Source organism: Hyaena hyaena, unplaced genomic scaffold, assembly GCF_003009895.1.
Source record: "Hyaena hyaena isolate Hyena2069 unplaced genomic scaffold, ASM300989v1 scaffold_23, whole genome shotgun sequence".
In the NCBI taxonomy this organism is placed as follows: domain Eukaryota; kingdom Metazoa; phylum Chordata; class Mammalia; order Carnivora; family Hyaenidae; genus Hyaena; species Hyaena hyaena.
In genome coordinates, this window is record NW_024080655.1 from 2,999,776 (window position 1) to 3,070,162 (window position 70,387).

The 70,387-nt window shown below is 53.8% G+C and overlaps 1 protein-coding gene across 3 annotated transcripts; it reads right to left on the bottom strand.

Annotated features, from left to right (window-relative positions):
• Positions 1-6,738: 6,738 nt before the first annotated feature.
• Positions 6,739-54,436, bottom strand: PRDM11 (PR/SET domain 11). 3 transcript variants are annotated; one of them, XM_039226945.1, is made up of 8 exons: positions 53,913-54,371; positions 53,169-53,293; positions 52,706-52,809; positions 51,852-52,114; positions 29,914-29,981; positions 15,051-15,238; positions 10,071-10,688; positions 6,739-8,940 (listed from the first exon to the last, which is right to left on the bottom strand). In XM_039226945.1, the coding sequence occupies exons 2-8, from the start codon at positions 53,285-53,287 to the stop codon at positions 6,776-6,778; spliced, it is 3,525 nt and encodes a 1,174-aa protein (XP_039082876.1). In that variant the 5' UTR covers positions 53,288-53,293; positions 53,913-54,371; the 3' UTR covers positions 6,739-6,775. The 3 variants fall into 3 exon arrangements, with proteins under 3 accessions (XP_039082876.1, XP_039082875.1, XP_039082874.1); XM_039226944.1 differs by lacking the exons at positions 6,739-8,940; positions 10,071-10,688; positions 15,051-15,238; positions 53,913-54,371 and adding exons at positions 20,481-22,690; positions 25,664-26,085; positions 54,420-54,436; XM_039226943.1 differs by lacking the exons at positions 6,739-8,940; positions 10,071-10,688; positions 15,051-15,238 and adding exons at positions 20,481-22,690; positions 25,664-26,085.
• Positions 54,437-70,387: the final 15,951 nt, after the last annotated feature.

The following is a 70,387-nucleotide window of genomic DNA, read 5'->3' on the forward strand; positions in this document are numbered from 1 at the left end:
TTTGTATCCAGTGTTCTAAGTCATGTCACACAGGTACTATAAAGCGTAGTCTGCAAAATAATAACGTCAAGAGGTTGGTTTTTTTTAAGAAAGAAAGTATTAACATATTAATATGTATGTGATAATAGACTCCTAGGTATCCCCCCCCCACTTTTATTTTTCCTTTGTGATTGAAATGAATCGGTTCAGCAGCGTGGGGGTGGAGAGAAGGAGAGAGACAGGGCTGGAAAAGAACAAATCTGACTGCTGGCTCTTCCCGAGAGACGAAAGTGAAGACGAGGGGCGCCGGAGGGTGGCCTGGCCCTTGTCTTCTTCCCAGCAGTATTTACTGTAACCGGCTGTCCTCGCCCGGACGGAGGGCACAGTGCCCGTGAGGCCCATGGTATGCTCTCTCTCTGAGGTACAGTGCATCGTGGATTGCTACCCGGGGATGCCCACCCCTGGCCACAGGTCTGAGCCGTCACCTGGCGGGAAGGCTCGGGCCGGCCTGATCTTTCCGGAGGCACTGGATTCCGAGACCCAGTGGGCGGCCAGCTGTGGCTCAGGGAGACCCGGGCAAACGTGGAGGGGAGAAGTGGGCATTGGCGGAACAGACGCGCCCTGGACCATAGGCATAGGGGTGGGTCTGCTGGAGACTGAGGTACGTTGGTGGATGGCAGGGAAGAGGAGGATGTGGGGTGGGAGGAGGCTTGGGGACAGAGGTAAGTGCCTTTGGAGAGTCGAAAGGCCCAGGCTGGCCCGGAGTGAAGGGTCCAGCCGCTGGCTGTCTCCTGTCACCTGCAGCCCCATCAGCCCCTCCTCCCCTACCTCCAGGGAGAAGAAACTGTAGAGAGAAACCTGGAAGCCACCGGGCTCCTGATTTGGTCAGGGCCGCCCAAGCCCTCCGTCGCACTGCCGGCTGCACCCGTGGCTGCCCGGCCCCCCGGACGCACCCTCCCAGGCTGGGGCCGGAGGAGGGGTAGAGGCCCGGGAAGGCGTCCTCCCCAGTGGAAGCAGATAAGCTTGGGGCATCCGGCTCAGCCGCTGCCTCGAGTCACAGAATCAGAACAGTGTACGTGAACTAAACCTGCCTGGTACGGTGGCGGTGGGCTGAGGGGTCACGGGCCTCCACGCGGGAGAGGGGAGAGCGTTGTCCTGAGTACAGCCAGCGACCGCAGCTGTGCAAAGCGGGCTGAGCCAAAGCCCTGCTTCTGAACTTGAGTGTTCGCTGAAGTTCTGAGGGGGCGGGGGGGGGAGGGGCGCTGTATGTCTCTCCCACCCTTCTAGGGCAGCCTCTGCCCTGGCCAGAGAGCTTAGTGGGAAGCACTGGCTGGCGCTGTTCACGCCGCCTGCTTCACCCCTGCAGCGCCCCGGTACTTCAGAGGCTTGGCCTCTAGGGGTCAGCAGAAGCACCTAAGGGGGTAAAGGCGGCGTCCTCCCTGGGCCCCTCTGGGTCCAATGTGCACCTTTCCTATTGCCACCAGCGCTGCTCCTTTCGGTGGTGGGAGGAGGGGTTAGTTGGGGAAACTGTGCAGCGGCCCCTCCACCAGGGCCCAGAGCCCACGCCCCAGGGCCAAGCAGCAGTGACCACCTATGCGTCAGATTGCAGGGGCGAGGGGGGACGTGGGGGGCACTTCGGCTGGAGCTCAGAGGGTGTCTCCTTCCACCTCAGCCCAAGCCTGCAGTAAACGGGAGAAAGTGCACGGAGAGGCGAAGGGGGAGGGCGGAGGCCGGGACCCTCTCCTCTCCCGCAAGGTGGGCAGGAGGCCCCACCCCGGCACACGCCCCCGCTTCCGCCTCTCCCTCCGCATAGGCTCTGCTCCTCCCTCTTTGCACGGCGGCAGGCTTTCCCGTTGCTCTCCCAGCTCTCTATAGACTCTATTTTTATATCTATTTAAAACATAGAAATGTATAAATATATAGGATATTATTTATAGATATATAGACGTGATTTAATCTCTTACTCTGTGTGTATACGTACTGCATATGTCCATATATACAATATATATGCTGTAGCATCTGTATGATACACTGCACATACCCCCTGCTGCCATACACTCTCCTAGGGAGACTGGATTGCATAGGTATTTCCAGGGCAACACCACTTGAAGGGATGGGGTGGGGCGGGCAGAGGAGGGGAGGGAGAAGGGAAAGCCAGATGGAAGAGGAGGGCTGTACCATTTTCCTCCCCAAAGGGCACATTTTCTCCCTCGGACTAACACACAAGGATCACCTCAAAGGCTCCTTAAAACATTGCAGCTCCGCCCATTCAGCGAAAGGACCCAGTGAGCAGAGAACAGGAGAGGCGTCTCCCTCGGAGCAGAAGGGCCCCGCGTGTTTAGGGAGGAAATCTTCCTTCCTCAAGATGCCAGGAGGAAACCCGGCCAGGACTCCTGACCCAGCACAGAAACCCAGGGCCACTCCCACGAGGCTGGTGTCTGGAAGGAGACCACCTCAAGGTCACCTGCTGTCCAGATGCACCTTTTGCACCTAAGGAGGCCTGGCCTCCCTGCTTTGGCTGTCCTGGGCTGACCTGGCTAGGGTAGCCATTGAAGGGGGCACAGGTTCGGTGTCACCAGAACCCTCTTCACAAACTGGGCATAGGACCTAGAAAAAGCACAGATTCTGGCTGGAGATCAACCCAGACCACAGGCCAAGACCAGATCCAGAATTCCTCTTCCGAGAGGGGATGGAAGGGAAAACGCAGGGGGAAGAATCTAGAAAAGAAGTTCTACTTCAACCCCAGGCCACCTCCTGGACCCCACGCGGCTCAGGTGAACAGCGGCCCCACAGCCCAGCTGGGCCAAGCCTCTAGTCCATTCCTGTCTCGCTTGCGATCAGTTTCAGTATTCTACATGCTTTTCCCTGTTTCCTGCTTTTCGGTATCAAGTCCAAACAAACGGAAGATATTTAAACATTACCCTAAACAATTACAAGGTCCTTCCTCCAAATGATACGGCTGACATAAGCGAGTCAAGGAGAGGGGGCTCAGCAAGACAACTCAACACGGAAACAGGTAGCAGTGAGACCCCCAGTGCCCTAGGTTCAGGGCCCAGCACCTAAGCTGGCCATGCAGAAAACCCCGGAGCTCAAGCCTGCCCTCATTCCCAAGTGAAGATCAGGAGATATTGGGGCTGCCCCACACCACAGGATGTCGTAGGCAGTCATGGAAAAAAATCAAAATCAAAATCAAAACCCTGGTGTTTTGGATGCGGACTCTCCTATCCGACCAGGCAGGCAAAACGTGGGGGTTCCGATGTGGCAAGACTTGGGGACAGGGCTGGGCTCTTCTCGGGGTCCACAGATACTGGATGGCAAGGGGCGTCTTTTTCCTCCATCGAGGAGAGGCGAGAACCGTCTTAATCCAAAGGCTCGTGGCTCCCAGGCCCTGCAATGTATCTACTGGGCACACACGGCCATGAACCTGAACTCCCTTCCCACCCTCCTCTGTGAGCCAAAGAAAGTCACTCACCGGCCCAATTAGGACAAGTCTTGACCCCGGAGACAAACGTGCATTCCAAGCCAGCGGCTGAGCTAAAGGGCTCACTCTCATCTGAAGTGACCACATCTGGGATGCAAGGACTGCCCAGCCACAGCTCTTTGTACCCATCAAAGGGAGATTGGGCTAGCTAAGCACGTGGTTCTCTGGGTGAGACCCTGTGGGTCCCCTGAGCCCAAGAAGTCTTTCACAAGGAGGTGGAAGGAAGAGTGGAAACTCCTGTGTTAGAAATCACATGCAGCATTCACAGGCTGGAAGTGCGGAGCCCCCTGGGAGCACCCAGGTTGAAAAAAGACCCTGTGTAAATTGCAGTGGTGCATCACCCACATTGTTCCCTGGTTACTTCCTGTCCCAAGGTAAAGTGGCCTTCAGAGTGCCTATATAACCCAGGCCTCGCTGGATTCAACACAAGTCATGAGCACCCAAAGTTTGAGAGCGCCTTGCTGAACATCGAGAACCCTTCCCACCCAGGAGAGCTCAACCTGCCCCAGGCTCGTCAGGAGATACCACACCCCCCCCAACAGCCCCTCGAGTGACCCGCTCACGCTCCTAGCCCAGAGGCATGTCATCAGCTCCCAGCTCTCGGGAGACACACAGTAGATGCTGGCATTGGCCCAGAGGGTCTTTTCCCCCCTGTCTGGATAAAAATTTGGGCTGATTTTGGCCATGACCGTTTGAAACAGTCACAGCCCTGACTAGCACTCAGGCAGACAGCAGTGATCCTTGCTTCCTGGTTTTCAAATGAGCGGCCCAGAGGGGCGGCTCCCAATGTGGTGGGAGGGGAGGAGTGGAAAGGGGAAGCAGAAGGTGTAAGGCAGCTGGTGGCTAGAAGAAAGGGTCCCAGCCTACTTTCCCGGCCCCCCACAGAGGCTCCCCTGGCCGGCCTTCTCTGCCTCCAACCCATCTTACTTAGTCTGTGTGATGGTCCAAGGGAGCTCCCAGAGCTTTTGTGTGCGGAGGAGAGGATGCCGGGGAGGGGAGGGTGGACCCATGTGCTTTGCAAGAGCACCCCACTTGACCACAATTACTGACCCGGATGGGAGGAGTGAGGAGTGGGGGGGGGGCACATCAGTTTAAAGGAGGGACGTGGTCCGAGGCTGGGAAGTCCGAAGCCCCAGCAAGAGCTTTGGTGTTTCCTTGCTAACCCCTGCTCTCTCCTTGTTCAGAGTAGGGTGGGCATTCGCGGGACTGGGAAGGAGTGGCGGGGGAGGGGGGGGAGGGGTGAATGTCACCAGGCAGGGGTGCATTGATTTGTTGAACAAGGCAGCATATGAGGCCTGGCAGTGGGACAATCGGAGAAAACCAGGGTTTTTTTTTTTGTTTTTTTTGTGTGTGTGTTTTAACATGCTACATCACTGTTGAAAACAAACCAAAAAGTTTCAAAAATAATATATAATATATATATATAATATATTTATATAATGAAAGCTATCAACTAGCAGCAATGATTCTAAAGTTATCTTAGCACCAAGACCATAGGGGTGGAGGGCGGGACGTGTGTGGGGGGTGAAGGTACTGGCAGGACAAGGAAAGGGGAGTGACATGGTCAGTGTTGATGACATTTCCATGACCAACAGTGGCACGGGGCCTCGGAGAGAAGATAAACTCAGGAGGAAGGAAGCCACCGCAGTTTTACGTCTGAGCCAAGCAGGCTGGAGGCACGGGGGCCTTGCCTGTGGCCAGAGCACACCACCCTCTGCCCCACGTCCGCCAAGTGAGGGGACCGGACCACGGACGACGCGCGTCTTCCTTCCTCCTCCGAATATGACCTGCGTCCACCATACAGGGGTCTCTGCATATCCAATATGCATGAATCAGATGTGGAAACACGAACAGAAGTTTTGAACAGCTCACGCACATTTGTTTTTAAAAAAAAAAAACAAAACTCCCTTGCGAGGTATACTGGTAGTTAAATGAACAAAAGAGCATCGATCAGACTCCTTTAGCTTAAACCACAGCTTGCCCCAGGGAATAGGCAAGTGGCTATTTCTAAAGCTTATATTGTGGTTGTGTGTGTGTGTGTGTGTGTGTACGTGCGTGTGTGTGCATGTGTGTGTGCGTGTGTAGGCTGATGCCTTGAGAGTCCTGTCTGACCTCTTGTGTATTCCTTTCCCTTAGGACGTCTCTACCCTGTTCCAAAAAGGAGGCATATTCACGGGCATAGATGCAGTGCCCGGTCCCCCACGGCCTCCTGCCAGGCTGAAGGGTTTGGCACGATTTACATGGACATCTCCTGCTACGAACGGTAGCAGGCATTTGATTATTAAATGAACAACAACAACAAAAATACCCCCAACACGTTATATGATTATAAAGACAGAGCATAAATAATTCATGTAAATTGAATACATACTTCCCACTTGCCGTGCTTTTAGCCAAAAATCACTGCCCTATTAGGGTCTGGACTTCTTGGCTCTTCATTTCCCCCAAAGTCCTGGATCTGAATGGAATTATATTATTTTACCCCACAGCATGTGAGAACAGGAATGCAGACAAATTCCCCGCCCCCCCCCCAAAAAAACACTCACCTCATCCCTTCCCCAGGATTTCAAGCTTGGTTGTAAGGCAGTTTTGCCTTCAGTATAACAGGTAACATCTTTAGGATCCAGGGGGCTGGAAGGAGGGAATCCGGAACCCAGAGATGGGAGAGGCAACACCAGGTGGGGAGAGGCTGGGTGTCACAGTTTGACCGACACGTGTATTTCTAAGACCGTGAAGGAACGCTCAACAGGAAATGAGTGAAAACCTCTCAAGCTGAAATCAGGGGGGCGAGGGAGAAAGTGACGCCGCACCTAACCCCTCCCAAATCAGAGATGGGCACCTGCGTGGCGGCGAAGGGGCCAGGCACCCCCATCCTACGTCAAAACCGAGAAAAGAAAAGGCAGGGCAGAAACGCCAACCCCAACCCCCCAACCCCCCAACGAAAACATAAAACAAAAACAAACCACCTAAAGGTGATGACAGAGACCCGTCATTTTAGCTTAGGCTGTGGGTTGGCTGGCAGGTGGGAACGCTGTGGCCCCGGCACAGGCTTCTGTGAGTGAAAACCGTCGCCAAGTGTATTTCGGCCGCCAGACCTTGTAGACAAGAGTCCGTTTCCAACGTCATTTCTCCGTGAAAGCTCCCAGTGGCTTCTGGTGGGTGTGTCACCTTGGTTTTTAAAAATTTTCAGTGTGGATTTATATATATATATTTATATATATATAATATAATATATATTTATATAATATATCAAAGCTTATGAGTATAGATTAAAAAAATATTCAACAGCTTAGTGAACTCTGGGACGCCGGCCTCCTAGATGTCCGGGTAGAACTCTGACCCGTGGTCCACGGTCTGCAGCACGGGCTTCTGTTCTAGTGCCGACATCCTGCTGAGGACCTCGGCCGACAGCGCGTAACTGTTGCCAGACTTCTCCTCGAACCAGCTGTCCAGGGCCCGCTTGGCATCGAAGCTGGCGATGGGCGGGCCGTTCACGGCGATTGTCAACAGGTCGCTGAGCTGCTCCAGGGTCAGGCGGGAGCGGTGGTTTTTGCGAACTCGCTGCAGCGCGTTGCGGCCTTTCTCACAGCAGGCGGTGGAAGTGGGGAGCACTTTGAGGACCTGGATGATCTTGTTCAAGAGTGGGAACCTCTGTTTGTACTTGCAGACGTGGCCAATCAGGTCTTTGAAGCCGTTCTTGGCGTAGTAGTCAGCCTTGAGGTCCCGCCACTCCATCAGCAGACTGCCCCGGGGGTCCTGCCCCTCCCTGCAGACGTCCCGGGAGAAGGCGGGGATGGCCTCCAGGTGGTCGAATATCTGCACCATGTCCTCCTTGCCGTAGCTCACCAGCTCCTCACTGCTCCGGGGCCAGGCGGCCAGGTCGAACACCTGGCAGGCTTTCACGAAGATCCGGCTGCGGGAGTCGAACCTCTGAGCCAGGATCACCTGGGTCTTCTGGCAGATCTTCTCCCTGACGGACTGAAACTTGGCTTCGGCCACCCTGAGGTTCTTCATGGCGACGCCGTTGAAGCTCTCCCGAAAGTTCTCCTCGAACTCCTGGAGGTACTCGCCGGGGGAGTCGGCCAGCCGGCTGATCTCCTGGATGGCCTCCTCGATCTTGTCGTCCACCTGGGACACCAGGAGGTACTCGCCCTGGAAGACGTAGGCCAGGCGCGAGAGCACGGCGATGACGTCCAGGAGAAAGTAGATGAGCTTGACGGACTGGTAGTCCATGAGGAATTGCAACAGCGCCAGCGCGATGGCCGACGCGTCCGCTCGCTGGGTCTGGCTGCTGACGTCCTTGAGGTGGGCCACCACCTCCAGGTAGTCTTTGATGAGCGCGTTGAGGACGTTCTGCTCCCCGATGATCCACCGCACGGCGCGGATGTCCCCCAGGAACTCGGTCTCCTCACACAGGGTGGAGGCCGTGGACCGCAGCTCGCACAGGAGGCGCGGCGAGTAGCGGTAGAAGCTCAGCAGCTGCTTCAGGTTGTTCTCCAGCTCCTCCAGGCAGGGGAGCTCCTTCCCGCTGATGGCGTCCAGGACCTCCAAGTGCGGCCGGTGCACCATGAAGGGCAGGCACAGCAACCAGGGCAGCGTCTTGCGGATCGTCATGAACATGCTGGCACGCAGGCTGGCCGTGACGTTGGCCCCGTCTATGCCCAGGCCGACGGTCGGCTTCTCGTCCTGCAGCCGGATGCCCAGCGCGGAAAAGGCCCGGTCGAGGGCCTGCAGGTAGCTCTCCGTGCCCGAGAAGCCCAGCTCCTGCAGGGACAGGAACTCGGTGGCCGGGGGCCCGTCGCCGCTGGCGTACTGGACGTAGACGGCCACCGTGTCGGCCAGCAGGTCGTCGCTCTGGCCGTCCAGGATGACGCTGAGGCAGGGCGACTGGCGGAGGCGCTCCACCAGGTCCTCCCGCAGCGCGCGGGCGATGTGGTGGATGAGGACCTGGCAGTCGCCTTCGTTCATGTACTGGTCCACCACCTTGAGCTCGCACTTCCGCAGGAGCTCGGCCAGGGGCCGGAAGTCCAGATAGGGCCGGCCCTCGAAGGCCAGGTGGTAGGCGGTGTTGAAAAGCAGCGTCATGTTGCGGCACATCTCCTCCGTCTTCTCGGGGTGCATGCGCAGCTTGTACAGCTGCAGACACTTCTTGTGCAGGTTGCTCTGGCTGTGCAGCTTGATGGTGTGGATCTTGAACTGCTTGGAGCCGATGATGAAGGCCGACGTGCGCGACGACTGCACCGTGTACTGGCGGCACACGTGGCACCACATCTCGTTGAGGGTCGGGGAGTAGCGCAGGAACCAGAACTTCTTGAGCCACTCCTGCTTAAAGCGCCGGATGCGGCGCCCGGCGGCCGAGGACATCTTGGAGGGCTCGTCGGCGGCGGCCAGCATGTCGTTGGAGACGGACTCGTCGGCGGAGTCCACCTCCTGGTCATCGTCCTCCATGACGGCGGGGCCGGACACCAGGCTCTCGGAGGCTGCAAGACAAACAGGAAGGAGACGTTTGAAGACCCGGTGGCGGAAACCCCAGGCTCCTCCGACATGGGCAGGAACGCCGTCCCAAAGGTGGCACGCCGGGTCACACACGGGCCAATTCCTACGACGCATTCTGGACCCCGGCCCTAGAATCTGTCTCATAAGAAGCGCTCTTGTTAACCCGCGTGTGACCTCTCCTGTCTGGGGGTCGGCCCTGGGGGCCGGCCCTGCGCCACCAGCCTGCCCGCTCTCACCCTCCACTAGTGGGCACCCAAGGGATCGAATATCTTCCCCATCAACTGAGCGGCAGACCTGAGGAGAGAACAAAGCCCGTCGAGTGTTCCCAAGACCCCCCCCTTCCCCTCTCCCGGCCCCCCGCCCAGCGAGGACCTGGGGCTTGTGCATCTCAGCAGCTTCCCTCTCAGGAAAGCAGCTGCCATAGCCCCAGGCTATTTCAGGATCAGAACGCAGTTTGGTTAAGACGCATGCTTTGAATATCTGAGACACCTCGCTCTGCGCTGCTGAGGGATGAGGTTAAAATAGGAAATGCTATGTAAACGCCGGACTCAGCTGCAGCTGTGTTCTGAAAAAAACCCTTCCTGGTGGTCGACCAATTCTAACGATCCGAGCAGCCAACAGAAAAGCACCACGGCATGTGGCCGCACGCCCTACCTATATCCGGATCCTTCTAGAACTCTGGGCAGGGGAAGGGGGACAGGACTGTGTGCGGCAGAAGAGCAATTTGGGAACAGAAGAAAGAGGCTGTGTTCTGGGACTGAGTTCAAGAAGCCCCCCCACCCCCTCGACGGGACGCCCTGCTTGGGACTGGGGAGACAGGGAGATCGGCTTTAGAAGTTGCCATGGGGCTGAGACGGCAGGGGAACCACTAGAGAAAGGCAGCAGGTCAAGAACAAAGCACACACCCCTCCTGCAGTGGAACTTCCTTTATTGATGGGGAGGATACAAGGGTGTGACATGGGGCGTCCAGCTGGGGCTGAGAAGCAGCCTGTCCCGGGCAGGTACCTGCGGGCCGGAGCCCGCCCCCTGCCTGGCACTCCTCACCGCCCTCACAGGGCCCTGCCCGCCGGGCACCCTTCCCTCCGGCCTCTGTCTCATCCACACGCCAACTTACCTGCGGGGTCCGAGAGCTCTGGGAGCTCCAGGGCCTGAACAGGGGGTTCAGGAAGCTTCCCGGACTTAAGCATATCTAGTTCGGCCTGGAGCTCCCGGACCTTCTTCTTGAGGCGAATACAGTTAGGGCAAAAGGAGGTGGTGGGGAGCTCGTGAGGGTCGGATGCAAGGGAGGCCTCGGCGGGGCTGTCAGCCTTGAAGGACGATGGCTCTTCCTCTTCGTCCTCCAACGCGGCCGGCTCCTTGGAGGCCCCCTGGGGGATCTTGCGGTCTCCTTCCGCCTGTGTCCGGCTGACATTCGGCACGCCATGGGACACGGTCATGGCGCAGCGACCGTAGGCATCGTCCTGGTACTTGGGGACTTTCCGGATGACCAGGGAGGTGCTCAGCGCCAGCTGGTGCGCTTCCGCCTTGGCAGACTCCAGGGACGCCTCCAGCACGTCCTTGAAAATGAGGTCAATCTTCTTCTTCTTGGCCTGGGGGTGCGCGTCCCCCTCGTCAAAGCCACGCTTGTAGGGACTTTTGCCCTGTCTCAACACGGGGAGCTGAAGGGGCCCCCTCAGGTCTTCTAGGTTATCCAGAGCCTGCTCAGACTTCTCCCTCTGCAACCTCTTCTCTCCTAGGAAGGAAAACCAGGGTGTGAGGAAGTGGGGAAAAGCCCCAAAGTGGAGAAACCAACAGAAAACCAGGCAGGGGCTCCTACCGGGAAAGTCAGCGGACAGGTCCCTCTGCATCTGGCCTTGTGGGGCAGGTGTGACAAAAAAGGGAGAGGCGGGGCACTCAGGGCATCACAGGGTCTAGCGTGGGACCCCCCACAAGTGGGAAGCATTCTTTAAAAAGGCCACTTCAAGGGAGACTTATGCATATAAGGGGTGCATCTGGAAGTTGAGAGAATGCCATGGGGGAGGGTGGCTGGAAGTTCAGTCTCTCTAGAAGACGACACCCCAGCGATCAAGCAGCGTGCGTGGGGGCGGCCCTCAGAGCTCAGTTCTCGTGGGCCCCTGCCCTCCAGGCTTCTAGTCCAGTCCTGACAGTTGGAAGATGGCTGCTTCGACTTGGTAAAAGGTACACACGGAACACGGAGTCCTCTCCTTCCTGCTCCCTGGTTGCCCCGAGCCGGCCCCGCAGGGGCCAAGTCTGACCCACAGCAAGCATCCTTCCTAACTCGCCCAGAGATCAGGAGATGAGGTGCACGGAAGAGAGTGTGACCTGAACATCTGTGGTTCCTCCCACAACCGAGGCAGGAAGGAAAGGGAAGATGGGGGCCCTCACAGTGGCTGACGGCTCCCGGGCCGGTGGCCTCCAGCACGATAAAGAGGGGCGTGGCCATGCCGACCCAAAGCGTTCTTGAAATACAGCTGTGTCTCCTTACCTCATGGTACAAAGAACGTTCCCTTTTCTAGCTCTTTCCATCATGCGACTGCCTTCAAAGACGTGGCTGAGCTCCCAACAATAATTTTAGCCCGATTCTTTGAAACGACCGACACAGCTTCATAAATTGCTATAGAAAGGGCGTGCGCTCCCCTGGGGTGCAGGCGCTAAAGGGGACCCTCAGAAGGTCCTGGCGGCAGCCTGTGGAGCTGGGAAATCTCAAAGGCTTCCTAGATAAAGGTGGGGCCCCGGGAGACGACTCTGGGTAATGACGTGACCTGAATATATGTCACAGTTGGGTTTCCAAAAAGTGCGTTTGCTAAAAACCTCTGCGCGAAGGCCAGAGGATCTCTGTGAACAATCCAGAAGTTCCATGCAATGACCGAGCCCTGGCTTCCTGCAGCTGGCAAGGGGTGCCGTGCCCTGGCCCATTTTTGCATGCAGGTTTCCTAGAGGTAACACCACAGAAGGGGGTGACCTAGTCAGAACGCCTCTCTTCCATCCTCACATGAATGCCTGAATGGCAACCTTACGTTCAAGGCCCCTGGATGTCAGGTGATCCTCACAGCCTACATTGCTGTCACTTCTGAAGAGTAGGGAGATGAACACTTGGTAAAAACGCAACACGTTTGCATTACGGGTCAGATACGACACTTGCCCGTTTAGAATCTCTAAACATCAAGGGCCACACTTTCACTTCTCATAGACTGATCGGGCAGCAAACAGCTGAGGATGTCAGGGGGTCAAGGCCTCTTGGCCAGAGAGTCCTCACGCCTCTCTGCTTAAAGACAAGGTCATTCAAATTTCCTAGGATGAGTGGGAGACTTCTTAAGACTCAAGGCGTTCAGAAAAATCTGAAGGGCGAAAAAGACCTTTCAGCGTTATGAAACTGATTTCAAAGCCACCGTAAAATATAGGGGAAAGCACCACAAAGTGAACCAGTGACTCAAGGTAGATCAAATAACATAAGGTTTTTTGAATACACATATTTGATGCATCCCGTTCTTAAAAGAGAACCACAAAGGCATACTTTTTCCACTGTGTTCAGGAAGCAGTTCTGGGCTTCAGTTAACGTCCCTACTTAAGGAAGACTAGTAATTCACGCTCTGGCCCTTCTCAGGGCTCCAGCCTCCAATTACAAAGAAACTTCCTTCCATGCGAGACCTTCAGCGACTGAGTGTAGGGATGCCCTTTCCAGAGCGGGGCTGGCATGCCCATCTAAGATGCCACTGACTGTATTCAGAGTCTGCCAAAGCAGCAGGCTCCAGACACATCTATGCATCTAAAGGTCACTGAGCTCACGACTGCTCCCAAGGGCTTTGGGATCGAGCCCACCCACTGCTCTGGCCCGGCCCCATGGTGCCTTTCAGTCTCCTTCCTGTTTCCTACCGCTCAGCCTGGCCAGGAATAGACACTCCTTCTTCCTGTATCTTCACAAATCTTCATGTATCTCATTTGAAGCCTCTCTGCCACGCCTCCTTTGCACCACTCCTGAAAGCTCACTCCGTTCTCCGAGCAATCCCCTTGGGTCTCAGGGCTCTCTGAGCATGACTGCAGCATGAGGTGCTTTGGAGAAGACTCTGGGGGTGGGGGCTGGGCGGGGGAAGAAGGACGTTACAAATCCAGAAGAGTTTAAGAAGATTATGGCCAAGGGATGGAATCTGTGTCCTCAGATATGACTTCTCTTGGTTTTCTTTTCTTCTGGTGATAGGATTCTTTTGTAGACTTCTTGGCCATCTTCATTCGTGTCTTCTTTTATCCATTCAGCAAAGATGTACTGAGCACCTACTGTGTGTCAGGCACGTTTACACAAGGCGTCTTCAGAGGCCGGATGGAAACCGCGTGAATCTCATCATAGAAACACACCTTCCCGAGTGAGGTGGGCATGTGGCCAGCCCCCGGTTACAAAGAGACAACAGATGAGGATGTCTGTGGGGCCTCCTCACTGCCCATCCGATCACAGTTACCTTTTACCAAGTCAGGCAGCAGCTGTACACTCAATGTCCACAATCTGCTTTGTTCTGTTTGGGTTTTAAAAATAGCTTTCGGGGCCCCCTGGGTGGCTCAGTTGGTTGGGCGTCCGACTCTTGATTTTGGCTCAAGTCATGGTCTCACGGTCATGAGATCAAGCCCTGTGTTGGGCTCAGCACGAGCCTGCTTGGGATCCTCTCCCTCTCTCTCTGCCCCTCTCTGTGAGTGCTCTCTCTCTCTCTAAATAAATAAGTAAACTTAAAAAATCAACATAGCTTAACTGCAATGGGCCACCCCACCCCCTTTTCATCTTCTCCACTCATCTTCCATATGAAGATTTATTTCTAGTAAGTAGGTTGGTCAGGAACGTGATAGCGTGGGGCTTGGGTACAGCCCTGGTTCCTGAGACCAGATGGACTCTGGGTATTTGAATGTTTTTTCAGTGCAAGGAAGGTCCCCTTGAAAGAAAGTGCGGATTCACCAGTTTGCCTAGGCTCAGGCTGAGGACGGGATAGACAGGCAAACAGCTAGGGGCTGGGGAGTATTTTAAGCCACTTTCAAAGGACTCAATTAAATGGAGCTGATGGACATCTCACCCCCAGGCCACCAGCCACACCTAAGGTCACCTTCCCACCTCCCTCCAACTGTCTTCTAACAGAGATTGTTCATGCACATGTGTTATTAGGACTTTCAGGAATGAGACCAGGAGGAAGCTGGGAAGAAACAAGTTTGGTCTGAGAGGTCGTGTATAACACCATGGGTTAGAGCATAGACCTTGGACTAAGACGTTACACAGATGTGGATGAGAAACCCAGCACCGCCCCTCCCCCACAGCCATGTGACCCTGGGCCAGTCCTATTTACATCCGATGCTTAGTTTCTACATTTGTAAGCTGCGGATGATAAGCCACATGGGATCAAGCATTAGAATTAAAAGTTTACAGGGGCGCCTGGGTGGCTCAGTTGAGCATCCGACTTCGGCTCAGGTCATGATCTCATGGTTGGTGGGGTCGAGCCCCGCATCGGGCTCTGTGCTGACAGCTGAGAGCTTGGAGCCTGCTTCGGATTCTGTGTCTCCCTCTCTCTCTGCCCCTCCCCCGCTCGTGCTGTCTCTCTCTCTCAAAGATAAGAGTAAAAAATTTTTTTTCTAAAGTGACAATTGAGGGCTTACAATGGTAAAGGTGGGCGTTGTTCTAAATGTGTCGTGTATATTCCCCAGCTCATGCCCACAGTGCACTTAGAGGTAGGTGTTGTGATGACCATGTGGACCCTGCAGAACGAATGCTCTGCAAGGAGTAAGTGCTTAGTAAATGTCAGCTATTGCTGAGACATAGCGTCTTCCCATCATTGAGAGGTGGAGGAAGAGGGTCAATTCTGATTGAACTTATGTGCTTGGCTTCGGGGCCTTGTTCTCTCTCCTGGATCCTCTCAAATGTCTGTACCGGGCGTGTCCCCTGGAGCTGGAGCGACCGCTGTCCTGCCCGGAGCTGCTGCTCGCAGGCGGCCCGTCCCATGCCCACCCCCCGCCCCACGCCTCGACCCCCGCGTCCCTCCGGGTCTCCCCACTGCCGCCGCACTGCATTTCCCAGCGGTCTTCGCGGGAAGGAAGCTCCCGGAGCCCGCCTCCGGTGGGCACTCACCTCGGGCCAGATTGCGGTGGATAGTCTCCTGGGACATGCTGTGTAGACGCTTCATGTAGTCCTCGCTGTACCAGACCCGGAGCCGCTCCCCCGGCCGGATGTCCCGGCGCGCGCGGAAGTAGATGCGCTCGCTGTGCTGGAAGGCCAGCAGGTTCTGCTCCCTCTCTTCCCGGGAGATGACCACGTACCTGGGGGCGAGGGGGACAGGTGAGAAGGCGCGGGCCACTCGGTGGGGCACCGTGCCGCGCAGGCGCGGGAGGTCGGAGGTCCGCGAGCAAGGGCCGTGCGCCAAAGTCGGAGGACGGCCGCCTGTCTGGGGTCGGGACCCGGCCAGAGCCGGTTCCTCATCTCAACGTCACGGTTTCGTGTGACCCCAAGCAAGTCTCTGAGCCTCTGAGGATCGCCGTTTTCTGAGACTAGAAATGACAGCCGCCCTGCCGACCTCCCACGTACTGGTAAATATAAAATTCAACACCAGATACAAAAATGACGACAGAACTGAAAGATCGCGTCATTCCTTTGCTCTTCACCAAATTTTAACCGCAGGGATTCCCAGACACCTGCAGGCCTCTGATGGCAGTTAAGTGTGGGATTCTTGGGCTGTCTCCAGGATTTCACAAAGCCTAGAAGAAAGAACCCACGTGACAAGAGTGCCCAAAAGGTCAGTTAACCAATGCTAAAGATCAATGTCTTTAAAAAGCGAGTGTCCCATGTGGACAGAAGAGGAAGGTAAATAAGAGACAAGAGAAGATTAAGTGATGACTGACTAATCTAAGTTATTTGAAGGTAAGGAAACTAAGACTCAGAGAAGCTAAGTGACTTGCTTGAGGTCACACAGTGAATAAATGGGAGATGGAGCTTTGAGGTCTGTGATTTTCCCACAAGATCTCACGGCTCCTATGTGGGCACGTAAAGCACCAACTCAGCCATGCCCAGATAACCTTTAAAGTTCTGCCAAACCCTCAGAATCTCGCCCTTACCCCATCTCCCTGAAATGACATTTCCAACATCCAACCTGCCCCCTTCCAAAGCTGAGATGATGTAACACCTCCAGAGAAGCAGAGGCGGATAGATCAAAAGGACAAGAGGAAACTATCTGGAGGCTTAAGGATCCGTGCCATGCGGGCATCCAGGAAATTCATCATAAAAAATAAACTTCTTTTCCTTATGCCACGATTTGTCTCAAAAGCCAGGCTAGAAATCAAAGTCGGACTGACTGGCATCGCCCAAAGAACTGAATTTGGAGCAGTCCGGGGTGCGCAATAATTCCTGGGAAAAACCCCAAATGGATAATGAACAAGTATCCAGCCTCACTAATAAGAAAAGAAACAGCAAGTAGCCCATCGTCTCATTGGCGCAGACGCCTCTCCCTGTCTCCCTCTCTCTCTTTTTAACGATAATACCCACATTGGCGAGAAAAGCGTCTCCCAGACGAATGGTGGAGAATAAATTAGCACAAGCCTTTGGGAAACAAATTGGCAACACGGACTGGTATTCGTACACCCACGTTCACAGCACCATTATTCACAACAGTCAGCAGGTGGGAGCCACCAAGTGTCCACTGATGGATAAGCGGATAAACGGAACGGGGAATACACAGACAATGGCTATTACTGGGCTTTCAAAAGGAAGGGAATTCTGCTATATGCTATACCACGAAGGAACCTTGAAGACATACACTAAGGGAAACAAGCCAATCACGAAAGGACAAATACGGTAGGATTCCATTTATATGAGGTACTTGCAGGAACGGTCAAATTCATAGAGACAGAAAGGAGGACCTGGGGCGGGGTGTTGCCAGGGGCCAGGGTAGAGAGGGGGGCATGGAGAGTTCATGTTTCATGGGAATATAGTGTCAATGGGGGAAGAGGAAAAGAGTCTTGGAGACAGTTGGTGAGACTGTGCAACGTGCATGAAATTAACGCCGCTGAACCGCATACTTTAAAAAACAAATTTTATGATCTGTGTGTTGTCACCATTTTGGAAAAATTTCCAAAAGGATGATAAGATGCAGACCAAGTCGACAAACCTGGCATACCACCGCCCTGGCTATATCATCGGTCACGATAATGCAAGAGCAAAGACATGGAAACGCCGAATACCGGAGAAACGGTTTAGTAGTGAACCGTGGCAGGTTCGTACGATGGAATTGTGGCCCACCTTATAGCACAGTGGTTTCAGACGATCTTTCATGACAGGGGAGCATGTCCTGATAGAATGCAGAGTGAGAACAAGCTCTTTAGGCTATGGTTCCCATCATGCTTTAAAAACAAGCCTCAGTAAATGACTTGAAGGAAATATACCAATGTTGTAACAGTGATTGTCCATTATAGGTGGATCTGCTTTATCAGTTTTTCTGTATTTTCCAGGTTGTCCTTAGTAGGCAAGTATTACAGTTACCCCTCTTCCACCCCCTAAGACAAGACACACAAACTCCACTTCCGGTCCCAGTGGCCATCTCCATGGCCGGCTGCATCGTGAATCTACATTCCTGGCCCCTCAGCATAGCACCTGAGAGCACATCCTGCCCCTTGTCACAGAGAGTCCCCTGTACTCTGTTCTCCTCCGCCCTGGAGGAGGCTGTGACCTTATAATGGGGACCACCAGAGTCCAGGGACCAATCTACCTGGCAACAGGCTGCAGCACGTATCCTAGGGGTGTGGGGGCCACACAGGGTGTGTGGCGCTTAGATCCCCAGAACGTGCTTGTGTCCAGAAACTAAGTCAATGCATCTGCGTGCTTGGCAGCATCGAACATGAGCGCTGGTCTCCCTGAGCTGTGAAGTCAGTACTGTGATATCCGTGACGCCTAGTCACGCTGCTAACCAAGAACTTGGGGGAAGGAAAAGAGGACCCCTGGCCCAGGGAAGTCTTTCCAGATGGATGCTTCTGAGCTGCAGCATTCCAGCAGTCCGGGGTCCGCTTTGCCCCAGATCTGCGATTCCTTCTGAACGTGCAAAATATTTTCCAGTCCCCAATTTAGTGAGAGCCTGGGGTTTGACATTCCAAAATTAATCAAACGTGTGGTTAGCAGGGAACAGAACTGGGGTAGATCCAAACTTTCCTACTCCCGGATTCCAAAGGCAAACTGCTCATTCATCTTTTGCCTCACAAGAATCACTTCCATCACAGAGCACAAGGAAAGATACACTTCTTCTCTGGTTTTGGGGGTATAAACAATCATCAGTCTCTAAGAGCTAGCATTACCTCCTCTGGCGCTCAACGTTAGGAGAGAAAGAGATGAGGAACACGTAACCATCAGGGACTTATTCAAAAGAGCAACTTCTAGACTAGGTCCGAAGGTTTAGAAAGATTCAGGTCCATTTCCCTTTCTACCTCCTGGTGGTTTCCTGCCCAACAAGGATCGAGGTTTGGAACAAGAGCCCCCAAATCTCTGCATCAATCACAGTCTTTCAAGACAGATCAAAATTTGTTCAGCATCTGGTCACATTCGGTCATTTTAAAACTTGGCATTTGAAATATAATATAGATGGCAACTCTCAGTGAATGGTAACAACCCACTCCCCCAAGATGTTTAATGGAGCCAGCTAAATCCCAACACCAGTACTGTGGGATGAGAACTCTCTCTTTTAAGTATTTTGCAATAACGTCCCATGGTTTAATCCACTCTCAGAATCCTTCGGTTTCCACACAACAATCCCTTCATGTCCCATTTCATGGCTGCAGATCACCAAGGGCCCTTTCTGGAAGACACAGCTTCTAGAGAAAATTTTCTAGTGAAAATCCCTGTATCTGTTGAGGTCACTACCTCGTTGGAGAGAAGGCACAGCATATGTCAGGAGGGTGGAAAATGGCCAGCACAGGCCACTCTACACATGCGAGGGGTCACCTGATAGCTTTTTAAATCAGACCCACAGGGGTGACAACCATTGAAGCAATCGAGGGGGTGGGTGGTAGCAGTGGTGGTGGAGAGCTGTGCTCTGGCCTAAACTCTTCGTGATGATAATGGATTGTTTTCATTCCGAACTCCTCACTGACTTTGGGTATTGGGTAGATAGGCACTAAGGCAGCACTTCTTAGACCTCACCCTCAGTGCCTTATCAGATGCACCAGATTTTTCTAGCTGGGACGGGAAATGACTATCGGTTTCAACCGAAGAGAGACAATAACCCACGGGGCATCCCGGGCTCAGACATTCCTGCTCAGCGGGTATATCTCTGATGGAGAGGAAGATGTGCCAACCATGGAGGCAGGAATGGGAAAGACTGACCAAGAAGAGGCGGGATTCTGTTTTCTCCCATGCATTTAGGTCTCTGAGCTGGGCGCATCTTTGGGTCATTCATCCACCCACCAGATGGTCACCGAACTCTGACAGAACATCACCCAGCCAGCCTTTAATGCTGCCGGAGGCCTCGGACTCTTAGGGTGGGACTTCGCTATCTCAAGCTGAAATGGGCCACCCATTCCCTTCCATCCACTGGCCTCTGTTCCACCTTCCTGTTTTGGTGTGCTCGACCCACAATCCTCACTGAAGCCAATAAAAAGGACCTAACAAAATTTCATCGGAAGTTCACAGGCTCTCCATCTCTCTGTCCCCAACTTGATCCCTTCCCTCCCCAGGACCAGAGGGAAGGGCCAGCCAGTACCTACACCTTGCTGGAGAAGATCGCGGGCTGGGTTTCACAGTATCTTTGCCTCTTGTGGAAATCGAGTAACTTTGATTCCCATGCCCAAGCTTTTCGGCCAAGAACAGGAGAACCTAGGTTCCAAGAGGTCAAAGGCAGGCTGGAACCTTCTGGAGCGGGGACAGATCGCTGGTCAGGACATAGGGGTTTCCTGCTTGGGAGAACCTCTCCGTGTGACTGGCAGTAAGCCAGGGCAATGCACAGGTTAGGAGGCCCCTTCTCCTCTTCTAAGGAGACTCCCAAAGGGACCCATAGGAGCCCCTCTGGTTACTTTGAAAGCCTCAGATCTCTGTGGGTAGGGTCTGGCCTGTGATAGATAGACAGATGCTAGGATCTGTGGGGAGCTGTCCAGAGGAAAAAAAAGGTCACGCCTCAGAGTGAAGTACACTGGCGAATGGATAGCCCCTGACCTTCCGGAGTCTCCTGCCAGAAATAGTGATTTTTTACCCCCAGGGCCCCTAGCTTCTTTTAGGGAACAAAAGGTAAAATTCGCTTAGCAGCATCTTGCTTTTGCTGTGCGGAGACGTTAAATACAGCTCAGGGGTTTCAGAGTGGCTGTTTCATCTCGCTCAGCTCATCGGTCCCTTTCTCTTCCTCTGAGGGCCAGCCTGGTGCCCGATATGGGGCATCTGAGTGCTTCCGGAGTCCGGGAAACGGCAGGGGCCCTGGGGCCCCTGTGGCCAGCATGCTTTCCCTCCATCATCTAACCCCTGCTCTGGGGGCCTTGAGGTTTTCACAGGAAGCGAAGAAAGAATATACACCAAAGAAAGATCCTGGAGACTGGGTGTGTTCCAAGTGTGAGATCAATTTCTTTTTATTGCCGTCTTAACAAAAGTACTTGGGAAGGCAATCTTTGACTCCAGCATTGGGAGGGCAGGGGGATGCCAGGCAATATTCAAGCCACTGGGCTGTCAGACTGGGGGGCGGGGGGAGCGTTTCGTACAGGGTGGCAGGAGCCCCCAGAGAATCAGAGAGGGGGGCGATGGAGCTGAGGACACAGGGACCTGGTGGCTGCCCTCCATGTGCTCTCCCCGGGACAAAGCTTGGTCTGGGTTTAGAAGCAGCACTCTGGGACCAGCCACAGCAGGCACTGGGTAGAGCCGTCCTCCCAGCCCCCACTAGGGCTCTAGGGGGCAGACATGGGGGAGATGGAGGGCTGGGGGGGAGGCAGGAGACAGGGTCAGCCTCAGGCCAGGGAGCAAGGAGGACACAGAGCCGAGCTACACCTGGGTCAGAGCTAAGCTTGCGGCCGCCTCCCCACCTCCCTCCCCCACTCGAGGACCCCGGCTCTCTCCCCACACTCCGAGACGAAACACGAAGCTAGAGATGTGTGTAGCTAATGCATTTGCAGCCCAAGCAAGCAGAGGCGAGACATGCTGGAACTCGGACGGCATGGGAGCCTTGCTGGGTTCTCTTAGACGCCAGAGAGGAGACACCTTGGGGGTGCTGAGGCTTGGGCCCCGCCGCTCCCCGGCGCCCCCTGGCTGTTAGCCTCAGCGCCAGGGCGGGGTGGGGGCACTCACCTCCTAGACACCGCCCTCTCACCGGCACCCAGGAGAGCCAGTCCCAGGCCGGGCAAGGAGCGGGACCCCTCCCCCGACTCCCTATCTGGCCTCTGACAGGGGAGCTGGACAAACCGGCAGACCTGCCTTCCAGTCCTGGTCCCCCTCCCGCCCCTGCCCCCCAGACTAACTGTTGTGTCACTGGTCACCCATGAAATGCAAATGGTGGCGGTAATAATAGTGACAACAATACCGATACCGGCTCGCTGCCTCTCCTGAGAACCCACTGAGATCACACACCTGCGGACGCAGGGAAAGCATAAGGCGCTCTCTCTAAGAACTCCAGGGCGTCTTCTCCTTCCTCGGACGCCATCCCCTTCTTCTCCCCATTCCACAAAAGGCAAGCACAGCAGCTGAGCACACGCACCGCAAGGGCAAGCGGAAGGTCAAGGCAGGGGCACCACCCGCCGCGCTTGGAGCCCTGGGGAAGGGGAGGGCAGGCCCCTCCTGGAAGGGCTGAGCCCCCCCCTGCCCATCCTCCAGCTTCGCCCCCTTCGGAAGCAGCAGAATCAGGGCGTGGGAGGCAGATGTGGTTGGCAAGCAGGATTCCATTCGGATGCTCCCCAGCTCTTGCTACCCTCTTCCCCGCAGGGCTGCGGCTGGTGCAGACGGAGAGGAGGCTGCCGCCCCAGGGCAAGCAGGCATCAAGCAGGTCGCTATCTTCGGCATCTGCCGAAGATGGGGGGCAGGGCTCCACACACACTCTGGTGGACCCCGGGGCAGCTGGCCTGCACTTGGGAAGGAGGTAGCGGTGGTCTCCCCTGCCTCCTATAAGGGTCACTGGTCCTGGACGCGAGAGACTGGCTTCTGTGTCGAGGCCAGGCACCCGTCCTCTGTCTCGCTTCCTCCTACTGCCGACTGGCCGGGTCAGAAGTTGTGCTTTCTCTTCCGAGACCTGGTAGTCCGTGCAGGGGCAGGTGCGGGGGGAGCCCGCGGGGGCTCTGCCGGGGGCGCCTCGAGCTGAGGGGTGGAGCCCGTGGGGGCTCCCCCGTCCGGCCCCCGCTGAGCCGCCTGAACCCCGTCTCGGATCTCCGTCAGCGTCTGGCACATCTGGCCGACGCGGCTGGCCAGCTCTGCCATGGTCTGGCCGATGGTGTGCATACTGGTCGCCATGTCCCGGTGCACGGCCACCAGCTCCTGGCAGAGCTGCTGGAGCACCTCAGTCTGCTGGGCGTGGGCTCGGAGGAGCTGCCAGTCGAGGCCCGCGCCGGGCGGGCTGGGGTGCAGCCGAGGGGTCCTGCAGGCGGCCTGGGCCTGCGGCGAGGGCCGGGACAGGGCCTCCGGCTTGGGGCCCACCATCTCGGACTGGTCTGAGGAGGAGGAGGAGCGGAGCAGGGTAGGCCTGGCCCGGAGGGCCTCTTCCTCCGGTGAGCGCTGCCGGGGCGCCCGCAGAGGCTGCCTTGAGGGCCCGGGTGCCTCCTCCTCTTCGTCATCTTGCAGAATAGAAACAAAGAAGGGCAAATAATTACAACAGAGAGAACCAGGGCGACTCTGGGCTTGGCCCCACCCTCCCAGTCACTTGACACTCCCCCCGCCTGGCCACCCCCCCGAGCCTAATGAGGCACATGCCTGCTCCCCACCGACCCACAAACAGACACCTGCTCCCCAAATCCCTGAGGGCGTGCGGGCCAGGCACCCGTCCCCGGGGACAAGGGTGAGCACTACCCAGGTCCCCTTCCTTTCGCGGGAACAGCGGCTCTCTTGGGGGAGAGCCCGGGTCAGGGGACTCAGGGACAACAGGCCCCGTGATGCAAGTCAACCTGCTGGCTCGCTTCGTCTCTCTGGGACTTGGTTTCCTCAGAGCAAAGATCACAGCCGCTCTGTCTACCTGCCCAGCTCCTGCCCGCCTAACAGGGCTGTCAAGAAAATTAAAGAAGAGAACGGGCACCAAGGAGCTTGGCAAAGCCCAGAGTGCCAGCCGCCAAAAGGCACTGGGAGTTATGGCTGACTCGCTTGGGCCACCTTGTGGCTGGCTGGAATCTGCAGCTTTAAGTCACAGGGGAGAGGCCCCAGGGGCAGTCTGTAGCCTGGAGGCAGAGGGACGGGGCTGGAGAGCCACCTCTGCAGCCGGTCCTGGTGTCCCCGAGGCCCCCAAGGCGGGCCACCTGGGGAAGATACAGCGCTGTCGCCTGGAGCGTCCGGAGGCTTGTGGGCACCCCACCCGGACAGCCGGTCACTGGGAGCGGCCGGGCCCTGCGCACCCAGGCCTTGCCTCTCTTGTGAGCAAGGTTAGGAGCTGATTCCCACGGCAGGAATAAAAAACAGGTTCCCCGTCTGTACCAGAGGGGCTAAATTCAGAACCACTCCCCGGGGGAGGCGACCGAGAAGATAGATTCCTCTCGTCCCCAGACACACACGCGCATGCACACACACACACACACACACACACACACACGTACGTGCGCCTCCCCAGGGTCCCAGGGCCTCCCTGTGGAACCGCACAAGAAGAACCTGGTGACTCATAACTGTATTGGTGGGATGGCTGCCAGCCCCCCCCCCCCCCCCCCGAGTCCCAGGACACCCGTCCTGGCGTGGCAAGGCTGGAAGGAGTGAGCGGGCGAGGAGATGGTCCTCCCCACCCCCCCTTCCAGGGCCTCCTTCCAGAACCCCTGGCCTTGTGCTGTAACAGCTGGTCGACCGGCTGGGAAAGGGGGGCCTGGCCAAGCCTGCGGTGGAGGGGTCCTGGGCCCCCGGCCCGGCCCAGGTCACATTTGGTCACCTCATTACCTTCTGTCTTAGGGAGATGGAGGAGACAGAGCAGGGCAGGATTTCGGAAGGCCTGCACTGGCTGCCAGGGCCCCTTCTCTTTCTCCTAACTGGGTGGGATCACCCCGAAACTTAGCGCAACACTGGTTCTGAGGGAGCCGGCAGGCCTGGGCTGGCATCCTGTTCTGAATCTAGCTTGGGGGGCCGCCTCTGTTTCTGGAACCTAGCTGCCTTGTCTACATAGCAAGCAAGTCAGAGTCGACGACCTCCGTTCCTTTCCGAGTCCTGAAGATCGGACTCTGGATGGCCACCTGTCAGGGGCCCCAGCCAAACAGGAAATGAGCGCAATCCCCATCCAACAGCGGGGGGCCGCGGGAGGGAAGGCCCGGCCCTGGTGAACTACCTTCCCCGCGCTGGCCAGCGGCGGACTTCCCCGGAGTCCTCCCGCCCTACTCCGTCTGCCATAGGCCGGACTCCCTTTCGGACTGTGGGCGGGAGGTGGGGGTGTGTGAGGGCGGAGGGGGGTGCAGCCCCAGCACAGAAGGGTCTCGACTGCTCCCCGTTCAGGGGAATCCTAGATGGAACCACAGCCCCAACTACGGCCTCCTGGGCCAGAAGATTCCGCCGACAGGCCCCTGCATCCAAGTCCATCCTGGGACACGGGAAGCAGAGGCGAATACAGCAGAAGGGCTGGAGAGGGACACAGGGGTGGTAAGGGCCGGGAGGGGACCTGGTGAGATGGACAGATCTGAGAGAGAGCCTTAGCAGGGGGAGAAAGAGGCAGAGGGCAGAGAGCAATGGGCACAGAAGCACAGAGCAGAACACAGAAATAAAAGAGGGTTAGGAAGGGAGAGAGAAGGAGCTCATCTTCCCCCCCACACCCCTCCCCGTGGCCTGGGCCCTGAGGACTTGGCTGGCTTCCTCCCGCACCCCCTCCCCCTCGCCTGCTACACTGGGCTTCCCTTCTCTGTCCTGGAATGTGCCAAGCGCCTTCCTGACACGGGGGCCTCGTACATGCAGTTCCCAGCCTGGAGGCTCCCCGCTCCCCTCCCGGCGCCCCACGCCGAGGCCTGGTTAACTCTTACTCACCCTTTGCAAGTCAGTGCGACTGTCACTCCAGGGAGGCCCTCCCAGCCCCCCCTCCTCCCGAGGACAGCCAGCTCACCCGGCCCCTTGCTCTCAGGCAGAGCTGCCACATAACCGGCAGGGCCAAATGCAGAATTCGAACGCAGGGCGCCTTGTTCAAAAAGCAGTGCAAATTTCAGGAGGGCGGCGGCAGAGCAGGAACCCCCGTGGGTGGGGCCCCAAAGACACTGCGCAGGTGGCCCAGGTCGTCAGCCGCGCTTTCAGCGCTTCCGGCCTTCGCCCGTCATCCCCTTATTACAACTGTCCTTGCCCACGCTTGTTTATTCCCACGAGTCTAGCCCAGATCGGGGCCGGTGTCGGTTTTATACACAACTCTGTCTTCCCAGCTCCTAGCATGGCTCCTGGCACTGAGGTCAGGAAATATTCTAGAATGAATGAACGGAAAGGGGTGGAGAAGACAGAGCGGGGGAAGGAGGGAAGGGTGCATGGGAGGACTGGACAAGACAGAGAGGGACAGAAGAGTGGAGAAGGCCAGGGAAGGGTAGGGGGGGGTGGGAAGCAGGGGGCAGGAGGCTGGGCAGGGGGAGCCCGGGGAGGGAGCAGGTGGTACTCACAGCTGGTCGAGGGGCTGTCGGTGCCGTCCAGTTCCGCCCTGGGGAAGCTGTGCCCGGAACGGGCCGTGAGCAGCGCCGACTCAATGGCCCTCTCGTGGGCAGTGAGCACGATGGTGGGGGCCCGGCCCCCGGCCCCGGGGCCCGACAGGGACTGCTGCATGAAGGCCAGCTTGTCCTTGGTCCTCCGTTTCATGTCATCCCATCTGTGCTTAATGTCCTTGACGGAGCGGGGCACCTGGCTGACGGAGGTGATTTTCCGAGCTATGCCTTCCCAAATCTTGTCCCTGTCGGCATGGGACAGCCGCATGGTCTCCCTCCCAAAGAGAACTGCTTCGTGGTGGGTCACCTCCGTGACCAGAATGTCCAGCTCCTCCTTGGAGAACTTGGGCTTCCTCTTACGCTCGGTCAGGGGCGCCACATTCCTTGGGTTGAATATCCCACAAAGCACAAGTGGGTAAATGACCGTCAGGGCGGGCGGTCCTCCTTCCTAATTGCCGGCCCCCAGCTGGGGAGCCGGGAGGCACCCGGGCACCCTGCCTGTCACCACCACCACACCCTCCTCCTAGCCGGAGGCCCCTTCCACTACTCCTCGGAGGACAGGCGGGTGGGAGAGATGCGGCGTAGTGGGTGGGAGCACGGCGCGCATCAGACGCCTCGGTGGCAGGCCTTGCCGTGCCCCTGGCCAGCCCTGAGAGCCGGGGCGGTTCGCTCAGCCCCTCCCGGCCTCTCTCCCCAGCCGGGTCAGGAGGGACAACCACACCATCCTCAGGGCCGTCACCAGAGAGGGGAGAGCGGAGTGATGTAAAAGAGTGTTAAAGCCCCGAACAAGAACTGAGGGTCCTTACTGGGGTCAGGACCAGGCCACTGCCGCTACAGATGGCTCACAGAAAGAGTGTTTAAACAGAGAGATGTTTAAATCTCCTTGCTGGTAATGCCAGCCATCAGGGTGTGGTCCCAGAAAGCGCTTTCTGTCCTGTGGCTCTTTGTCTCCTTCCCTGGCCTCCGAGTCCTCCCCAGGTTCCCCCCCTCCTCTCCCCCGCTTCCGCCGGATGTGTGTGTAGGCTCCCCTCCAGCTGGGGTGCAGGCTGGCAGCAGCTCAGTTTGGGGGTGGGCCGCGGTAGCCTGGTGGCAGCTCATGGGCAGAACGTAAGCGGTCCATGAGCAGCCACTGGGAGACAAGTTCCACTCGGATGGAAACCAGGAGTGACCTTGGCTTCCATTTGCACAGAGTAGCCAGGGGCTGCTTGAGGAAGACCTTGAGCAAGAGCAACCAAAGCGAGGAACCCGGCTAGTGGAGGGAAACCTGGAGCCCCGTTCACTCCTCCGGCTGCCCCCCAAACCACAGCACGAGGCTAGGGGCCCAAAGATCCTTCAGCCTCTACCTTCCCACGTCACCTACCCAGACCGCCACAGCCCAGGAGAAAGGACGGTCGGGGCTTGGTTACCTGGCCAAGACAGTGACTGTGGCTGGGGCCATGCACTCAGACCTGGACCTAGGGGCTGAGCCTCCGGTGCACACTCCCTTCCCCCTCTATAAAAGGAGGCTCGTAATTCTAGTGTTGCCTTCAGGGCAGCCGGGAGGAAGTGACGGGGTTTTTCAGGCTCACCACTATGGCCGTTTGGGGCTAGAAAATTCATTGTGCATGGGGTGGCCATCCCAGGTAATATAAGCACCCTTGGCGTTCTGCCCGATAGACACCGGGAGCAGTCACCCGCAGAGCTGCGACAACCCCAAAATGTCTCAGAACGAAACAGCCCCCGGGTTCAGACCACCGATTTCGCGAATGTGGAGCACGTGGCATAGGGATGCCATCAAGTCAACACTCACTGCGTGGACGCCCGTTCTCTTCCCCGCCCACCACTTATGTTTTGGAAAAACCCTAACCAACTCCATTCAATCATCCACGAGCCCCTAGGCTGTAACAGTACAAGTGAAGGCATCTGCCAACTGGAATGAGCTATAGGGTAACTTGGGGAAGGCAGGTTCCCAGGATGAACTGCCTTCCCCTCCAACTACCACCAAAGGGACATCCCCACGGCAACGGACCACATACCCAACCTCAGCCTACACCTTGAGTCTTAAATGAGAGGGGGCCCACCGCCTGTGACTACCTGGCACCATCTTGCATTGTTAGGACAGGGCTGGAGGTTGGGACAGACTGGGAACAGGACAGACCTCCCCCACCGGGAAGGCAGCTGTAGCAGAACCCACCCCCCACAGAGCCCAGGAGGCCATGCTTTGCTGGGGCCCCGTGCACAAGCGGAAAGAACGCTGGCCCGGAAGTCCAGACATGAATTCAAGTCCTGGCGCCGCCAGTGACCGCATGATCCTGAGCGAGACCTTGCCCTGGCCCGGGCCTCAGTTTTGCCACTGTGGCATGATGATCAGCACAGAGCAGTGACTCTCCACACCAGCGGCGCATCAGACTCACTATGGAGAGTTTTACAAAAGACCGTGGGCTCACGCCCAGGCCAATTAAGCCAGAATCTCAGGGGCATCGGGTGATTGCTCAGTTAGTTCAGATGATGTCTTTCCCTGGGGCTGCGGGGAAGCCTTGTCCCCAGGCTGAAAGATCAGAGATGGGTGGAAGCAGGTAACGGGACCAGCTCTGCCGGCAAAGCGTCTAGAGCCTCGAAGGCAACAGCACAGAGAGGCCTGATGCAGGGCCACACTCACACACGCTCTCCTTCGCTTCTCTAGAGCCAGACGGAGCAATAGGGAGTAGGAGACCAGGCCAGGGGTCTGGTCCCCACTTCCATGTCTCTGGTCACAGTGCCCTCCAACGAAAACCTGGCCCTGTCGCAGGCCTCACTCTGAGGCCCCCCTCCTCTCACCTGGGCCCTTGCCCCATGTTGTCTGTGCCTTCGTTCAACAACCAGGAAAAACCAGACTCCGGGGTAGAAGGCGTGAGCCCTGGGAGGGCTGGGAGGGCCAGTCCATCGAGGGCACCGCATGGCCGGGGCAGCTCTGGAAATGGTGGTGAAGCACGAGTGCCGAGCTGACCGGCGCCCCGTGGTTGGGGAGGAGGAGTTAGCAGGGTGTCCATGGCCTTCCTGGGGCCACTTTCAGGGCAGTGGCTGACCCGATCACGTGAAAGGGGATGCAAGGAGGGAGTGGCATGTCCCTATATATGACGCAGGGGCCCACCTGTCCCCGGGCACCTCTGCTTCGGCGCCTGTGAAGCGGCCACGAGAACAGCTCCCCCAACAATGAGAGGACAGATCCTAGGGTGCCCCGAGGAGGGTGAACCACAGTCCCTCTCGCACTCCCCCTGCAACCGCCATCGGTGGCTCTCAGGCGGGAAGGCTCCAGGGAAGGGGACAGCAGACCTCATCACAGACTCCCACTGCGAACCAAATTCCCCTTGTTTGCTTGGAAGGCGTCAGAGTTGAAATGCAGCCAACTCCCTTGTAGGAGGTCCCTGACTGTCCTCCCTCCGGGCACAACCTCTCCTGCGCAACCCCCCCAGCCGCCACGGGTCACACAACTGCACAAACGCCGCCCGAGGGCCCGATCCACGGTGTCCCCGGGTCTGGCCGTCCAGGGCCTCCCTTCCCTCCCAACCCAGATCCCGTCACCATCCCTGGGCGAGGCACCAACGCCCGTCTGACCCCTCACACGGCCCGCAGACCCCTCTGGGCAGGGCCCCGGCACGCTGCACGGGCCAGCGGCACGGAGCCGAGAGGAGAGCCGTGAGCTGGGTCCTCGGTTCCAGAGGCTCGGTTCAGCCCCCATGGGCGACCCTGGGCCAGCCTCCTGCTCCCTCTGGCCGGCCACGAAGTTTCTCTCTGGCGCAAACTTCTGTCCCAAACACCGGACTGTTGTAAAACCACTCTTGACAGTCCTCACGGCTGGACAGCAAGTGCCATCCGGAACTGAGCTAGAGCCTGGGCCGGAAGCACCTTTCCCTTGGGGGCCACTTGAGCCCCGTACCCCTAGAGCAAGAGTCTGCCCTCTGAGAGGGATCCTGGGGGGAGGGGGCCCTCCCTGGTGGGAATGCTGCCCGGAGCTGGGGACCCTGGGTACTCCAGACACAGGGACGAATGTGCAGCCTCTACGGGTCCTTGCAACCCACGGGCCTCTTCCGGAGCAAGAGGTCCCCTGGAACCAGACGCATCACAGACTCTGCAAACGGCAGTCCCAGGGCCTTCAGGGGCCTCCACCACTGCAGACCCCCCGACTCCCTTGGTTTCCTTTCCAGAGTGTGGGCCGGGCTCCTGGGAAATCAGCAGCAGAGAGCAGGACTCACCTCATCCAGTTGGCTTTAGTCTCGTCTGACCCATCTATGGACTTGTAGCGGTTATTCTTGTCCACAATCTGGAAGACAGAGAGAGAGTCTAGGAGGGGCCACCCCACGGAGGCTCTCACGTCCCTGGGCTCCGCCCCAAGCCAGGGCCAGGGGCCTGGCCCATCTGCCACCCCCGGCCCCTCCTCTTGCCCTCTGCGACAACGCCCCAACTGCCGTAGGGCTGAATCCCCAGCTCGGGTCAGGAATCCCATCTCCCTCTCCTGTCCCGAGAGCAGACCCGGCTACAGGGTCAGGGAGTGGCGCTTCCAGTAACCACGCACCGCAACAAGGAACAAGGATCCAGCCTCTTCTCTCTTCTAGCTTCTGTGAGAGACAGAGGCCAGCACTGGATGACGGAGCACGTGTGATGTGAGAGGGCTCCTCCTCTCCCCAGCCTCTAAGTCTTCAAGAGCCTCAGGGTCGGGCTGGGCTCTGCTCGTCTATAAAATATCCTATTTGCTCATCACTCTTGAGCTGGAGTTCAGCTGGGTATGGAATTCTAAGCAGGTTGTTTTATTTTCTTTCAGCGCTTGGAAGACTGTCCAAAAGACTGCCATGGGCTGCTCAGCAACCTACTGCCATTCTTTGATGGAAAGGCTCTCTATGGTAAAATTTAAGATGTGCATCTAAAAATTTTTTATTTTCTGCACTTTCCCTGTGTGGTTTTGAAGTGGAGATTTATTTTCTTAAACTTCTCATTACTTGATGAGCATATTACTTGACAAAAACACATCTCTTCTTCAATTCTGGAAGATTTAGAAAAACTCCTATGTTCATGAATACAGCTTCCCAATCATTGTCTCCAGTTTCTAGGTGTAGAATTTCTAGGGCACATATTTAGGAGTAGCCCCCATGTCTTTTAACTACCTTTCTCTTTTTTTCTCTCTCTCTTTTTTGGCAGTGCTCTGGGACTATTCCTCAGGACTCTCTTCCAATTCACTAATTCTCTCTTTGACTGTATCTAGTCGAGAATTTATCCACATATTAAGCTTCTTCCTTTCTTTTTTGCCTTCCTTTCTAAATGAGTACTTTTAATGCAATGAATATTTTTCCTTCCCAGCATCTTCATAGCCATCTTTCGTTCATTCCACCTCTTTCTTTCATAATGTCACATTCCTTTCTTTCCTTTCCTGACAGCTTTATTGAAGTATGATGGAAATACAATGTACCATTTGATACATTTTGACAAATGTGTACACCCATGGCCACAATCAGGAAAACAAACATATCCATCACTCCTAAGTTTCTTTGTGCCCCAAAACCTCCCCAGCCTGCCTCCTTCCATACCTCCCAGCCTCTTTGCCAGTCCATAGGCAACCAACAAGCTACTTCTTGTTACTATAAATTACTTTGTGTTCTCTAAGATTTTGTAGAAATGAAATCAAATAGAAGCCATGGCTAGCTTCTTTCACTCAGCACACTTCTGAGATTAGTCCATACTGATGTGTGTGTCAAAGTTCACCCCTTCGTACTGGTAAGTAGTATTTCATTGTCTGGATGTGCCACAACTTGCCTTTTTATCTACTTATTGATGGACATTTGGGCTGTGTCTAGTTGTCAGCTATTACAAATAAATCTGCTATGAGAATTCAGTTACAAATCTCTCTGTAGACACGCACATTTCTTGTGGGCAAATACCTGCAGTGGAACGGCTGGGTCACGTGGAGAGTATATGTTTCACTTTTAAGAAACTGCTAAGCTGTTTTCCCAAGTGGCTGCAACATTTTATAATCCCATACAGCAGCCTAGGGACCCAGCAGCTGGTCCACATCCTTGCCAATACTTGGCATGAACAGTCTTTTGTATTTCAGCCATTCTGATAGGTATGAAGTAGTAGCTCCTTGTGGTTTTAATTTCATGTCTCTAATGAGTAATGACGTTGAGCATCTCTCCGTGCGCTCACCGGCTGGCTACATATCTTCTCTGGTGAAGAGTCTATTCAAACCTTTGCTCATTTTTGAAATTGGTTGTTTTTTTCCCCTTGTTATTGAGTTTTGAGGCTTTTTTGAAAATATATGTTCATCTGGATCTGGATCAAGTCCATCATCAGACATACGATGTAAAACGTTTTCTCCTCATCAGAAGCTTGTTTATTCATTCTCTTAACGACATCTTTCGAAGGGCTGAGGTTTTAAATTCAAGCACACGAACAAAAATCCACTGTTTTGGTCTTTTTTAGTGGGTGTTAGCCTGAATTTCTTCAAGGATCCTAAGGCTAGACTCTTCATTATCCCTCATTATCTGTCACCTCCTTCATCCACAGTCACAGCACCCTTGGGTTGTAACGGGGCACTTGGCTACGTGCAATGAGGGAATGCGTTTCTTGGCTTCTCTGTTAATTAAGTTCTGGCCAATAGGATGCAGTCAGAAGTGTCACGTGTCAGCTTCTTGAAAACTTCTTCAAAAGACAGCTGATATGTGCCTTTGCACCATCCCACTGCCTGGAATGCAGACGTAATGGCCGGGGTTCTCGCCACCAACTCACCAGACCATGAGGATAATCCTAGCACTGAGATAGTGATGAGCTGGGATCAAGCTCTGTTCCCTGGGGACTTAGTGAGGCAGAGCCACCGCACCAGGCCCTGAAATGTACTCAATGTATTCACAGGACAAAAATGTAACTCCTGTTTTGCTTGAACTGCCGTTATTTTGAATCTCAGTTACTCAGAGTCAAACCTATTCTTGATACAGATCCTAAACGGTTATTTAACATCCATTTTCAGAATACTCTATAATTTTTATTTCAGCATGAAGTCACTTGTCATTGATATTCAGAGGCTGTCTTTTTCTTTTAAACTTTTTAAAAAATATTTATTTTTGAGAGAGACATAGAGCGTAAGCAGGGGAGGGGCAGAGAGAGGAAGGGGAGACACAGAATCCAAAGCAGGCTCCAGGCTCTGAGCTAGCTGTCAGCAGCACAGAGCCCGACGTGGGGCTCAAACCCACAAACTGCAAGATCATGACCTGAGCCGAAGTCAGACACCCAGCTGACTAGAGCCACCTGGGAGCCCCTAAAATTTTTTTTTAACATATTAGAAATGTTTGCTGATCTTGCAGAGCCCTCGTAGAAGAAGTTACTTGCCATCCAAGGTTTTACGGCGTTGGAAACCGCTATTGGCACAGGTTTCAAAAAGGAAGAGATTCCGACCAAAAACCAGTGAACAGTACACTGTATGGTATGTGAATTATACCTTGAAAAGGATGTTTAAAAAAAACAACAAAAAGAAAAAGAAAGTCACCCTTCATCTCTTGCTTTCTCAATGCTCCTCCATCCGAGCCCTCAGCAAATCCTGCCATCAGATGTCCAGACTGCCCCTGTGGCATCATGGTGTCCCGGGGCCACCCTGGTCTGAGCCATCAGCTTTCTTCCCAACAAGTACGGGAGATCCTAACTGACCTCCCTGACACCGTTCCTGACTCGACTCTGCACTAGTTCTCCTCCGAGAAGCCACTGTAATCTTTACTCGTGTAAATCCCATCACGTCATGCACCGGGTATCACGTGTGGCACTTATAATAAAATCCACACCCATGATCACAGTCTTCAAGGCCCGTATAACCCGGTCCCTGCCTACCTCCCTCCTCCCTTCATGAGTCGCAGCCACAATGGCCTCACAGTGAGCCTCTACACTGGTAGGGTTCATCGCCTACAGACTCTTTTCCATACTATTAAAAAGTTGACACTCATGAAATTAAAAAAAAAAAAAAAAGACTTGTTTTCACTATATTTATTTTGAGAGACAGAGAGAGGGCATGAATGGGAAAGGGTGGCAGAGGGAGAGAGAATCTCAGTCCCGCAATGCTGGGATCATGACCCGAGCCTAAATCAAGAGTTGGACCAAGCTTAACCGACTGAGCCACCTGGGGGCCCCAACACTCATGAAATTTTTCAAGCATTCAGAAATTATCACGAGTCACGCAGCTAAACACCGTGTAGCCGCAACAGAGCCCACAAAAATGACCTCCAGTGGTCTCTGTCCCCCACTTCGCTCACGTCGAGGAAACACCCGATGTTGCTGAAGACCATCCCTGCCTCCGACTCATTCTCTCTCCAAGGTTAGCCTCCGTCCAGAAGCTGGCAGGGAGCCTTGCCATTTTCACTCCACAAGGAGTCTTCTAGACACAGTGTACAGAACCGTTTGCAGGTTTGTGAAGTTTACAGATATGCCACCCGCGTCAACACACTCTTTTGTACATTTTCCCCACTGATTTTTGCATGACTGGTCCCTTCTGATCTCCTGGGTCTCAGTTTCTGTCCCCTCCTCAGAAGAGAAGCTTTGCCTGACCTGAGCCAAAAGTGGCTTCTCCCTGTCACCTCCCGGCTTTCACGTGCCTGTCCCTCCAGCACTATCTATATGACCTCACCGGGCACTTCTTTTTAAAGACCTGATCACAGGGTGCGATTTTGCTATTGATGGCGTCATTTGTCAGCGTGGCAATTGACTCTGTCCCTCACCAGACCCTAAGCTAATGAAGGCAAAGCACATGGCTGTCTCGTTCATGACGGTGGCCCAGCCCCATGTGCTAACAGAACACAGGGCACACAGCAGAATGTTAGTTGAATGAATGAATGATTGGATGAAGAGCGTTTTTTTAAAAAAAAAAAATTTAACATTTTTATTTATTTTTGAGAGACAGAGAACAAGCAGTCAAGGGGCAGAAAGCGAGAGGGAGACACAGAATTGGAAGCAGGGTCCAGGCTCTGAGCTGTCAGCACAGAGCCTGGCGCAGGGCTCAAACCCACGAACCGTGAGATCATGACCTGAGCCGAAGTTGGACGCTCAACCAACTGAGCCACCCAGGTGCCCCTGAAGAGCCTTTTTTCATGTTTATTTATTTCTGAGACATACAGAGCGCGAGCAGGGGAGGGTCAGAGAGAGAGGGAGACACAGACTCTGAAGCAGGCTCCACGCTCCGAGCTGTCAGCACAGAGCCCGAAGTGGGGCTTGAACTCAAGAACTGCAAGCCATGACGTGAGCCGACTTAACTGACTGAGCCCCCCAGGCGCCCCTGGATGAAAAGCTTTTTAAGTAAAAAGTGAATTAAAGAATAAAAAGTACACAATGTTAGTATTTTAGTGAAAAGGACATGAGTGGTATATTGGAGCTGGCTTGTACTAACGCGAACTGACAGTTAAATTTCCCAGAATTTCATGAGCCAGCTGTTAAACAGAGCCATTATTAGGAATTAAATGATAGAAATTTACAATTTGATAAATAATACTGTGAAGCTCATAACTACTCAAAGCTTACCACTTCCTAATTATTTTTTACATCTTACTCTAATCTGCGTTCTTAAGGAAGATGGACATGTGCTGTCTCTGTACAGTAGGAACGTTATAGAATAGTTGCTCCTGCCTCCTTCCACCTCCTGGTCCAGCGACATCACGCTGCTATCTCTAAAGCAGCCACGGCGGGAGCATTTATACCATGGAGATCGGCACACGCGAATCCCCTTGCCCCCCCGGGATTGCCACCGCCCCCATGGCGCCCAGCGCCCGCTATGCGCATGTGTCCGTGTGCGCACAGAAAGTCTGGAAAACACATTTCAAGCTCTCAAGTCTGGTTACCTCTAGAGGAAACGAAAGAGGAAAGCAGGAGGAGGCGTTTGCTTTATTTGTCTATTTGTGAGACTAGACCGCCTTTGTGGTTTAAAATTCTCAGATGGACGAAAAGAGAAAACATGCAGATGAGGCTCCCCCCTCCCTACGCACCCCCCCTCCAAGTCTCCGCAGACGCTGCCACAGTGCTCAGGGACCTCCCTCTGGAATTTCACAGAACCCTATACATCATTATAGTACTAGTCCCCCTACAGTATCGTTTTCTGAGTGCTCCTCTCTTTCCTGGGGAAACGGAAAAGCATCTCTGGGCCCTGCAGCCAGTAACGGGAGCACCATTGGGGCAGTGAGAGCCCCGGAGCCAGAGGCATGAGCTAGAACCTCAGCTTCACCGCTTCCAAGGGAGTGGCCTTGGGCAGGCACCTCCACTGGCCTGGCCTCGGTTTCCACATCTGTGAAATGGGGTACAACGCAACCTCGGAGCACTGCCCTGATGACTGGTGTGGGAGGCGCTCAGTAAAGGATCGCCATTAGCATTTCGGTTGTGACCGTCACAATCTCTGGTCTCGGAATGAAGAGACTGACAGTCAGTTGCTGTTACTTCTGGGCAGGGGGAGGTCTTCGGGTCCACACTGTGCTATTGTGTCTTGCCTTCGACTGGGCAGAGAGGCCCCGCTGGGAGCTAGGAGGGGTGAGGCGACTGCCGGAGGCCCCTCACGGGGACTTCAGATCTGGAGGTTTGCCGAGGATGTTTCTGGCATTCTCTTTCCCACATCAGGATTTTCTCCAATCAGGCATCCATCACTCGTCGAACAAGTATCCCGAGGGAGTAGCTACAGTATCAGGCTCTGGTGGGGGCGTAACGGTCATCCAGAGAGACAGTGTCTTTGCTCTCACAAAACTCACAGTCTGGGGAGATACAGAAGGGAGGCCATGGTGACACCATGTGGTTGACACTGCAGCGGGGAATCTGTGGCCAGAGAACTCAGAGCTGGAGCCAGAAGCCGGGAGTCAGTTGAGGACCTTCCTGGGAAGCAAGGAATCTAAGCCGAGGTCTGGGAGGAGAGGAAGGGAGGGCGTCCTAGGCGGAAGGAGCAGGAGCGGGCAGAGTCACGCTGGTCTGTAGACCGTGTCACATGTCACTGAGCAGCCCACGCCACCCTCAGTAGAGAGCAGGCTGAGATGGTCCCGGAATGGCCAGCCAGGGCCAGATGCTCAGGACCACGCCCCCCGAAGGCTGGACCCGTAATGTCCTCCCCTCCCCTTATCCCACAAGGTCAACTCCTTGGCCCCTCTGGACCTAGCCCTTCTTGAAACTGCCCAGGCTCTGAACACTGTGATATGAGAAGGATCTTGGTAGCCTGGACCTGCCCAGACAAGGATGACCAGCATGGTAAGGGGGGGCTCCTTAGCCTGGAAAGAAGAAGCCAGAGAAAGAGCCATCATTAAATGTGGGAAGGACCACCACACGGATGGTGCAGGGCCGGGACAACTTAGAGGGGCACGGGCCTGAACTGGGCACAAGGAATATGCAGGCAAGACTGTCCTACAACAGAAAGAGCACTCGGGTGAGGTGATGAGCCTCTTGTTACGGGGAGTATTTAAGCAGAAGACAGATGACCCACCATTAGGGTGGCTTTCCCACAGAGTGGAAGTCTGTACTAAACCACTTCTAAACTTCTGTCTAGGGGCACCTGAGTGGCTCAGTCACTTAAGCGTCCAACTACAGCTCAAGTCAGGATCTCATGGTCTGAGGGTTCAAGCCCTGCCTCGGGTTCTGTGCTGACAGCTCGGAGCCTGGAGCCTGCTTCAGATTCTGTGTCTCCCTCTCTCTCTGCCCCTTCCTGGCTCACATTCTCTGTCTCCCTCAAAAATACATAAACATTAAAACAATATAAATAAATAAATAAATAAATAAATAAATAAATAAATAAAAGTATGTCTACAACCCAGATTGTATGATTCTATGTGGACAGATTCTCAGAAAATAATACAAAACCTGAGTTTGGGTCCCCTCCCCCCCAGGGCAAGCATGGTCTGTAAGGATCAGGGTGCTATTTCTGACTATGGTGATGATTAACATCTTTAGTGGTAATTACCAGATGGTAATGATTAATGCCAGTGGCTGCCATTAATAAAGCAATTTCACGTGCCAAGGACCTCTGCCACACCATTCCATGGATTCTCACGACTGTAAAGTAGCTATAACCACTACTCTCATTTTGCAGATTGGGAAACTGAGGTTCAGGGCCATGAGGCAATCTGCCCGTGGCCACGAAGGAGATGGGTGGCAAAGCCAGAGTTTGTCCAAAGAGACAACAGCCGACCTCTTATGCGCTCTGCCAAGAGATGGACCTCACGCCCAAGCTCCCTCTGATGACCTCGTCAGAATCGACCAGGAATGTCTTCGGGGGGCCCCTCCAGATTTCCAGTGTCGTTGCTGGTTGGGGCAGATTTGCTACGTGAGGATCCGCATTTTAATAGGGAAGAACCTTCTGCTTGGTGGCAGAAGGTCTGCCGCAGCCAAGGGCTCACTGTTGGGCTCCTGTGAACGGTGCCATCACCGGATGCTGCAGAGATGAGACTTTCAAAAACCTGATTTGCTTGCAACTTTCCAGGAATGCGTGGAACCCATAAAACATTCTGATTTTCAGCCCTGCACCTCCGAAGAGCAAAGTGGTTGCAAAAATGATTTATGAAGCTATTGGCAGTCGACAAAGGACTTCTGCCTGTCTCAGAAGCCCCTCCCAAGGTCCCAGGAGGCAGACAGCATCAGCTCGGTTCCCCAGCCACTTCCTGGTCTAGCAAACTGACATGGCAGAGCGAAAAAGAGGCTGGCCTGAACCTGAACTTGAACTGAATGCTTGGGCTGCAAGGGGAGCTCTGAGATTATCTAGGCCCTGGCTTCCTAACCTGGTGCCTATGGATGGACTACCGCAAGGGGAAGGGGAGATCCTGTAAAACATGCACAGCATTTCGTGAACAGTTGTATATGTACGAGTGTAACCTCCTAGACAAGTCAGGCTGCTCCAGAGCCGTGATCGAACGTCCTCCCCGCCCCCACCCCCACCCCTTAACTGATAGTGCAGTTAGTGCTTCCTCTTATTGTTCTAAAACTCTTTCATCAAATTTCAAAAAAGGGCTGGAGGCGTGGCAAATGGGGCAAGTTTACACACAATCCGGAAATCCACATCCAGGTTTTGCATGCTGTCCTTTCTCTCACGGCCCCCAGGCCCCCCACATAGCTAACGAGATAATAAAGAGAGCTGTGATCTGCTCCTCGACTTGCTATGCACCTGCAGGCAGCAAGCATCGATGCTCACACTCACCAGGGCATGTTCCTGTAATCCGTGCAACCCCGTTTTATGCTTAAGAAAACCAGCGCTCTGAGACGACAGGCATCCCGCTCAAGGTGTACGTCCCTCCAAGAGGAATGTCGGGGTTCAGAGCCCCGTAACCAGCCCAGACAGCTCCTCCCCACCTGAGTCCTTCTGCTCGGCCCGTACAGGTCCCCCGGCCTTGTTACCAGCCTCAGGACCAACTACCCTCCAGCCCTGAACACATTTGGCCTCGCTCTTCTTGATAATACACGTGGCTCATGGTCAAACCAGTGGGTTGAGCCCTGGGGCAGGCACTGAACTCAGCCTCGGGAGGCTGGCCTGAATCCTTGCTGGCAGTTATGCCTTACGGGAGGGGCTCCGGGGCAAGGGAGGCAGAGAGCCCCAGGAGAATCTGTGCAGCTAGGAAGCAGCAAAAATGCAAATTGGGATGGGCCGGTGACCCGAGAGAAATCCAACAGAAACAAACTTGAAATATGCTACAGATGTGCAGGGTCTTCCAGGGCAACAGGGTAGAGGGAAGCTGGCATGAAAAGCACCCGGGGCACAACCAGCACATCCATCACAGGTGGCTCGCCTCCAGTAACCAGAGAAAGGAACGAAAGATAGAAAAAAAAGCAGAGAATAAACCAAAGCTCCGCGATGAGACAGCACTTCCTATCAAAAAGTCGGATAATAGCAAGTGTTGGCGAGGATGTGGCGAAATCAGCGCTCTTAAGCTGCCACTGGGAATGTAAAAAGGCCTAGCTGTTCTGGAAAATGGTCCGGCATTTCCTTGAATGATTAAACACATGGGTTACCATGTGACCCAGCCATTCTGTTCCTAGGTGTTACCCAAGAGAAATGAAAACACAGGTCTACACAGAGACTTGTACACGCATGTTTATAGTAGCATCACTCGTGATAGCCCAAAGATGGAAATGACCTAACTGTCCATCGACAGGTAGACGGGGAACAAAATGTGGCATGTCCGTGCAATGAGGAGGGGAAGGCCATTAAAAGGAATGACAATGCTACACAGTGAGAACCTGCCACAACACGGATGCACCCTGAAAACATTATGCTAAGCACAAGAAGCCAGTCACAAAGGACCACACAGCCTGATCTTATTCACATCAAGCAGAGACAGGGTAAATGGGTGAGGGCTGGAAGTGGGGAGGAGAAGAGAGGGGGTAACAGTTAAAGAGTTTCTTCTATGAGGCGACGAAAGTGTTATACACAGGATGGCGGTAATGGCTGCACACAGCGGTGAATTACTGAAGGCCATTAAGTTACACACTTTAAATGGGTGAATTGCGTGGCATGTGCCAATATCTCAATGACGCAGTTGTAAGCAATCTGCCAAATGCTCATCGGCAGCAATCAGACAATATAAAGAAAACCACCTTATACCATCTGCTTGAAAAGCACTCCCTGGGGGCGCCTGGGTAGCTCAGTCGGTTGAGCATCCTACTTCGGCTCAGGTCATGATCGCACAGTTTGTGGGTTCAAGGCCCGTGTCGGGCTCTGTGCTGACAGCTCAGAGCCTGGAGCCTGTTTCGGATTCTGTGTCTCCCTCTCTCTCTGCCCCATCCCTGCTCGCACTCTGTCTGTCTGTCTCTCTCTCAAAAATAAATAATAAACATTAAAACTTTTTTTAAAAAAGAAAAGGACTCCGTTGGAGAAACACGAGTTTCTGTGTGAGTGGGAAGGCCAAGGGGAGGTCACATGGGCATTCAGATGGTCTCCCTGGGGGGCTGGGGATTAGGAGCTGGAGCTTTGGCTTGAAGTCGTGGCCCCACGATTAGCTGTACAGCCTTGGACAGGTAATTTGGCCCTGGAAGCCCCAGTTTCCCAATCTGTAGAAAGGGAGTGAAGTGTGCCTATCTGATGGCATGGCTGTGAGGGTACAGAGTTAGGGCACAGAAATCCTTTAGCGCCTGGTGAACAGCAGCTGTTGCGGTGACTGTCAGAGTTATTGCTGCCCACCCCACCCTCCCTCGCTAGCTTTTGCTGAGGACCCACTGGGGCTTACGGGTGCTGAATCAGGCTCTGACAAGACCTCTCCTAAGGAATTTTCAAAGACCAGAAAACCCCACGTTCCCTATGATTCAGGCCAGGAAGTTGACTAGAAATTAGCGTCTCTCAAACAAGGGTCTTTGGATATGTTCTCAGGATCTAAAAGTTCTAATTATTTAAAAAAATTTTTCTAATGTTTTATTTATTTTTGAGAGAGACAGACAGTGTGAGCAGGGGAGGGTCAGAGAGAGAGTGGGACACAGAATGCAAAGACAGGCTCCAGGCTCTGAGCTAGCTGTCAGCACAGAGACTGATGCGGGGCTCGAACCCACGAACCATGAGATCAAGACCTGAGCCGAAGTCGGACGCGCCATCCAGGCGCCCCTAAGAATTTTTAATTCAATGTTATCCTTGAAAAAAATCAATATACAGGAATCACCGTGAGATCTCCATCCCAGGTGCTGTGTGTGTACCTGGCGGGCACCAGTGGTGGGCTGAATTCCTGGCCCCAGTCCCGCCCTTGTCTATGGGCCTTGGCCGTGGGATTCTGCCCTGGGCTCTCTCTTACAGGTGGCCTGTACTTCTTCACTCCTTGACCTTGGCTTCAGCTGTGTGACTTGTTTGACCAATGGGATGTTAACACACACCAAGCAAGCAAAGACCAGGAATGTGCTTGGGGGGTGGCGGGAGGGAGCTTGCCTCTGGGACCATATCTGCCTTCGCCAGGAGAAGAGCTTCTTCAGAGAGCCCCTGCTCCTTCAGTCTGGGCCCAGAGCTGACATGCAATGGAGCAAACCTGTCCCACATGAGGAGACAGATGGCCCTGTGGCTTGTGGCAGAGGGGCCCGGCCGTGCCCAACGAAACCAGCCGTCCCACAGTCCACCAGCAGGCGTGGCAGAATAAACAAGGAGTCACAGTTCAGCCAGCGGTACACAAGCAAGGATCAATCACTGCCACTCTACGCCACGGGCCAGCAAACCACGGCCCTGCAGGGGAAATCCAGCCCGCCGCCTCTTTTGGATGGCCCACCTGCTAAGAAGGGTTTGTGCATTTCTAAATGGTTGAGAATCACTCAGAAGAAGATTTCATCCCGTGAAAGTTCAAAATTTTGGAACGCATAAAAAGGTTTCCGAGCGTACGCCACACCTGTGACTGTCCTCTGCTACCAGGACAGAACCGAGCGGCTGGGGCAGACATCATAAGGTCCACAAAGCCTCAACTGCTTACAGTCTGGCGCTTTACACAAAAAGGGTGCAACCCCACGTCTCTGGCAGGAAATTTGGAGGCAGCCTGCCACACTGTAAGAGCTGACGATATAACATCAATCTTACCATTGGCCGTGAGCTGGTGAAAAAAGAGCAAACTCCAACTTGATGGGCATATGATACATTCCGGCAAAGAAACGAGTGAGAACCGTCAAGGCACTTGCACTATAGGATTTCCCAGTGTGTCAAATAGAGACATAGGAAGACAATCAAGGTGCAACACAGCACACGAAAGCACAGGCATGCCAAATGCCAAAGAATCTGGGTGATTATAGTCATTACCATGGTCACCCGGGAAATAGCAATTTCATTTCGGTAAAAAGCATTATCCCACGCATCGCGCTGATTTCATTCGCTTGAATTACATAAGTTTGCATCGCTCTGCTCATATGATATTCGCAAGTCTCTTGGATCTATAGCTCTTCAAAAGCTATTAGAAATGTTGTTTCATCTAGCTCTATGCTTAAACCGCTTCATCGGAATAAAATTAATATCGCATTGGGAGCCTGAACATTAAAAGTCACCAGACCGACAGGTCCAGGAAAAGGTACTTCACAGGCCGTCAGGGACACGCAAGTCAAAAGCACAGCGTGATATCCCCTCACACCTGTTGGAAGGGCTAGGCGACAAGCACCGGCCAGGAAGTGGAGGGAAGGGAGCCTGCCCTCTGCTTTGGGAATGAAAGCAGGTGCAGCCACTATGGGAAAGAGCAGGAAGTTTCCTCAAAAACTTAAAAAGAGAACTACCCCGTGATCCACCAATTCCAGTCCTGGGCATTTATCAGGAGGAAGTGAAAACTGATGTGAAGAGATAGATGCGGCATGATTTACGAGAGCCGAGACGCAGGAGCAGCGCTAGTGTCCACCGACAGATAAAAGGGCTCAGGACGATGTGGAAATACGACGGAATATTATTCATCCATAAAAAGCAATGAGATCTTGCCACTTGGAAAAACACGGACGGCCCTTCAGGGCACGATGCTAAGCCAGATAAGTCAAACAAAGACAGATACCATACAAACACCACTTACATGTGGACCCTAAGCAAGAAAAACACAAAAAACTGAACTCGGAGATACAGAGAACAGGCTGGTGGTTGCCAGGGGCAGAAGGTGAGCAGTGGCTGAAGTGGGTGAAGATGGTCAAAATAAAATAAGTAAGTCCTGGGTAGGTAATGCACCACAAAGCCGCTACAGCTACCTACACATTTGAAAAGTCACTTCAATGTAACACAAATGACACACACAATCACAGCCCAAGCGATGGTGACGGATGGTCAAGCGAGCTGCTACTTTGTCCTGGAGATATGGCGCCAGTTCAGAAGAGTTTTCCATGCTCTACTTTTATTCCGAAATAATAGATCTCGAGAATTACAGACAGTTCCAGCCAAAGCGGGTTCACTGGCGTATGACATATTTGAGGGGAATCTTTGGTTTGCTTCGTGGTTCGATAACCAAAAGACCAGCATTTATAAAAGTTATACAAGGCAAGCTCATTTAATGCTTCTGATACAAGAGGACTCTAAAGATTGAGGGACATACTTTTATTCCTGGAAAAGCTGATATTGAATTGATGGGGTTCTAAGATCTGTAGCAACTTTGAAAATGAGCAAAGCAACTTCTCTCTGGCACGATCTTCGCTTTTCCTTCTAAGCACACTCTGGACTTGCGCTGCACCCTGTTCCCTTTCCCGGTCCACGCCACCCATGCTCCGGGACCTCTATACGTGTTGTGCCCACTGCTCGTGACTCCATGTTGCCTCAGTCCCTGACTCACTGAAACTCATCCCTCAAATCCTAGTTTGGGCCTAGAAGCGAGGAGACCCCAGGAGCAACGCACACACTTAGTGCCCATGGATTTTGAACTCTAAACACTATTTCCACTATAACAAATTGACTCTTAGGAGAAATGGCCAGAACATCTTTTTGCACCAGAAAATAAGGGAAGTACTAAAATAGAGGAAAGGAGCCAGTCCTCACGGGCTTCCGCTGGCCAAATCTAGGGCAATTTAAACATCAGAATGAATGTCAGGAATGGACTAGAACACGCCGAAGGGAAAAGAAACGATTCACGAGTCCGTACTGATACTAAAAATAACTTTAAAACAAGCGATGGGGTGGCAGAGAAAGTTGAGTATCTTTTTTTTTTTCTTTTTGCAGAAGGATGTAGTAAATGAAGACGGTCGAATGCAAATCATTTGAAACCATGGATAATGATGGATACAGGCAAGAATCATCAACCGTTACTGAAACCACTGGGAAAACGGTAAGACGAACTGACCTCATATGCTTCCTACTCTCTACAGGGAGAAAGACACAACATCCTTCACGCCAAAAATCTACGATCTGAATCTACCATGAGGAAATAATCAGACGAATCTAAACTGTGCAACCTTCTGCTAACAACAGTGCAGAACTTCTCAAAAGTGTCAATATCCTGAAAGAGGAAAAAAAAACAATGCAGGGAACTGTTGTAGAATAAAGGAGACTATCGCTTCTTGGCCTTTTGGCTAAGATCAAGTGTAGAGGAAAGGAGACTAATGAGACGCCATAATTCAATGCATGAGTGGGACCTACTTGGGGGACAATCTGTAAAGCCCATTTCACCAGGGCGATTGGGAATATCTGAGTAAGGACTGCAGTTGAGACAGTATTGTACAGTATCCATGGTTAGATTTCCCGAGTATAATAATTATATGGCAGCTATGTAGGGCAAGGGTCAGCAAACTATTGCCTGTAGTTCAAATGCAGCCCCCTCTTTTTTTTTTTTTTTAAGTAGGCTCCATGCTGGGCTTGAACTCACAACCCCAAGATCAAGACCTGAGCTGAGATCAAGATCTGTGTTGAGATCGAGTCGGGTGCTTAACTGACTTAGCCACTTGGGCACCCCCCCCATCCCATTTTTATACAGTTGTGAACTCAGCATGGTTTTTGCATTTTTTTAACGATGGAAAAAAGTTTTTTCATGTCATTTCATCTATATGAAATTTATGGGATTCTAATTTCACTTGAAATTATAATGACATGCACATTCAGCGTTCATCAAAAAGTTTTATTGGAACCTAGACACATTCATTCGTGTATGTCTTTGGCAGCTTTCGCCCTGCAGTGGCAGAGCTGAATTGTGGAGACGGAGAATGCATGGCCCATGAGCCTGAGGTCGACAGCCACATCTCAAACAGCTCAGAGACACAAAACAAAACAAAACAGAATGTGTGTGTGCCTGTAGGTAGCTAGAGACAGAGATTCAAGCAACTGTTACAAAAGGTTAGCAATGGGTGAATTAGGTGCTGGGCGTGTGGGTGTTTATTACACGATTATAGCTTTTCTGCAGAGCATGAACATTTCAAAATAAAGAGTTAACAGAAATGAACAAACGAGCACCAAAAGCATCTGCTCATACCCAGGTCACACGTGCCCACACCCGTGCAAGGCAACTGGTCTGAAACGTCCCTTCTTGCCTTCCTGGACAAGCCCGTTATCTGTCCTTCTCTGAGCTCCCCCAAACGTGGGGACACCTGCCTGCTCCCGCGGACACCTCGTGTCCGTGCAACCGTCTGCTTGTGTCTCCACCTGTCCCAATCACTCAGGGTTTTCAGATTCTGTGCTGGAGGCTGTGTCACGAGCTTTCGTGCATCCAATTTCAAGTTTCGAGATAAAGCTCCACTTTACGATGGAGCTTGAAACGGGAAACACCCGAAATACCATTTCCCCTCTGCTTACCCCCAGTACAGTAGGGGTCTGGTCAGTGGAGAGGCTGAATGACGGCAGAGGAGCAAGGCCACCAGAACTGTCCTCTTTGTGAGGGCCTGTGGGAAATCTTCCATCCAGTATCAGAGCCAAGAAGGGGGACCGCCCCAGGAGCTATCCAGGGACTCTTCACGACATGGACGGAATGCCCGGTAGCTGACCACGCTTGCCCTCGCCCAGCGGCTGCCAGATTTGGACCCCATGCATACACTAAAAGTGCATATATAGGTCATCGAGGTATGCATTTTTAGGCTCCCTCCAGGCTCCGCTGAAGGTCCCCACGCTTGTTTTCCTTTCTTCCGTCTCTCCCAGTTTTAACATGCTATCATGGTGTATTTTATGTGTCCTGCTAGGCTACCTTAAATCCCTTCTGGAACAAGACTGGGTCTAAGTGTAAGACGTAAATAAAACCCCTGGGCTGGCCCTCTTTCTCCTGCTATTCACCAAACCACACGGCCGCACGGCACTCCCAAACGCCGCGTGCCTGCGGCATCGTGGCCGGCCTTCGGGGTCTGACGGGCCGCCTGGCAACCTTGGCAATGACTTATGGAGTCTGTCACTGCCAATGAGAGGAGAAAGCAGAGGAAGGGGGTGGCTCTTTCCCGAATAGCCAGAAGTGATGGCAAAATTCCTGCAGCAGAGGCCAGGCCGAGGAGAGGTGCAAAGTGGAAATGGCCACTGGGTCCATCTATTGCGTCTGGGAGATGCCGAGGGGACCAGTGCTGGGCAGGGAGGATGAGAAAAAGAAAGTCACCCAAGGCCAGCAGGTAGGAGTGGGCAAAATAAGGAAGGAAGGCGGCAAAGGCCCAGGAGGGGAGGCTCCGGAGTCCAGACCACTGGGTTGGAAGCCCAGCTCCGCGGCTCACTAGCTGTTTAGTTTTGTGCACAAGGACTTCTCCACTCCCGGCCTCGGTTTTCTCAGTTGGTACAATGGGTAGAAGAAAACCTACTTCACGGGGGCGGCATTAGGATCAAGGAGAGCTGCTGTGAAGTGCTGAGCATGGGCCCAGAAGCCTCCCAAGCGCTCGAGAAGCAGGAGCAGCCACGCGGATCCTGAGCCGCATCATTATTTCTGCTGGAATGTGCCACACACACTGAGGAGCTGTGGACGGAAATGGGTCGTGCTGGATGAAGGCCAGAGCTTTTGAGCGCAGGCAGGAGGTCAAGAAAGGACATCAAATGTGGCTCTGAGACAGGGCTTGACAAACGAGTGAGGTTTATTCAGGACGTGGGGGCTTCCAGATCCTGGTCCGAAATCAGTGCTGTGGCTCACCCCACCTTCCCCATTCATCCAGCCCATCCACTGAGCCGGCAGAGTTGATCCTCATTCTGGCTTTTCCCTTACTAAGGACACACACACACACACACACACACACACATACACACATAGGTTCTGCTTTCTTGAGCTATTTTGCGTATCTGTTCTCTCCAAGCCTTCAACACCTCTCACCCCTCGGGGTCACAGAGCCTCCGTGTGGTCCCTCGGCCTCCAGCCACTCCCTCCCCGCACGGTTCCGGGCTCCCAGGGAACAACACTGCTGGCCCCTGGGCCCTGAACTGCAGGCCACGCCCACCCACGACCGCCAGTGTCCCCGTCCATGACCAGGCTGCAAACTCCCGGGCCTCCTCGCCTCCCTCTTCTCCACACCCTAGACCCACGGCAGGTCACAGACCCAGGGAAGCCGCCTGCCTTAGAGACCCCAAGCTTGCCCAGCTAGGCTGTCCCGAGGTGCAGCTTCTCCCGGTGGGAGGTGGGGGCATGGCCCTGGATTGTGTCCTCTGCTGAACTTCTACACATCCTTCAAGACCCCTCTCCCATCTGCCAGTCAAAACCAGCTCCCCTTTCTCCCTGGCCCGACAGCTTTCTGTCATAGCACAATGACCAGCCACAGTTGGCCTCCTCCCCTCCCATCCACCTTAGCTCCTGCTCCTTGTAGTCGGACCGCAGGCTCCATGAGAACAGGGAGCAAACCTCATGTGTGCCGGTTGTCCCCAGAACTCCTGAGTGCTACCTTCTCAGCCTTGTGTCCCCGTGCCGCCCGAGCCCGGTGGCCCGGCCCTCAGGCCCCACACTTCCCTTCAGCCCTGCCCCCGCCGCCTGTCCCTTCCCAGGGCCTCAGCTGCATCCTTTTACAGGCTCAGTGTCCCCTCTACCCAGGCCTCTGTCCTCGGGTGACCCGCGTGTGCCGGTGCGCCCCTGGCCGGCCCACCTGGGCACCTCATGGGCACCCCCAGCTCGACTCACCCCGCCTGAACTCGCCTTCGCCGCTCTCCAGTCCCAGGCCAGCCCCCTCCACCTCTCCGCACGCACGTGTCAGCAGATGTCCCCCCAGGTCCCGCATTCACTTCCTATCGGTGCTTCACAAACTGCCACCACGCCGCGGCTTTCCAATACCACGCGTCTGTCACCTCACGGCCCAGAGGTCACAAGTCCTAAAATCGGGGTGTCAGCAGAGGGCTGGCTGGGTTCCTTCTGGGGGCTTCGGGGAGGAATCGACTTCCTTGCCTTTTCTAGCTTCTAGACCCTGTCCGCGTTCCTTAGCTCCTGGCTCCGTCTTCTACCTTCAAGGCCAGCAGGATAACATCTTCTAGTCTTGCTGACTCTGACTCTCCTGCCTCCCTCTCATAAAAATGCTTGTAATTCCGCGGGGCCCACCCCGATAATCCAAGATAATCTCCCCAACTCAAGAGCCTTGATTTAATTACCCCTGGAAAGTCCCCTTTGCCATCGAAGATGACGTACGTACAGGACCCAGGGATCAGGACGCAGCCAACTTCAGGGGGCCGTTATTTGGCCTGCGACACTCGCCTCCCTCCATCTGCTCCAAGCCTCCAGGCGACCCCTCCAGGGACAGAAAAACTGTTGACCCATCTCCCTTCCAATCGCAACGCTTCCGTCTCCGTCGGAACATTCTCGGTGACAGGAGAGCTTGTCCATCACACCTCATCTCTGTTCAACCATCTCTTCCGCGGGATCCTCCCACTGGGGTTTCCAAAGACGTTAACATCTCTAACAAAGTCCCCCCCCCGCCTTGTCTGCCAGCAGCTCACCCTCCCTATCTCCTTTCTTCCACTTATCTCTAATCAAACTTCTAAGAAGCCCATACTGGTCACCAGGCTTCTAACAAGGCTCCCTTCTTGCGGCTCTCCTGCCCGGCTTCTCTACCACAGCCCTCTGGACGATGGAGACCAGATCATTCTTCGTCGTAGGAGGCTGTCTTGTGCACAATGAAAGGTTTAGCAGCACCCTGGCCCCCACCTTCTAGACGCCAGTAGCGTATCCCCATCCCAAGGTGTGATGGCCCAAAATGTGCCCACACATTACCAAATGTCCCCCTGGGGTGGGGGGAGGGAAGGGCAGTGAGGAGGGGAGCAAACTGCCCCAGGTGGGGAACCTCCGTCTGACAGTAACAGTTCTGGCTAGAGTGGCCGGTGACTTCGGTCGGCACTAAACCCGACGGACAGTTTCGAGCCCTTCCCTTGCCTGGCTCCTCAGAATTTGGCACTGTTGACAGTTCTGGCCTCCCCACCTGTCGGGGCGCCCTCCCTCAGTCTCCCTTACAGGATCACCCTCCCCTTCGGACCGCCAAAGCACTGGATATCCTGAAAGCTCATTCGTCGGCTCTCCCCGGGGGCGGCCCTCGACACTCCCAGCCCCCCCCACCCCCCACCTGTGCACAGGTGATTTGGGAAGTGACATCTCCAAATCTCCTTTCCAAGCTCCAAGCCCCTAGCAACAACCGCCTGGTTGACACGGCCACGGGGGTACCTTGACTCAACGTGTCTAATGCTAGAATCGGGACTTGGCCTCTGCCCAGGCCCCGCCTGTATTCTGTTTCTCAGAGACAGGCATCTTCCTGACCTGCTGAGAGCGGAGCACTGAAGGACTCGTCCTTGCCAATTCCCGCTCCCTCCCTGAGGCCCGTCGATCAATATCCAAGTCAATCTCGCTCACCTCTGAAACAGTTCACAAACCAGTTCACCCTTCCTCTATGTCACTGCCCCACCCCAGTCAAGGCCTCCACCGTTGCTGACTTAGACAACGATGCCTTCTTGACCGATGCTCCCCACTCCCAGTCTGTTCTCCAGCCTGCGGCCAAAGTCACCCTTTCAAAACATAAAGGAGACTTCTCATTGTTCTTAAAGCAAAGAACAGAAGTCCCAGTTTGGCCCACTGGGCCCTATATGCCCAAGCCTGTCTCCCCCTCCAGGCCCCGGTGTTCGCTCGACTCCAGGCACGATGATCTTCTACCTGCACAAACATGCCATACTCTCTCCCACCACAGGGCCTTTGCACATGCTGTTCTGACCATCTGGTGGGCGTTCTCATTCTTCACTCCCAGCTCAACTATCGGGAAGCCTTCCTTGACCTACGGCCACATCAATTCCTCTGGCTGTTCCCTTTTCTCCTAGCCTCATTGCTTCTGCATCACCTGAATCATAATTTTACATTTATTTACCTTCTTTGATTCACTGCAGCTTCCCCACAGTAAGCTCTGTGAGAGCAGGACTGATGTCTGATCTGGCCCACCACTGGAGCCCTGAGGCCGGCTCGGACCTAGCATAAGCGAGACCCACAAGAAAGGTTTATTTAATGACTAATGAATGATCTTCCTACCCTCCTAACCTGCTCTTCCCCACCGGCCTCACCTTCCTCCATCTCTGCTCAAGCTTGATTTCCATGACGTGTCCCTGACAATCCTTTCACTTCAGATCTTTACAAACTCTCTTCCTTACCACCACGTCCCGTGCATCAATAAATCTTAGAGATCCTCCCTCCTAAGTCTCTATAAAACGTGCCTGCCTCTAGCACCTCAGTTGAAACCAGCCTCTTTTCTGACCTGAACCCACCCCCCTTCCCCAGCGTCCCGATTCTGCATTTTGCAACCTAACCTAACCATTCGCTAAGGCCTCTGCCTGACAACCTTCACAGGCTTCCCCTGGCCCCCGGGGGAAGCATGCGCTCACTCTGGCTTATGAAATGTAGTTTGATCTGCCCCCTGCCGCCCTCTCCTGCTGATTTCTTGCCACTCTGTCAGGCTCTGCTGTCGCCACACGGACCTTCCGGATGTTCCTCTGCTCAGCTGTCCTGTGTGCATGCAGCACTCTCCCGCCCCCCTTCCACTAAGTGCTACTCATGCTTCAAGTCTCACACTAAAGGAAATCCTGCCCCCACTCCTCGAGTAGGCCGACGACAAGAATAATAGCTGATATTCGCTTCATACTTACGAAAGGCAGGGGTGGCTAAACACTTTACAGTACTGACCTATTTCATCGCCACCATCAACTACGATTATTCAGTTACAGAACAGGCACAGAGAAGTTAAAGGATTCATCCAAGGTCACATCACAGAGTAAATAGCAAAGCTGGCTGCCATAATGAACTTGGGCTCCGGGCCCCAGATCCATGAGCACCATGAACGCCACCGTCTCTCTCTGCAACTAGAATGCGCCAATGATCACATGTGCACGTACCTGTTCAACGCCTGTCCCCCCACCGCCGACTGTTCACTGCCCGAGGGCAGGGACCGCGTTTCCCGTGGCACCCAGTCTGGCACCTGGCATCACTGCTTTTTGAGCAGAATGTCACGCTTGGCATTCCCACAGCCCCCAGACCCAAGTCACCCTCCCTGGAGGAGGGCTTGAGGTGAACCCTTTGTTAGTTCCACCGAACAGCCCACCAGACCCGCACAAGAAGAATGGTGAGAAAATCACCCTGAAGTCTGGCTGGCTGGCTGGTCCCACGGGCTCCCTAGAGCCCCACTGCTAATTCCGCTGCCTACGGCCAGATGGGCTCTTTAGCATGGCCCTCGGCCACCAAGGATCACAAGCACTCGGCCAGGGCCACGGGCGGCCAGGTCCATTGCCCACGCTCCCTGGAGTGGTGGCAGGAAAGCTCCTGGGCCTGGCTGGGCCAGCGTGGGACTCCCCCTGCTGGTTTCCCTCCAGGTTTGCGAGCACCCTCTCCCCCGTCACAGCTTCGGGGACACTCACCAGCCAGGAGAAGAAGCCAGCCGATTTGTCCTGGGTGGAGATCTGCCCCTCGTAGGGGCCGAAGATGTGACCCTTGGGGATGACCTCATTTATGCACCGCACGTCATTCTCCCCACTCGCTTCCTTGACCACCTCCATGCCCTGCGGGATGGTGAGGGCAGCCCTGTCTGGGATGCCCACGGGCACTGGCGTGTCGGACACAAACACTGGGGGACCGTGGTTCGGACACGCATCCACAAAGTACTCCTGGCAGGACTCGCAGACTGAAGGGACGGAAAGAGCGAAGAGAGCCTCAGTTGCTGCAGGGAGGCAGGCCCTCCGCGGCCGAGCCTGAGGGGCTGATGGGAAGCCCACCCGCAGGACAGCACAGGGCCATGGAAAGTCCACTGCACTGGACTTGGGATTCCCGGCCCTGGCTCCGCCCCAGCCCGCCACGGGGGGCCCCTGAGTCTTAAGTGGTAATAACCCATTACCCTCCCCCGGGGGCTCAAAGGACATGCCTGCCAACGCGAAGGAAGCCAGTAGCTCCCTTTGTATCAGGTTTCAAGCACAGCTTTGGAGTCAGATGGGTCTGCGTTTGCACTGCAACTATCCCTCTGTGGGCTGCGGGACCCGAGGCAGGGTGCTTAACCCTCACCACGCCCCGGTGTCCCCACCTGGAAAACGGGACCCGTAACAGCCACCTCAGTGGTTAACGGTGAGATAAACTGAAACGGGGATCCGTGTCTGCTATGTAATAGGCGACTGCCTATCGTTAGTATTAGGGCTGCAAATTCCCGGAGCAGAGATGGGGTGACGAGTGGGAGTGGGGCGAAGGGAGGGGTAACCCGGGAACAGCCTCGAGCTCCACTTACACCAGAAGTCCACTTGCTGGAAGCTTTTGGGCATGATGAGCTCCCGCTTCCCCTTCAGTTTCTTGGGCTCCACTTCCATGGACGAGGGATCTGGTCTCCTGGAGCTGGCCAGGCCAGGGGCCGGTGAAGAAAGCAAAGAAGCCATCAGAGGGCGGGAGGCTGCTGGGCAGAGAAGCCGTGGCCTTGGCCGTGGGGCCGTGGGGATGCGGGCAGAGGAGCCCCGGCCATTCGGCGCAGCAAGAGCAAAAAGGCAGGGTCTGGGACCCGGACCCGGGCCTTCTAGGGTCACTGCCGGGTGCTTTACTAGAGCCTGTGCTCTCCCCTCTCTCCCAGGAGCTGCCCAGAGCAGCTTCCTTAACCAGGAAGGTGGGCCGGGAGTGGGAACTCTTCCCCACGGCCTCCGACCAACCCAGCCCAGCGATTCCCCACTTCTCCCTCTCCTGTCCCCACACCGGGGCCTCACCAGGGCTGGCCATACTCCTGGTCGCGGAGGGGTGAGCAGACCTCGGTCTTCACCACCGTCACCATATCCCCCACGGCCGCCTTGGTCTGCGCCAGGCACTCCTTCATGTTCTCAGTCATTCTGTCCTGGGGACGCGAAGGCGGGACCAGCACAGGAAGAGGATCAAAGAGACAGGGGAAGAAGGGTGAGTGTCAGGAGGGCAAGCGGGGGTCCCGTGGAGTCTGGTTACCCTCCCTGCCATCCCCAGGTCCCCAGAGGAAGCGCTTGAGAACACAGACAACAAAAACAGCTGTCGCTGGGCCAAGAGGAAATGCCATTTCTATCCCGGGCTGGTCCTGGAAGACTAAAGCCACCAGCCCCATGGGGTCAGAGGCCGAGGGGCAGCTCAGGCCAGGGGGCAGGACTGGATGGCACAGCCAGGACCCCAAGACCAACGGGCATAGGGTATGGAGAATCCACAGGAGCCTCCGCACAGAAGTCTGCAACGGGGAGCAGGGGCGGGATCGACTCAAGTCCAGCGGGGGCCGAGGGGGGCTGGTGGACCAAACGCGGCCAGGCAGGCCCCTGGTGCCTGGCCGTGCAGCCCCTCACCCAGAGGCTGCCAGGGAATGCGGCCAGGCCCGCTCTGCCAGCTCAGAGCAGGTACAGGCGGGGCCTGGGGGTCCTGGTGTGGGCCGGCGAGCCAGCCCCGACTCCAAGCCCCACCCGCTCCCTCTAGGGGAGTCTCCCCAGCCCGTCGCTTACCGCCCTCCTCCACCACCGCGCCGGGCTTCAGCCCCTCCCTCGGCACCCCTGGGTCCTCATGCCAAGCCCAGGAACACTCTTCGGGCCAGGGCGGCGCGCAGCTCAGGCTGGGACCGCGCGCTCGCGGCCCGGGACTGGGCGAGCAGCGTGTGTGACTCACTACCCGGGGCCCCGCTGGCCACACCCCTGCTCCTCCGCTAATCAGCCCCCTGCTCCCCACCGGGGCCCCAAAGCCGGCGGCTGCTGGGAGGGGTGCGGGGAAACACGACGGCCTGCCCCCTCCTAAGAGCCCGCGGGGCCGGGGGGCGCGCCGAGGGGGCGGGGGCTTCCCGGGCCGGGCCGGACCGCCCCGCCCCGGTCCCCGGACCGCCCCCCCCTCCGCCCCCACGGCCCCGCGCGGCGTCCCGCCCGCGTGTCCGGCAGGGAAAGTGTGAGGTCCCGCGGCCGAGCGCAGGGGCGGCGCGGGAGGCCGGGGAGGGCGCGGGCCGCTCTCTCCCTCTCACCAACCTTCCCGGCGGGGAGCTCCCTGCCCTGCCCAGCCCGGCCCTGCCCAGCGCCGCCCCCCGCCCGCCAGGCCCGGCATTCCTTGCGGGGGCATGTGGCTTCTTGCCGGCCCCGGGGGCACGCAGTTGGCTGGCGGCCGGGAGGGGGGCGCGCGGGGAGCGGGAGGCAGCGGGCGCCCGGGAGGGGCGGCGGCCGGGGGCCGGCCCGGGAGGGAGTCCAGCGCCCCCAGCGCGCTGGGGGGCTCCGGGCGGGCGTCCGGGTGGCCGAGAGCGCCGGCGGGGAGCGGAGCCCGGAGCTGGCGGGCGAGGGAAGCGGGTGGGCGACCTGAGCGGCCGGCCCCCCGCGCGCCTTCCCTGCGGCCGCAGCGGACTCCGCGCGGCTGCGGCGAGGCCTGCGGCGAAGCTAGCGACACCGATCCTTGCACGCCGCCCCTTCCCCACCTGAGCGGCCTAGGGTGGGGACCGGGCGCCTGCGGGGCGGGGAGGGGAGGGGCTCCATGCCTGGTGGTGGGTCCTCGGCCACCCGTCACGGGGCAAGGGTTGCGGGTCACGGAGGCAGGAACCTAGGACGGGAAGATGCCAAGGGACTTGCCCAAGGTCGCCCAGTCCGTTCCTGACGGAGTCTGGACTGGAACCTGGGGCCTGCTCAGTAAACTGGAAAACAGGAGAACCCCCCAGATTCAAGCGTTATGTTTCAGGTTTGGTTCACCTTCACGCCACACCCTCAGCCCAGCCTCTTCCAGAAGGATCATCGGGATCACCTTGGGGTGGGTGAAGGCAGCCCGCAAGTCCAGCTGCCAGGTAGGGGGCAAGGTCCTATAAATTTGTAAAGGTTCACCGAACACTTCCTGCCCCGAGGAGCACTTCTCACCTGGAGGGACAACATTCACACACAACACATCCTGCGGTAGTGAAGCCTGGTGGTTAGAAGCCTGGGTCCCCAAAACATACTGCCTGTGTTCAAATCCCACTGAGGTGCTGTGCGACCCTGGGCAGGTGTCAGGGACTGAAAGTGTGTGCTCCCCTCCCCCAATTCATATGTTGATGAGATCACCTCTCTTGTGACTATATTCAGAGGCAGCCTGCAAGGAGGTGATAAAGGTTAAATGAGGTCCTAAGGGCTGGTTCCCTTAGAAGAGGACTAGACAGCATATCTCTCCCTCTCTCTCTCTCTCTCCCCCCCTCCCTCCATCACGTGACTACAGTGAGAAGGCACCAGTGTGCAAACCAGGAAGGGAACTCTCCCCTAGGAACCGGATGAGCTTGCACCTTGATCTTGGACTTCCCAGCTTCTGAACCTGAGACATAAATGTCTGGCGCTCTGGGCCACCCAGTCTATGACAGTGTGTTACGGCGGCCTGAACAGACGAGGACAGCAGGACACCCAGCTTCCCTGTGCTCCCATCTGTTCACCTGGAAAACGCAGCCAGTGTTAGATTCCGTCACAGGCGTGGCTGCGTGAAATGGACAAAGATGAGTTTGGAGGGGCGAGGCTCGGGCTCTGCGTATCCGCACATGGAGAGAGCTGATGGGGAAGGTGGGTATGAGTGACCTCATTAAGGGGTGGCTTTCAATTCTCTCCACTGGACTGGATTTGTTTGTTGTTGTTGTTGTTGTTGTTTTTTAAGTCAATCATTTGCAGAGCCTGGCACATTATTAGAAACAGACTGCTTGGGAATATGTTGCATTTCTCCTGCTCCGGCCCGTCCGTCCTCCACCAGCGCCACCTGTATGCCACCTCCACCCTGCCACGGGGCCTATGAACTTGTGCCCTTCGCTTGGAGGACACCTGGAAAACTGCTACCCAACCTTCAGCCCCCCTGTCGCCCCCACCCCCAACTTAATACCCTCCCCAGCCTCTCTGCAGGGCACTTGTCGCCCTTAGAACAGCCTTTTGGTAGCAGGATTTTAAAAATTTATACCTGATTCCCATAATAGATGGTAAGTCCCACGAGGGTAGGCACTCTTGCTCACCACTGGGCACTTGTTACAGTGTCTGGCATCGGGGAAGAGTAGGGAAAGACCGGCAAGGTGCCAGGGCGTGCACTCTAAGGAGGCACCCACCCTCAGGGTCATGCACTTGCAGGAATGGCCCCTGAACGTGAGGGCGTCCTTGAACTTGGCACCCCAGGTGCCTTGCTTGCCTCATCCTTGTCTCAGCCTTGCCTGGCACATAGTGTATTCTCCATATTTGCCAAAGGAATGAATGACCAGCGACCCATGTTGCAATTCACCAGCCCCCTGCTGGCCCCATTGAGAATCTCAACCCTGAAAGAGATCTCAGAAGCGAAGACAGGGTGGGTGGGTTATTGTTCTGAATCCTCTTTGGGGTGCTCCCTCAGTGATCTCTGCCGGGCAAGGTGGGCGGCCCGGAGGGCGAGGCTGGCGTTGAGAGGCAGTGAGGTCCAGTGGAGAGTATGAATGGAATTGAACTCCTAAGTCCTGGATCTGAACTTGATAGGAAGCCATAAAGTGTCTGCTGTGAGCATGGCAACATCACTTCAACTCGCCAGGCCTTAGCGTCCTCCTTGGTAAAATGGAAATCATCATAATTGCCAGGCTATCCCCTTGAGGAATGAATGAAACAATGGCTGGGGCAAGACCTTGGGAAGAGCCAAGTGCTACGAGTTTGTAGAGGGTATTAGTATTTAGCTGGCCACCCAGAGGCAAAGGCTGAGAAGAAAGAAGAGAGAGGGGGGATGGAGGGAAGACAGACCAGAAAGGGGATGGGAAAGCAAGTAAAAGACAACTAAGAGAATAAAGGATGGAGGGGAAGAGGGAAAGAAGAGAGGAAAGCAGGCAAGGGGGTAGGGGGAAGACATGCAGACCTTTTTCTATGCCTTAAATGGAAACGATCTCCTCTGAGAAAAGCAGTCATTTGTCCCTCAAAGTAGAGAGACAGATGGCCATATCCTTTCAGGTCTTACTTTTCATTTACATCCCACCTTCATCAGGTAAAAGAACTGTGATGATTTATAACACAAACACATACTCAACAGGACAGAGATTTCGTGGAGAAAGATTGATGTCAATTATACCAAGCATCTGTTGTAAGATGGTCAGTGATCTAGCTGCCCATTCAGTTCTGAGCCTCCTGGCAGTGAGAGCAAAAAGGGAAACACAATGGGTTACAGCGTAGTCATTATTGGACACTTATTTACTGACTGCACAATTAAGTTCTTTCCATTCTTAGAGGAGTCCGGCTGCCTGGGGAACCGGAACCGAGCCTTGCTTGCATGGCTGAGGCACATTACAACTCCATCCTGTGTCTGGAGTGGAGGCTGTGGGGGCGGGGAGGGGGAGGGAGAAGACAGGATGTGGCGGGACTTCCATTTGGGAAGAGAGAGGGAACACTGCAGGCTCGAGTCCTTCACTGGGCCCATCTCAGCGGGCACGGTAAAGCCTGTACCAGATGAAGTTCAGCAACCGTTTTTGTCGTCTGCCCTGGACCTGCTTGCCCTGCGAGGGGCTTGGGGGAGGGGTGGTCAGCAGGCCTCACGGAGGACTCCGAGCTGCTGGCAATGCTCCCTCTCTCTGGCTCCTGTGAGTCTGCACACGCAGAGATTAGGCATGTTGCAAACCCAGCAATGAGATGCAAGCCCCAGAGGAGGGGGCAGAATGCAACTCAGGAGGCGACAGCTCTCTTTTCACCCTTGGCAGAGTGCCAGGGTCCTGGAATGCCCGGCGGCCAGCGTGGCCTGAGGACTGGGAATCTGTGCCCACTTGGTCTCCCTAGAGGCCGGCACCATGAGACTCTGACAGGTCTGCTCTGGTACCATCATAGCATCCTGCGTTGTTCCGTCCAATAACCGAGGGACAGCAGATCAGAGGGCTGGCCCACGTCACATGGTCACCTGGTCACCTGGGCTGGGCCTCCCGAGCTCTGAGTTCAGTCCTGCCTGGGCCATGAACTTTGTAGGTGACCTTGAGCAAGTTCTTGCCCTGCCCTGAGCCTCAGTCCCCCTTTCTTGAGAAATAAAAGGTCCAACATGGTTCTTAACAGTAAATCGTGGGGATGATGGGGGAAGAGCATGGAATTATTGAGGGAGTTGTTGAATTATATGCCCAGCAAGCACTGCCTGTAGAGAATAATGATATGCCTCAAACTTTGACCTGAGACAGATTTGTAGACATAGGTACATACTTTTAGGATGAACAAATGATAAATTTATATTAAAATGTTACTGAATTCAGAGGAGCCAAATGTCACCACATGTTTCATTCATCAGCTGATGCCAGCACAGCCACTTATGAGCTATGTAACCTTGGGGGAAATTAACCACTCCTACCTTCCTCTCCCTGTCCAGTGGGACTGCGGTCAGAACCTATCTCATAAGCCGTTTTACATAGCATAATATCTGGCATATAATAATCACTCTAGAAAAATTAGTTCTTAGTATCCTTCGTTTTATTATTTTAAAAGTATAGCAGACATCAGGGGGCATGTCGATGGAAATTTTTTTGACATTAAAAAGAGGGTCTTTACAAGCAGTTACTACCCTTCAGAGAGAGAAACGCATTTAATAAGTCTACTATAAAGATGCTCATCCCAATAGAAAAAAAAAGGAAAATGGCATTAAAAAAGCAATTGCAAAGAAGAAAGACAAATGGCCAACATGCTTGATGAAAAAAACCACAACACTTGGATCCACAAATAAATATAAATTAAAATAAGCATCATTTTTCCTCTATTAAGCTGGCAAAGATTAAAAATCTCCATCCTGTTCCACGTTGGCAAGAATGTGGGGAATACATCCTACACGCCCTCCTGGTTGGAGTATAAATTGGTTATGATCTTTCTGGAGGGCAACTTGGCAACACAGATCAACAGACTCAAAATGAGCAAAACCTTTGTAGGACCAACCCCAAATCTAGGAATTTCTCCTAGGGACATAATTAAGTTGTGTTCAACTTATTTACCCATAAGGTTGTCCTTTGCAACACTATTTTTAGTAGCCAAAAAACAAAACAAAACAACACACACACACAAAAAAAAAAACACCAAAAAACCCACCCAGAAATAAAAGTAAACCTTGAAAACAGGAGAGAAGTTAATACGTAGCATACCGTGAAATATTAGACAGCAATTAACAATGCTTCAGAGGACTATTTATGGACTTGGAAACACACGCTCAACATATTGCTCATGAAAAATGAAAGCTACAAAGTGAAAGAGGATAATTTGAAAGGCCCCCTGGTGTATGATTCCAACTATATGACATTCTGGAAGAGGCAAAACTATGTAAGCAGTAAAAAGTGCAGTGGTTTCCAGGAGTTAGGAGGGGGGTGGGATGAAGAGGCAGAGCCCAGAGGATTCGCAGGGCATTGTAACTACTCCGTGAGATACCAGAATGGTGGGTACATGTCGTTATACATCTGTCCAAACCCCTAGAATGTACACCAACGGGAAGCCTGAAAGTAAACCATGACTTTGGGTGATAATGACGTGTCAGTGCAAGTTCATCAGCTGTGACAAACGTAGCGCTGTGGGTAAATTTCCCGTAGTCTGGGAGATCGCGGGTATGCCGAGACAGGGAGACTATCAAAGCTCTCCACACATTCCCCTCAGTTTTACTGTGAATCTAGAACCTCTCTAGAAAACAAAACCTATTTTTAAAGAAGAAAGTTGTTGGGGCACCTGGGTGCCTTAGTCGGTTAAGCGTCCAACTTCGACTCAGGTTGTGATCTCCCAATTCATGGGTTCGAGCCCTACATCGGGCTCTGTGCTGGCAGCTCAGAGCCTGGAGCCTGTTTCAGATTCTGTGTCTCCCTCTCTCTCTCTCTGCCCCTCCCCCCTCTCAAAAATAAACAAACATTAAACAAATTTAAAAAAAAGAAAGTTGTGAAAAGGTAGATATAAGATAATTCCACTTTAGAAATATATCTGGATTGGGACACCTGGGTGGCTCAGTTGGTTAAGCCTCTGACTTTGGCTCAGGTCATGATCTCTCAGTTAGTGAGTTAGAGCCCCGCATCGGGCTCTCTGCTGTCAGCGCTCTGGATCCTCTGATCCTCTCTCTCTCTGCCCCTCCCTGGCTCATGTGTTCTCTCTCTGTCTCTCTCTCTCGCGCGCGCGCGTGTGCGAGCGCATGCTCTCTCTCAGAAATAAACATTAAAGCATATATATATATATAAATATAAATATATATAAATATATATATATAAACATACACGGATTTGCACACACAGGTCTAGGAGGATACATCCTGGTGGATCCCCTGTGGTTAGTTGGAGCAGTGTGTTAAAGAGAAAGTGTTTCTCTTTTCTTCTTTTTGCTTACGAGAAAAAAGAAAGTCACAGCGCACCTGGGTGAGTCAGTGGGTTAAGCTTCTAACTCTTGATTTTGGCTCAGGTCATGGTCTCACAATTTGTGAGACGGAGCTCGGAGTTGGGCTCTGGACTGTCAGCAGCTTGGGACTCTCCCTCTCTATCTCTCTGCCCCTCCCCCACTCATGCTCGCAAGTGCGCATGCACTCTCTCACATCTCCCTCTCTCAAAGTAAATTAAAAAACGTAAAAAAAAAAAAGTCACTTAACTCTTTAAAGCTCATTTATACTCTTCATACTCATTTAATTTAGGAATTGCTAGAGAGGATGATGTCTAAGTTTCTGCCATTCTCACCAACTTGTCATTGGATGCTGAGACCCAACCAATTTGGGAGGAAGGATTCCATATTAGAGACTGAATACCAGGCATATAAGGGGCACTTACTGTATATTTGATCTATGAACGCAAATCAATGGATTGATCAGTAAGAGGCCTAATATTTCTGCCACGTAGACTGCTATTTTGATTTTTCTTTATGATTCCCATTTCTAAAGATTTTGTCTACTGAAAAGACTGTATGTGTTGTGTGATAATTCATTCATTGCCCTAGTTTCCCCCATATACACCGGTATGGATTATATGGATTAATCACGGTAAACTGGTGAGTTGCTATCTTCCTAAGCAAACGCAAAGAAATCTGGCATGCTCCTTCATGTAGTTCTGCTGATTACAGAGAACTGTACAATATTCATTAAGATTTTTATGTTTACAAAACAGCTCGGTGGATAGATACTATGTAGAAATGAGAATAAACAAACCGCAGCTACACGCTATAGTACGTAGTCATAATGCCAAGAAAATAAACGAGCCCCAAAGGGTACATACTGTATAATTCTATATATAAAGTTTAAAAAAATAGGCAAAACTACTGTGTTAGAAGCGCTGGTGGCAGGGGCGCCTGGGTGGCTCAGTCGGTTAAGCGTCCGAATTCGGCTCAGGTCATGATCTCATGATTCGTGAGTTTGAGTCCCGCGTTGGGCTCTGTGCTGACAGCATAGAGTCAGGAGCCTGCTTCTGATTCTGTGTCTCCCTCTCTCTCTGCCCCTCCCCCACTCACACTGGGTCTCTCTCTCTCAAAAGTAAATAAACATTAAACAAATTAAAAAAAAAAGAAGTGTTAGTGGTAATCTTTGGGGATAACTACAAAGGAATGTGGAAGGGGCTTATACGATGTTGGTAATGCTCTATTTTTTTTAACTTGGTGCTGGTCCATTAGGTGTGTTAAGTTTCTGAAAATATAGAGCCATGCTTTGATAACATGTACATTTTCCCTATGTGTTTATATGTTAGGAGAAAGGAAGAAAAATATCCGCAGGGGCCCTAAGAGCAAAGAGCACCCATGGGGGAAACTGACCTAGTCCAGCCCATGATTCTGCAGCTGGAGGAACTGGGGTCCAGCCAGTGAGGCTCCCAACTGGGTTTCAGGCTTTGCAGAGCAGTTTTCAGGGGAGCAGCAGCAGTACATCTGGGGGCGGGGTGGAACACGGTCTCCCACGGAGGTCCCTCCTGCTGAACCTTTTAAAGGCAACAGGTTGACTCCATCATTGATAAAATTACAATAAAAAGAAGTTGGAAGAGGGGCGCCTGGGTGGCTTGGTGGGTTAGGCATCCGACTCTTGGTTTCGGCTCAGGTCATGGTCTCTTGTGGGGTCAAGCCCCCAGTGGGGCTCAGCTCTGACAACGAAGAGGGGAGAGCTTGCTTGGGGTTCTCACTCTCCCTCTCTCTCCGCCCCTCCCCCACTCACTAGCTTGCACACACGTGTTCTCTCTCTCTCAAAATAAAACTTAAAAAAAACAAGAGGTAGGTTGGGTGAAGCAGTGTAAAGTTTCTTGAGGCAAGTGCGGAAGATGGTCAAGAATGGCACCTTTTTAAAAACTTTTTGTAATGTTTACTTATTTTTTGAGAGAGAAAGAGACAGAGCATGCGTGGGGAAGGGGCAGAGAGAGAGGGAGACACAGAATTCGAAGCAGGCTCCAGGCTCTGAGCTGTCGGCACAGAGCCCAACGTGGTGCTCGAACCCACAAACCACGAGATCATGACCTGAACCAAAGTCGGATGCTTAACTGACTGAGCCACCGAGGGGTCCCAAGATGGCACTTTTTTTTTATTTTATTTTAAATGTATTTGCTTCTGACAGTGGACACTGCTGGTGGCTTACCTGGATCCCATTCCCCCTTTCCTCCCCACTAATAGAAGCGGACATTGTTCAAGTGCGACCCCTCCCTCCAGGACCTGTAAGACTCAGAAGCTGAGACTACCCTCAGCTCCAGGCATGGGCTCAGATTAATCTAAGCCAATCATGGCAATAGCACCCCCCTCCCCAATTATTAGATCATGGAGCTTGGCCTTTAATTAGCACCTGACATTCCCCTCCCAAGGTCCTATGCCTGACCTACTTAGGCCCATCAAAGGAAGAAAAGGACTTTTATTTTAGGACTTGAATAAGAAAGGATGCGGCCATTGTTGAGGAAAGCAGCCAAGTTCCTCGGGAAGCACCCTTTAGAATGCAGCAAGTACCACAGAGCACAGGGAAGGTGTGGTATAATAAGTAATATATTTGTTCTTTGTCCCCAGGTCCTGGCAAAGAACACCTTAAACCCTTGGAATTTCCCAACTAATAGGAGTGTCTTCTTTTGTTGTTCATAAGGAGCCCCTTTCTAGCACACCTGAGTTTATGCTAATAAGTGACTTAGGGTGGGGTCCCTACATAGCCTCAAAATGGACCCGGTCCTGGAGACCCAGCGTTTAGAAAGTGAGAACTTCCAGTCCCCACCCACTGACCTCCTGGGAGGGCAGGTGGCCTCGAGATTGAGATCTACAAAAACTCTTAGGATTTTATTTTTTAATTTTTTAAAATACTTTATTGTCAAGTTGGTTTCCATATAACACCCAGTGCTCATCCCCACAAGTGCCCTTCTCCGTGCCCATCTCCCCCCTTCCCCTCCCCCAACCCCCATCAGCCCTCAGTTTGTTCTCAGCATTCAAGAGTCTCTCATGGTTTGCCTCCCTCCCTCTCCCCCATTATTTTCCCCTTCTTGTCCCGCATGGTCCTCCATCAAGTTCCTCCTAATCCTCCTATACGTGCAAACATATGGTATCTGACCTTCTCTGCCTGACTTATTTCACTCAGCATAACACCCTCAAGGTCCATCCATGTGGCTACACATGGCCAGATTTCATTCTTTCTCATTGCCATGTAGGATTCCATGGTATAGATAAACCACATCTTCCTGATCCACTCATCCGTTGATGGACACTTAGGCTCTTTCCATGTTTTGACTATTGTTGAGAGTGCTGCTATGAACACTGGGGTACATGTGCCCCTGTGCATCAGCACTCCTGCATCCCTTGGGTAAATTCCTAGCAGTGCTATTGCTGGGTCATAGGGGAGATCTATTGTTAATTTTTTGAGGAACCTCCACACTGTTCTCCAAAGGGGTTGTACCAGTTTATATTCCCACCAACAGTGTAGAAGGGTGCCCGTTTCTCCACATCCTCGCCAGCATCTGTAGTCTCCTGATTTGCTCATTTTAGCCGCTCTGACCAGCATGAGGTGGTATCTCAGTGTGGTTTTGATTGTACTCCCCTGATGAGGAGGGACACTGAGCATCGTTTCATGTGTCTGTTGGCCATCTGGATGTCCTTTTCGGAGAAGTGTCTGTTCATGTCTTCTGCCCATTTCTTCACTGGATTATTTGTTTTACGGGTGTGGAGTTTGGTGAACTCTTAGGTTTTTAAACTGACGTATAGGTGACATACATTATATTAGTGCCGGGTCTACCATGTAATGATCCGATATTTGTCTATATTTCCAAATGATCACCACGGTAGGTGTAGTTAGCATTCATCAGAGTTGTGGAATTTCTTTTTCTTGTGATGAAAACACTTAAGATCTACTCTCTTAGCAACTTTCAAATACGCAGTACAGTATTAGTAATGATAGCCACCACGCTGTACATTTCATTCCCAGAACTTGTTTATTTTACAACTAACAGTTTGTATCTTCTGTCTTCCTCCACCCTTTGTGCCTCGCCCCTCCCCCACCCCTCTGGCAACCACCAATCTGTTCTCTGTGTCTCCAAGCTTGGTCTGGCTTGGTGTCGAGTCCATGCAGAAGCGAGAACATACAGTATTTGTCTGTGTCTGACTTACATGACTCAGCATAATGACCTCGGGGTCCACCCATGTCATCACAAATGGCAAGATTTCATTCCACTGTGTATCTATACCACATCTTTTTTATCCATTCACCTGTCCATGGACACTTCTGTTGTTTCCATGCCTTGGTTGTAAACGTGGGAGTGCAGGTATCTTTTCACAATCGTGTTTTCATTGTCTTTGGATAAATACCCAGAAGTGGAAATGTTGGATCACATGGTGTTTCTATTTTTAACTTTTTGAGGAACTTTTGTATCAGTTTCCACAGTGGCTGTGCCAATTTATATTCCCAGAGCAGTGTGTGGGTTCCCTTTTCTCCACATTCTGGCCTGCACTTGCTATCTCCTGCCTGATGAGAGCTATGAGGTATCACAGTGATTGATTTGCGGATATTGAACCAGCCTTGCATCCCAGATATAAATGCCACTAGATCGTGGTGAATAATTCTTTTAATGTATTGCTGGATCCAGTTGGCTAGTATCTTGTTGAGAATTTTTGCATCCATGTTCATCAAGGAAATTCGTCTGTAGTTCTCCTTTTTAGTGGGGTCTTTGGTTTTGGAATCAAGGGAATGCTGGCCTCACTCATAGACTGAGTTTGGAAGTTTTCCTTCCATTTCTATTTTTTTGGAATGGCTTCGAGAGAATAGTTGTTAGCTCTTCTTTAAATGCTTGGGAGAATTGCCCTGGAAAGCTGTCCGGCCCCAGACTCCTGTTTCTTGGGAGGTTTTTGATTATGGATTCCATTTCTTTACTGGTTGTGGGTGATGACAGCCATTCTAACAAGCATCAGGGGATATTTCATTGTGGTTCAGATCTGTACGCCCCTGGCCATAAGTAACATCGAACATGTCTTCCTGTGACCATTGGCCTGTGTGTCTTCTGCGGGAAAAACATCTGTTCACATTCTCTGCCCATTTTTTAATAGGATTGTTTTTTTTTGCTATTGAATGGTATGAGTTCTTTATATCTTTTGGATATTAATCCCTTATCAGAGATATGATTTGCAAATATTTTCTCTCATCCAGTAAGTAGCCTAAAAAATTCTTGAACAAGATTCAGAGAGTGTCCTGGTCGGCAAGCACGTGGAGGTTCTGGGAGGCTAGAGACCTGCGCCAGAAGAGAGCAAGGAGGCTCCTTCCTGCACGCTTAACCCTGCACGTCTCTTCCATCTGGCTATTCCTGGGTTATATCCTTTATAATCAACCGACGATTGTAAGTAAAGCACTTTCCTCAACTCTGTGAGTCATTCTAGCAAATTATAATTTGTGCAAATTTATGTCAAATTTGTGCACATTTGTGCTGTCAGCACAGAGCCTGATGTAGGGCTCGAACTCACGGACTGGGAGATCATGACCTGAGCTGAAATAAAGAGTCAGACGCTTCACTGACTGAGCCCCCCATGTGTCCCTAAGTAGGGACAGCCTTATGGGACGGAGTCTTGGGGATCAGTGCTAACTCTGGGCCTTTAGCTTTAGAACTGGGTGGGGTTGCTGGACACCTCACTGGTGTTGGAGAATCAAAGACCTGGTTGGTGTTAGAAAACATGTCAGGGACGGGGACCTTAGGGGATGATGGAATCAACTGCTCCTGTGGTCTGCCTCGCTTCTTCAGCCCTGTTCCGCCTCTGTGACTCAAGCCCCCTGGGGTGGGTCTCTATTCCACATGGCCGCCAAGCCACCCCCCCCCCCCACCCGCCCACTGGGACTCTGCCCAGCCACAGGTACCCGCACCTGTCTACTTACTTGGGCTGTGCCTCTGCAAAGACCCTGCCTTGGGGCATCTGGGTGGCTCACTTGGCTAAGCACTTAATTTCAGCTCCGGTCATCATCTCACAGTTCATGGGACAGAGTCCCCGAGAGCCTGCTTGGGACTCTCTGTTCCCCTCTTTCTGTCCCATCCCTGTCCTCTTTCTCTCTCTCCTCTCTCTCTCTCTCTCTCTCTCAAAATAAATAAATAAACTTTAAAAAAGGGGGGGGTCTGTCTTGGTGCCTTGGCTTCCAAAAGGGCAAATGAGGAGCGCCCACAACAGCTCACCCCTGCCACCCCTGTCCCGAAGCCCATGGCCTGAAGCTGTGACCTGAGCACTCGGCCTCATGCACTGCTGGTGGGAACATATGCTGGTATATCAGTGGAGAGCAGGATAATCCCAGGAACCTTTAAAAAAATATGCACATGACCTTCTGTCCTGCGATTTCACTTCTAGGAATTTCACTGAGATGCACACGTAAGGGTTTTCACTGCAGCACTGTCTAGAATAGCAAAAGACTGGGAATAACCAACGAGTCCGTCTGGAGGCCGGTTAAATAAATGATAGGGTCTACGGGCAGCAGTTTCAGGGAAGGATGTGATGGACGGCCGTCCCGCTCCCACCGTGGCCACCACCGTGGTCGGGGCCACTGCTCCTTCCAGCTTCCGCTCTGCTGTCCATTCTCCAGCCTGCAGCCAGGGCGAGCCTGTCACAACCTGTCAGACCACATGGGCCCTGCTCCAAGCCCTCCGCGGAGTCCGTGTCACAAGCAGCAAACAGCAAAAACCTCCAGACAGACACCGCCTGCCTTTTGCATGGGCTGTTCCCTCGGCTGGGAATGCTCCTCCTCCAGAAACCTGCATGGCTCCCTCACTCCCATCAGGCCTTTCTCTGCTCAGCGTCACACTCTCTGCCACCTACAGAAAACTGGCAGCTCCTGACCAGCCCTACCCCTCCTTCCCTGTTTTATTCTTCCCCTGAGCAGGACTCGCCATCACGTTGACATGGTGTCCGTTTATGCGATTTGCGTTCTGTCTCCCCAGCTCCAGAGAGGCAGAGAGAGGCTGATCGTCCGTTTGTGGCTGTAACCCCCCCGCACGTGGGACAGTGCCTGCTGCAGAGCGGGCACACGGGAAGCATTTGTGGAATGGGTTACAGGATCGGTGCTGAAAACAACACCCGGGTCAAGACAGCACGCATAATTTGCGAGGCTGCAGAAAATGGTTCAGAGCATGGATTCCGGTGCCCGGCTGCTGAGGTCCGACTGTCAATAGTTCTTAATCTTAATCTGCTGCTCCTGGGCCAGAGGGCTGACGGAGGAAAGAGCCTTACTCTGCACGGAGTTTTACATGAGAGTTGTGCATTTTGGATTTTAAAAATAGATTAGTAGGGGCTCCTGGGTGGCTCAGTCTGCTAACTGCCCAACCCTTGACTTTGGCTCAGGTCATGATCTCGCGGTTCATGAGTTTGAGCCCCGTGTCCGGCTCTGCGCTGACAGTGTGGAGCCTAGTTAGGATTCCCTCTCTCTCTCTGCCCTTCCCTGTGTGCGCTCTCTCTCTCTAAACTAAAAAAACCAAACATTAAAAAGTAGATTAGTGATGTCCACGAGTTAGTAATTGTTGAGGCTGCATGATAGGTTCACGGAAGTTTCTTACACTCTTCTATGTTTTTGTTCATAACAAGTTTTAAAAGGCATGTTAGAATTAATAGTTTAAAAAATAACCTGCAGGGAGCGACCAGCACAGCGGTGCAGAAGGGGAGGCCTCTACTGATGGGCAGAGAAGGCTCCTGTCCCTGGGCAGGGGGTTCAGAAGTCCAAACAAATTCCCTAAGGCCGATCTGGCTTCCGGATCCCAAGCACCAAATTAAGCGCAGACAAAATTGGCTTGGGGAGGAGGGAGTGTCCCTGTCAAGGGCGGGGGGGGGGGGTCTCTGGGCTGGGCCTACCAGGGCCTCGGGGAGGCCGGCCACACTTGGAAACGATGACGTGGGAAGGAAGGAGGTGGAGAGTGAAAGAGGCCTGGATGTGTAGCATCCCTGAAGCATAGGGCCATGCGGCACCGATCGGCCAGTACGCAGGTGCCGGAGGCCCACAGGGTCTCTCTCTATTTAGGTCAGAGACTTGTGTCCCCTCCCCTGTGATGCTAATGAGGAAGGCGGGAAGTTTAAGCCATCTGCACCCAAGACCCCTGAGGCTTTTAAGGAGCAGGGCTGCGTAAGTGAGCTCTCACATCCCACCCCCTCCAGCAGGCTGTGGGAGCTGGGAGCCTACGCCCAGACCACTGGGTCCAAGGCCCTCCTTTCCCAGCTGGAAAACTAAGGCCCAGAGTAGGACTGGCTTGCTCAAAGCCTCCGGGAGGAAGGTGGTGGGAGATAAGAGCCCACTGCCATTGGTCTATGCCGGGCAGCCCCTCGCCCAGCCCTCCCTTCTCCGTGCCCCCCCCCCCGGGGTGTCCTGCACATTCTCAAACCCACATCTCCCCTGCCCGGGGGAGCTGGGGCCTCCCTTTAGGGAGGTAGGACCCTGGGAAACCCCGCGTGTTATTCTGGCTCCAAGGAAAGGGGTCCCAGTGCAGACCAGAAGGGAAGGTCTGGAGAGGGAGCGGCTGGGGGACTATGGGGGCCCCCTGTGGGCCCAGCACCCTGCCTTTACTTCCTGGGCAGTCTTCTCCTCCTCCTCCTCCCTCGCTGCTCCTTCCTGCCCTTGCCCTTCTCACTGGCTCTTTATTCTATTCTCCCAGGCTTGCCCAGAATCTCAAAATTAAAAGAAACCTCAAAAAGTCACCGAAATCCTTACTTCCCAGCGTGCAGTCCGCAGACCGGCACAAAGGGCGTCACCTAGTTCTTATTAGAAATGCAGAGTCCCAGGGCACCTGGAGAGCTCAGTCGGTCCAGCGGCTGACTCCTGATTTCAGCTTAGGTCCTGAGCTTGCGGTTTCGTGAGTTTGAGCCCTGTCGGGCTCTGTGCTGACAGAGCGGAGCCTGCCTGGCATTCTGTCTCCCTCTCTCGCTGCCCTTCCCTCCCCCAAAATAAATAAGTACATATTAAAAAAAAAAAGAAAAAAGAAGGAAATGCAGTCGCATGGTCCACCCCAGACCTGCTGCATGAGACATGGCCCCAGGTGATGAGCGTGCATGTAAGAGTTTGGAAAGCACCTGTCTGAACTGCTCGTGGCCCAGGCCACCACCCAATTTTGGACAACTAAGACATGTGTGTGTGTGTGTGTGTGTGTGTGTGTGTGAGTGATGAGAGAGCCAGTCCACTAAGGGTCCTGAGCATCCCTGCTGAGTATGCAAACTGCTAAGGCCTCGCCATCCCCTGCCCTTGAGCCCCATGGGTACTGGGCACACAGGTAATTAAATAGGGCCAAGCAAGCAGATTGCAAGTGCTCAGTCCCAGGGGAAGGGAACTGGCTGTTCACTGCCTGCTGCCAAGGGTGCTGGGCCCTTAGCCCTAAGTTCTCCTCACACTGGGTAACCCACTGCCTGCACGGTCACCTTCTGGGTCCATCGTGTCACCCCATGGGACTCGAGGGTGCAGCTCCCAGTGCCACCATGTAATGATCTTGCTGTTCGCCGGGCTGTAGTCAACTGCCCTGCTGATTTGTAGAGCCCTGGCCCTAAGACTGCGGCTCCTACCTGTGTGTGTGTGTCTGTGTGTGTGTGTGTGTGTGTGTGTGTGTGTGTGTGTGTGTTTCCTCTATGGCCATTTACTAAGGCAGTCATGGAAAGGCTCA

Bases quoted from the DNA above. Each gene is read 5' to 3' on its own strand.
- PRDM11 (XM_039226945.1), bottom strand. From the start codon at position 53,287: ATGACTGAGAACATGAAGGAGTGCCTGGCGCAGACCAAGGCGGCCGTG. The intron at 15,239-29,913 runs GTGAGTCCTGCT...CCTCGCCCCCAG, and splicing joins ACTAAAGCCAACTGGATGAG to GTACGTGGTCATCTCCCGGG. The intron at 8,941-10,070 runs GTAAGTTGGCGT...TTTGTCTTGCAG, and splicing joins AGAGCTCTCGGACCCCGCAG to CCTCCGAGAGCCTGGTGTCC.